Raw genomic sequence first — 72,089 nt, forward strand, 5'->3', positions numbered from 1 at the left:
TCCTGCGAACAGCCAATGGCCCAACAAATTGAATAATATGGTAGGAGAAACATGGGGGGGCAACAGAAATATGTGCTGATTTTCAATTTGCCATAGGGTTCATCCACCAATACTGAAACTGTGAAAACACAAAATCAACTCCTGAAATGGAAACCATTTTGGGGCTCCGTAGATTGTCTGTGTGTCCATATGTTAGTCTTGTGGGGGGGGGGGGGGGGGACAGTTCCAAGATGAAAAGTGAAAATGAAATGATCCGAACAATACCCCTTGTATTTGCGCTGTGGTCAAATAAAATAAATGTAGTGAACTCAATCACTCATTCAATCATTGTGATGATGAGGATGATGATGGTGAAATGTAAGTGAAACAGAATTTAAGGGGATATAAAAATAACCTGGGAATTTTCCTACAAGATGCAACAACTGTCAATATTCAATGTAGATCCAGCAGCCACTATGAGTGGGGTAAAAATACAACAAACACACATCTGTTGCTGTCATCTTCGAGGTAATATAATATGTCAGGTCACACAGAAACTTGAAAAATTGGAACAGCATTTTTCCTCTTTGAATGTGTAACTCATGTTGAGCAAAAACAAATTGTTCCACACAGTCACATGTGACACTTTTTGCGTCAATGTATAGTGAAGAAAATGAGTATTTGAAAACCCTGCTATACTGCAAGTTCTCTCACTTAGAAATCATGGAGGGGTCTGAAATTTTCATCATAGGTGGATGTCCACTGTGAGAGAGATAATCTAAAAATAAAAATCCAGAAATCACAATGTATGATTTTTTTAACCATTTATTTGTGTGATACTGCTGCACGCAAGTATTTGAACACCTGAGAAAACCAATGTTAATATTTGGTACAGTAGCCTTTGTTTGCAATTACAGAGGTCAAATGTTTCCTGTAGTTGTTCACCAGGTTTGCAGGTGTTCAAATACTTATTTTCTTCATTGTACAATGAATGAGGCCATTATAGTCACAATTCTGGGAGGGATTTTTTCTTTTGCAGTCTTGGTCTTTCAATCTATTTGAAGGCCTTTAATTGTAGACTTTTCATTAAGAGTACCTTTATGGAAGTAAATATGTGCCACCAGGATTTGAAATGCCACAGAAAATAGGATTTGAATTTGAAATGCAAAGTGATTACATTTTCAATATTTGTATTTCAGTGTAACTTTTTAATGTTAACAATTCAACTGGCTGCAATTCAATGTCTGAAATTAAACTGGCTACAATCCGCTGTCCAAAATTCAACGTTTGTGCAACTAGGTAGGGTTACTTCGGGTCAGAACCGAGCACCCAACCAATCGCAGTTACGCTTTCTTAGTCACGTGACGCCACATACTAAGAAAGCGAAACTGGATTGGCTGGCTGTGTAAAAAGTTTGTAGGGTTTAATTAAAGGGTGTCCAACTGATGAATATCTGTTTTCTTAGCAGCCTGCAGCTTACACAAAAATGGGCATTTGACAAGAGGTTTAATTTTCAGAATTATCAATATCAAACCTATAAACAAAAGGCAATATGTGTGGAAGAAAACCCAATTGACTTAATTTCACTGTTTCAGCTAATGTTAAATATCAGATTGTAAAAATATTTTTTGGGGGAATGTTTAAACATGTGAAACGGTTATAATGTACAAGTTTTAACCTGACTTCCTTTATTAAGATGTTACCCTTTTATTTTGAAGGATATGCACCAGAATCAGAACCAGCTTAAAAAAAATAAGTAACTTTTTTTTTAATGGATGGAAGTATAAAAGAGTAGTGGAGACTATACTCAGGACAGAAGTAAGTATCTGCGAGCAACAGTATGGCTTCATGTGTTGAAAGAATACCACAGACGGATTATTTGCCTTGAGGATCCACGTGGAAAAGTACAGAGAAGGTCAGAAGGAGCTACATTGTATCTTTGTAGACCTAGAGAAAGCCTATGACAGAGTGCCAAGAGAGGAACTGTGGTACTGCATGCGTAACTCTGGTGTAGAGAAATATGTTAGAATAGTACAGGACACGTATGAGGGCAGTAGAACAGCAGTGAGATGTGCCGTTGGTGTGTCAGAAGAATTTAAGGTGGAGGTGGGACCGCATCAGGGTTCCGTGCTGATCCCCTTCCCGTTTGCAGTAGTAAAGGATAGGCTGACAGATGAGGTTAGGCTGGAATCCCCTTGGTCCATGATGTTCGCAGATGATATTGTGATCTCCAGTGAAAGCAGGGAGCAGGCGGAGGAATAATTAGAAAGATGGAGGTACGCACTGGAAAGGAGAGGAATGAAGATTAGCCGAGGTAAAACAGAATATATCTGCGTGAATGAGAAAGCTCCAGGGAGAAGAGGTCGCGAGGTTGGATGACTTCAAATATTTGAAGACAACAATACAGAACAATGGTGAGTGTGGTAAGGAAGTGAAGAAACGGGTCCAAGCAGGATGGAACAGTTGGCGGAACGTGTCTGGTGTTCTATGTGACAGAAGAGTCTCCAGCTTGGATGAAGGGCAAAGTTTATAAAACTGTGGTGAGGCCAGCCATGATGTACGGATTAGAGACGATGGCACTGAAGAAACAACAGGAAGCAGAACTGGAGGTAGATGCTGCGTTTCTTGTTTGGTGTGAACAGGTTGGATAGAAATAGAAATGAGCTCATTAGAGGGACAGCCAAAGTTGGATGTTTTGGAGACAAGGTTAGAGAGCGCAGACTTCAATGGTTTGGTCATGTTCAGAGGCGAGAGAGTGAGTATGTTGGTAGAAGGCTGATGAGGATGGAGCTGCCAGGCGAAAGAGTGAGAGGAAGTCCAAAGAAAAGGTTGATGGGTGTTGTGAGGGAGGACATGAGGACGGTGGGTGTTAGAGAGGAGGATGCACGAGATAGGCTTAAATGGAAAAAGATGTCATCCTGTGGCGACCGCTAATGGGACAAGCCAAAAGAAAAAGAAGAAGATGATAAAGCACAAGGTTAGTGTTTGTGATGCTTTGAGACATTTTTGTGAATTTTGCCCCAATTCATTGTGACAAAGTTTTAGCTCAATGTTGAGCTTTTTGTTGTTGTTGTTGTTGTCATCGGCACTTACATTGGTTTGAAGACTAAATGCTAAAAAGCATCAGTTCAAAGGTGCAAGCAAACGTTTACCTTGTTAGCTGTCTCAATGTTGGCATAGATGTATTTTATTGTTTCATTCACCCAAGTGACTGCCAGTTGACTTTACTGAAGCTCTGCGCAGTTTAGCCTGAGGCTTGGCACGGGTCAGAACACATTGTGAAAGCCTCCTTGTCAAAATATAATCTTACTCCAACTGTTGCACTGAGGTGACTGGTAATTCATTTTAACAAAGTTAAGACACTTTTGTTCATCACTGCCATTGGCCCCCTCCACGTCTGCGCATTCTTCAATGTTTTTGTCGCTTCTTTGTTAGTTTTCACTACTTCTTCGTTGAGGGAGGTGACAAAACTGTGTACTAATTTTTTGTTTTTATTTGAACGGCTGCGGGAGAACTGGAAAGTAAGTCGGGGTTCAAATCGGTTCTCGATTCACGATGCCTAACCCTATTCATAGTTTTACCATTTGTCTCACACATCGTCCATGCACAGAAGCATTGAAGTCAAGTATGAGCTGCTACACAGAGACCTTGTAATAGCCAATTTCATGCATGGATGATGAAGACAAAAGTGGAGAGTTATTAAAAGAGAGAGAATATTTTTACCTTAACTTACAGCTCTTTCTTAAGAAATGGACAAGGATAACTATGTGAGGCTATAGAGGTTTATGACAGTGGCAAGGGAACAATGTAATGTGGTAATAAAATTAAGTTACTACAGGGCAATGGGATGTCTACAAAATAAAAGACTTACTAAAAGTGTATTCATGCAAAGCAGATGATTGTTTTGATATTTGAAACGTGTGCATCAAAATACAAATGAGCTTTCACTAATGAGCATTGTGCCTCCCTGCCTTAAAGGTAGACCACAGGTACACCCATTATACTTTTTACATGAAATGATGTACTCCATACATCTCGGGAGAACAAAGAAGACAGAATTAATGGTAGTAAAAAAGAATGTAGTTCTTTAAAGGAGAAAAATTTAATATATGTGAAAGTGAGCATTTAAGAGTAAGAATGACTGAATACTTTTGACTTTTCCCCCCTGACATCCGCTTTTTTCTCACACTATAACATGTCTGTCTGGTACTGATACTTTTTGTAAGGCTGAAAAGGACTTTTCTGATCTAATCTAAGAGTCCACCTCAGAGAATGAGCTTGTGCCACTCAAGGAAATGTGATTTGTGCTTTACAGCTTCATATCATTTCAGTTATTGGTGAACAATTTTGTACTTTAATTGTGATTATCATAGCTACGCTGATGACACCCAGTTATATTTAGGAGTGTCGCCAGATGACTACAGTTCAATTGAGGTGTTGTGACACTGTCTAAACCAGATAAATAATTTGATGAGCCCAAATTTTCTTTAATTAAACCACAATAAAACTGAGATATTTGTTTTTGGCTAAGAAAAGAGGATTGCTGTTAATAAGTTTGTACCTGGATTTACTATCTTTAAAAAACAAATAACTCGGAAACCTTAATGTTCTGATAGATTCTCACTTGACTATCAACAGTCACATACACTTCCTTTTATCATATGAAGAACATATCTAGAAGCTCAGCTATACTTTTATCCCGAGTAGACGTGCCAATTGTAATGGTCTTTAACTGGACTCCCCAAAGAAAGCAACTTGCTTTTCCATAGAGGAGGCTTTTGTACAAAGTATTAAAGACAGTACATACGCATGTTCAATACACATTATGAAACACAAATTAATATATAAGTTTATTTTTTTCTACTTGCTGTGTATGTTCCAGTTACTTGAGGTTTTCCCTACACCTCGTGGAATTTTTACAATTTTACAAGCATTTAACAGCTGCAGCTCATTCAGAATGCTGCGGGTTGGGTTCTGACCAGAACCAAGAGGTCAGAGCATCTCACTCTAATTCCAAAGTCTTTACACTGGCCTCCAGTCAGCTTGAGAATAGATTTTAAAGTTCAGCTACTCGTCTGGTTCTGAATAAATGAAATACATTCATTTAAGTTTATGGAACACAAACCCAATTTGGCTCTGAAATCGACTTACTCAGTTCAAATTGTACAAAGTCCACAGCAAACATGGTGAAGCAGCATTTAGCTCTCATGTTGCACAAAAATGGAATAAGTTGCTTAGAGAAGTGGCATCAGCCCCAAGTAGGAATGTTGTCAAACTTAAAAACTCTTTTTTTTTTTCTCATGCGTTTTAGGGTACAGTGAGTTATCCTGTGTCTGAAATGTGCTACACAAACAACTTTGCTTTGCTTTGCTTACTGGAGTATTTACATTCAGAATTGTTGTGACTGTGTCAGTGTTCTGATATAGAATCAGCATTCATTTGTGACAAAAAGAAACAGTGATCGGAGGACCACTACTAAGGGTATGTTCATGTATCTTTGGATTAAACACCCATCCATTCTATCCTGTTTGTCCTCATTAAGGAAATTGGTTGGGTAAAAACTGGAGATGCCTTGACATCTGTGGTCATGAAGTTCTTTGAATGTCTTGTGATGTACCATGTCAAGAACATCACAAGTCCCTGCTGGATGCCCTGCAGTTTGCCTACCAAGTGAACAGATCTGTGGATGGTGAGGTCAACATCGGACTGCACTTCATCCTAGAACACCTTGACAGCACGGGGGTCCTGTGTAAAGATTCTGTTTGTTGACTTCAGATCTGAGTTTAACACCATCATCTTCTCCTCTGTGCTTCTTCAGCTCAGCATCTCTCCTGCCATCTGCCTGTGGATTTATAGCTTCCTGATGGGCAGGACAGAGCAGTTGAGGATGGGGGACACCACATCATCCACACACGCTAGCAGCATGGGGGCACCCCAAGGTGGTGTCCTCCCCCTGCTGCTCTTCTCTCTCTACACCAATAACTTTACTTCAACGCAACCAGCTGTCAAACTCTTGATTTTTTTAGCAAACACAACAGTGAATGGCCTCCTTATGACAGGTCTGCGTATAGACTGAATATGATTAGGACTGTAGAGAAGATCACGAACTTCAGGAGGCATCCTTTGCTACAGTTGCCCCTCATACTGTCCAACTGTCTTGTGTCAACTGTGGAAAACTTCAAGTTCCTGGAATTACAGTCTCTCTGGACCTGAAGTGGGAGACTAAAATCAACTCTATTTAAAAAAAAAAAAAAAAAAAAAAAACAGCAGAGGATGTACGTCCTGCAGCTTCTATGGAAACTCAGCCTGCAATGTGAGCTGTTGAAGCAGTTCTCCACAGTGGTCATTGAATCAGTACTGTGTACTTCCATCACATTCGAGTTTGGTGCTGCTTAAAATAAGGGCAAACTCCAACTACGATGGACATTCAAAACTGCTGAAAGGATTGTCAGTACCCCCCAACCTCGAAGAATTGCACACTACCTGAGCAGGCAAAGTCCACATCCTTCCACATCCTGGTCGCTGTTACACATATTAAAATAGCTTCTTCCCACTTTGAATTAACTTCTTAAACAGGCAACTTACAATTCAGCTGCAACATGCTGCCAATTTCTTTTCTCTTATATACCTTATCATACATTATTTGTACACTCAGTAGTCTCACCATGCTACACCATCTGCACATCTGTGTTAACCAATACTGACCACTCACGTGCCTGAGCAGCATCTGTACGACTTGCACACTTGACTGAGGACTATCTGTAACATTTTCACAATCGACTTTGTCCCAGATTATCGCACTGCTAGCCACTTTAAACTCCATACACTCCTCGAACCCTCGGTGCCCTTTGCACAATGGTCATTGCAGTGGAGTATTGCTTTATTAAGCATTCAAACTGCTCTAATTGCTAGATGACTCTACATCCTTTTGCACAATCACAGGTAAAAATCAAATTAAAATAAAAAATGTTTTACTGTCATTGCTATATTACTACTAACCTTTATTGATGAGTGACTGCTCACGCAATGTTTTTATGTCTTATAAGTATTCTCTGTCTCTGTCTCTGTCTCTGTCTCTACGACTGTGTTGTCATTAGAGTGACTCCAACTACTGGAGACAAATTCCTTGTGTTTTTGACATACTTGGCAAACTAAATATTATGATGATTTTAATTCTTATTCTAAAATTAATATCAGATCATTCAATCCTAATTAATGGCCTACAAAAAGGTTTCATTGCCAAGGTGTGGGTCAAGACAGATCTCATGATAGGTAAAAACAGAGAGCTGTCCCAAGAAAATCAGAAACTAATTGTTGCAAAACATAATGATGGCATTGGTTACAAGTGGTTGTTTAAGTGTCTTAATATTTCAGTGAGCAAAGTTGGGGCCATAATATGTAAATGGTAAGCCAATCATAACACCATAGATTTGTCTCAAACAGGTGCTCCTCGCAAGGTTTATGACAAAGGAGTGTAAAGAACAATACAGAGTTTTCCAAGAGCCAAAAACCACCTGTGGAGATCTTCAAAAAGACCAGGAATTAGCAGGTTCTGCTGTCACAAAACAGTGGATAATGCACTCTGCCACCATGCCCTGTTTGCAAACTCACCATAAAAGACCCCATTACTGAACAAAAGCATGTCAAAGCTTGTTTAAACAACATTTGGACAAGTAAGTTAAATACTGGGGGAATATAGTCTGATCAGATGAGAACAAAGTTGAACTGTTTGTAAGCCATAATTAATGCACACCACTTTTGGAGGAGAAATGGCTCTGCACATTACTCTAAAAACACCATGCCAACAGTCGAGTTCGGATGTAGGAACATGATTGTGGTGGGGATTAGGGGAATGGCTGCTCTTCATCAAATGGTAGTCTTAACCATCACATTATTAAAAGAAGGATGAATGGCCAAATGTACCGAGAGCTGGTTGACAAAAATCTGCTGCCATCTACGAGGGTGATGCAAATAAAATGAGTGTGGACATTTCAGCAGGATAATGATGCAAAACCTTCTGCCAAGGAAACTCTCAATTGCTTTGAAAGGGAAAAAAGCTGCTCGAATGGCCCAGCCAACCACCTGACTTGAATCCAATCAAAAATTTATGCAAAGAATGGAAACTCAAGCTTCATAAAAGAAAAATACGGAACCTTCAAGATTTGGAGACTGATTGTGTGGATGTCCAAAATCCCACCAGAGCAATGCATACGACTTGCTTTTCCACAGATGAGGCTTTTGTAGAAAGTATTAAATACAGTACATACCAGTTGTAAATAATAAATAATTTTAATAATGTATCATTTACTATAGAAATGCAGGGTAACAGTTAAATTGACGTTACACAGTGATGACGTTTTATAGGCAGTGGCGATAATAGACAGACATTTGAAAAACTGCTCATTCTCTCCACACAGTTGCCATTGATCGATCGAGAGGGGAGTCAACAGCACACTTTGTGAAGAAATTATTTTATTAACTTTTTGTTTCTTTTTTGTTTGTCTCGTTATTTTCATTGTTCTATTTGTCCAGTCTGTGGAACTCTGCTCTTTATGCCTCATCTCAGCCTCAAATAAGTCTAGGGAGGATGGTATCATCTGCTAACTTTATGATGGAGTTACTGGGATGAGATGAGGTGTACTTGTAAGGGTGCAGGGAGTAGAGCAAATGACAACACACTACCTTGGGGTGAGCCTGTGCTGAGAGTGAGTGTGGAGGACAAGTGAGCAGGACTCTGTATTGGTCTGTAGTGGCAATTACAGGACACATCTGTCAGTCTGTGTGCATGTAAAACAGTGTTAATTCACTTGCATGTATCCCCAGGCACACAACCCTGGGATTCTTTCATTGGGTGTGGGACCACTCACTTCTTCTTCTTTTTCTTTCAGCTTGTTCTGTTAGGGGTCACCACAGCGTGTCATCTTTTTCCATCTAAGCCTATCTCGTGCATCCTCCTCTCTAACACCCACTGTCCTGATGTGCTCCCTCACAACATCCACCAACCTTTCCTTTAGTCTTCCTCTCACTCTTTTGCCTGGCAGCTCCATCCTCAGCACCCTTCTACCAACATACTCAGTCTCTCACCCCTGAACATGTCCAAACCATTTAAGTCTACTCTCTCCAAAACATCCAAATTTGGCTGTCCTTCTAATGAGCTAATTTTTAAGCCTATCCAACCTGTTCAGACCAAGCGAGAACCTCAGCATCTTCATTTCTGCATTCCTGCTGGGACCACTCACTGATTCGACAAATAATTCAATAGTTCATATTCTTGTCCGAAAGATTTTTACTCAGCACTTAGTTAATGCCACCACACTTTCTTTTCCTTTCCTTGTCCTGTTCTATCTTGTCCTGTCCTTCTCTCACAGGGTGCAGCACCACACACCATGCAACATTCGTATATGATGTTTCATAATTGTAGATATGTAATGACCTACTTTTCTCATTCTGTTAACAATTATTGCTTGTCTTACGTCTCTGTTGCGCTCCCCCCTCAAAAACTTGCTGTGTTCAATAGGCACGGCCCAGGAGACGCTACAAGACTGGGTCTGGCATTGCATGCTATGTGCCATTGCGTGATAATCTCGAGACACTGAAACTCTGAGCGAGACTTCCAGGTTTCTGAGTCAGAACTGTCCTCTGTTTTTTTTTATGTTTTTTTCATGAAGTTGATGTGAGAAAAAATTCACAGACGCATTGAAAAAATGGCAACCTTCATAGATTCTGTACATACTATACCTCTGTATTGTTTATGTCAACAACACACCAAATATTTGGTGCAGCATGACAGGCTTTGAGGTTCAGGTCATTTTAGAATGTTAAAATTTCAATCTCCACCTGTCCATTGTTCAAGCTTAATATTGCACTTAGTTGCTCAGCAGTGCACACCATTGTTGTGTCCACATTCATGAAATATTTGCAAATCATAGACCAGGCTCAAGCTGTCAAAAGACGCAAAAACTTGTTGTCAAACTCTTGCCCAAGTTCGATTATGACTTGAGAGTGCTTTTTCTCAACTGTCCAGAGCCTTGTCTTTCAGTACCATCTCCATAGAAGGAAAGTGTAGAACCTTTGTTCTCTGAACAGTATATACACAAAGAAAATTCAAATCAATATCAGATTTATTTGCCAAGTGTATAAAAACACACAAGGAATTTTTCTCCAGCAGTCGGTTCTTCCCTGGTACAATATACAGAACAAGGAACAACATAGCAACAAAAACAAAGAACAAGAGACATTTCTGTTTATAGGGACTATTCCTTATGAGACGTGCAAGATGGAAAATCTATACAAATAAGTGTATCAACAATGTAAATTGTGCAAATGGAGCAGTTTAAAGTGACAAATTGTGCGGTCTACAAAATACCTATATATATATATATATATATTGTTCTTATATATATATATATATATATATATATATATATATATATATATATATATATATATATAAGAACAAGAAAAAATATATATTACTAAAACTAATTGGAGTTCTGAGCTTTGAATGCATTTAGAGCACTTATCAGCAACAGTTCCACCTCTGCCTTGGAATTCATACTTCAGATGGTTCTGTTTCCTAGTAATGTCCGTTAAAAATGTGAGGTTAATAGTTCTCTCACTGTCCTTCAGTGGCAAAGTGTCTTGCCCTTTTGAATGCATTCACACTGATTTCTTTCTCCCAAAAAATCCTGACAAAAAAACACGAACCAAAGCTTATGCCCTGCTGATCCATTTAATTTCTGTGTTGAGTCACGGGTCACTGTATTTATCTGGCAGCTCTTCCAAAAGCAAAAATGCTGTTTATGATCTTTTATGATCATCACATGCTCAAAGCAGTGGCGCGGTGGAACAACCGGTTACAGTGTTAGCCTCACAGTTCTGAGGACTGGGGTTCAAATCCCAGCCCTGCCTGTGTGGACTTTGCAAGTTTTCCCCATGCATTTTCTGTACCGCTTATACTCTTACCCTTTCTTTTAATGTCCATGGCGCATCCGACACCACCAGGTGCATGAGCACCTGCCCCAAGCCAAGCCAATGGGAGTTTTTGATCATAGAAACTGGCCATGCACCTCTGACCACCTTTCTGAGTGAGCCATGACCGGTCAGTGTGGCTGGAACAACCAGCTACCAGTATACTCTGCTGGCCCTGTATGCGCCTGACTAAGCACCAGAGCTCGGTTACCCACCAGTTCAACCCGCAGGAAAGTTAAGAGTACATCCAAACGGGACAGCAACTTTTCCTCTGCCTTTTTTTTTCGCCATTATTTTTCTGGTTCAACCAAACCTGCCTCCATGCTCCTGAGGTCTGGAGGAAGACCACGCCATCTGCGACTTAAGTCACAAAGTGCAATGCTTGCGAAGGGGACAACACCAAAGCGTAATTATTTTGGGGATATCACTACCTTTAGACCAAGTCTCAATGGTGTTCGTATGCTAAATGAATACATTAAATGCTCATACACATTTATTTTATTCTAGCAGCCACCCACATGATGCTCTCTTTTCCATTTCCTTACACCTAATTATTTTTTTTGTCATTTATTTATTCATCATTAGTTTTTCTTATTTTTGTAGTTCATAGTTATAGCTGTGTTTCAATGTAAATATTTAATTCCATATGAAATTTCACTGCCTGTCTTGCTGTGTCAGACTTCATTGATAACAGCCTCTGTACAAGTAGGACTCTTATTTAATTAATAATTTGTACCAGGCTTCACGATCATGAATTAAAGTTTTGTCTTTCATTTCCCCTAAGTGTAATATGACTCGTACATTAAAAAGATGTGGTGCCTCTTTTATGATATCAAGATAACTTAGAACGCTGGAATTTAAAATGACCGGATTTTTGCAACCATAATTAGCACCATATTAAAAGGTATATTCTCGGTTACAAGTGCTATTTCTGTATTCAACAACACATAAGGAGGACTCTATTATTGGGTGCAGGCATGCTAAACATATGCTATTTTAAAACATACTGTGGTGCTTACAAGGTAATGAAGAACACTTGTTTTTGTAATACGAAGATCAATCTTATATTCCATCAAAAAACGACAGGTGTAGGCAAGTTATTAGTCAACATGTCATGCATAATCACGGTGTCATATTGAAACTAAAATGATCAAACCATAGCAAACAGAATAGCATATCTCCCGAATAATAAAAGAAACAACAATATTTAGACAAAACATGTACTTTAAACGCTATTTACATCCCTATTTCCGCATTTCATACTCTGAGCACTACAATACAATACTGTAATGTCGCTGGGATGCTGGAGGCGATTTACATCCTGAGTGCCACAAACCATGCTGGAAGCACCTCCCAGCATGCTCCCAGCAGGGACTGGGTACAATGAGTTGTTGGAATGTGTAAGAAACCAAAATACCTGGGGGAAACCCACCCAGACATTGGGAGAACATGAACATTTTACACAGTAAAGCTGGATTTGTACCAGGAACTTCAGAATTGGATGTTACAGCGAGTGCTCACATTTCCTCAAAAAATGTATATCCAGACTGTGTATTGATTTATGAGTGCCCAGTTTGTACAGTTAATGTAAAAAAAGTGTTTTGTTGTTCAAATAACACCTGTATCTTGATTGGATTTTGAACACTTTTGAGTTTAGGACACAACTACATAACAGACTACTCATATAGACTGATATGATAGACTGATCAGGGGAGCATCTGGTAACGAAAGACACAGTTTAAAAAAAAATTTCATAACATCAACATTATAGGTATTTTTTGGTGGTGCTCTAAAATACATTTTGTGGTGGTTACACTGGTGCAGTGCCAAAAGAAAAATGGTCTGAGTGGTTCCAATGGAAATCATTCTTCGTGTGTGAGCTCTTAGGCAAAGAGATTAAAATCCCAGAAAAGCTATAGCTAATGCAAAGTGGTTATTGAGTGAATGAACAAAGGAATGGCAAATGGGTCAGCCAGTGAGTGCGGTTCAGTGCAGTTCTGTGCATTTCTTCTCAGCCCAGCTCGTGCAACTCAGCTGCCTGTCAGCCGGACGAGGCAGATGGGAGACATAAAACGGTGCATGTCTTGACAAGGTAGTCCGTCAAATTTAGGGAGAACAGTCACAGGGGTAATGTTTTGACAAGGCATTAAATGTCTCCTTCACAGACATCCTGTATGTCATTGCATGAGGATGGAGAGATACAGATGGGTTTTAGATGCATGCCAAAGGCAATTCTGTGTTTCTGTCTGTGTATGTCTTGAGGTGTTCTTATCCTCAAACTCACATCAACCACACTCAGCTAATGATTGGCCTTTAGCAGTGTCACTCATAAGTCTCAAATGTCACTATATAATTGAGTTTTTAAAAATGTGATTAAACTCAACTTTTTAAAGGCACCACAGTTAAATTAGTTGCGCATCATTGCTAGTCTGTGTATTTTTTTCCCCCACAAATCTTCTGCCATGGCTACATAGGGTCACTGTATTTTCTTCTAGTCATACTTGTAGGTTTTATTCTGACAGAGGCACAATATAGTACAGTATATGAACTGGATAATGAACTAGTCAATTACTTGGGATACCATTGAGTGGATATCACTGTGCCTGATCTCAGCCTCCAAGACAACCATATTGATCCTTGAACATATAGGCCAATTGTTGGAATTTTGTCCGAACACCACATATTTTCACTTCTTGGGAATATTTTATTGACAAAAACGTGGCTATGCTAAGTGCTTACCGGTATCTCTAATCATAGAGAACCTGCACATGAAGGACATTAAAATTAGAGATCTCAGCTTATTGAAGGGAACAACCCAAAGTCCATACATCCATTTTCTACCAGTTATTCGACGTCGGATCGCAGAACCAGTAGCTTTAGCAGGGAAGCCCATACTTCCCCTTTCCCAGCTATTCCATCCAGCTCTTCCAGGGGGATCCCAAGATGTTCACTGCCAGCCAAGAGACATAATCTCACCAGCGGTTGTCTCAGCGTCAGTTGCGAAGGCATCTTGAGTTCATATCCGTGTTACACCCGTCATTCCATTATCATTCTTTAGGCCTTTGCTCGTGCGAGCCAATACAACGACAAAAGTCATTTTACTGGGGAGCAAGAGCAATGTGCTAACCCTTCGAACAATCCCAAAAAGTGTTGAGAAACGTTGAGAACGAGCGCAAGAAACAGTGTAAAAAGTGCTCCAAGTTTCACAAAAAGGTTTTCAAGATACCGAAATATTCAGATTTTGATGGATAAAGACTATATTTGGCAATCGATTCAGTGTGGCCAGCCACGTCTCAGCCGCCTGAAAACGTGAGGTGTGTTCAAGAACCATCAAAGCCTTGAAAAGAAAGCTACTCCACTCTAAATATTCAAATTAGTCTCAAAAAGTAAAAATGAAGATTAAAGTAAAAGGTAAACATGTAAGTAGATGAGGAAAAAACTGGAACTGTTTGACTTGAACGGTGTCTGACGTCACTTCCTCCAAGATGATGCAATCAAACAAAAGAAGTCCACAGACCAAGTCTGAAACCTTGGTGTACTGATCACTCCATCCATCTGTTTTCTGAACCACTTATCCTCACAAGGGTCGCGGGAGTCCCGGATCTTATCCCAGCTATCATCAGGCAAGAGGTGGTGTACACCCTGAACTTGTTGCCAGCCAATCGCAGGGCACATAAAGACAAAGAAGAGTCGCACTCACAATCAAACCTAAGGGCAATTTCGAGTCGGCAATTAATGCATGCTTTTGGGATGTGGGAGGAAATCGAAGTGCCCACGGAAAACCAATGTAAACTCCACACAGGCAGGGACAGGATTTGAATCCTGGTTCTCAGAACTGGGAGGCCAACGCTCAAACCAGTTTCTCCACCGTGCCGGCCCTTGGTGTACTGATGATAAATTCCAATCTCACTTTCAGCATTCATATCACAAAATCAGCCTTCTACCAGTAGAATATGTTCAAAGTGAAGCATTTCAAACAAAACGAGAAAGCATACCCATGCTTTTTTCACAAATAGATTTCATTATTTTAATGGTCTGCTGATTGCACCCAACAAAACAGCATTCATTGGCTGCAGTTCATTTAGAAGGCTGCAGCTTGTGTTCTGACTAGAACAAAGAGATCAGAACTTTACTTCAGTTCTAGCTTTAGATTCACTGGCTCCCACTCAGCTATTGACTTTGAAGTTCTGTGACTGGGGTATAAATCACTAAAGTGTTAAGGTCTTGAATACATTAAAAGAAATGTGAATCAAATAACAACCTATTGGACTCTGTGAACTAGAGACTCATCTCATATATGGGAGCACAGAGTCCAAAGCAAACTTGGTGAACCAGCATCTAGCTGTTATGCTGCACTCAAATATCACAAGCTGCTAACAGAAGTTAAGTCTTCCCCACGTGTCAACCTTAAAACGTTATTTCTTACATGATTCTCTTGTACTTTACGACTAATTGAGATGTCTTTTATTTTTTTATTTTGTTTGTTCTTTGTTTTTAAATGCCACCATTTATTGTTCCTGAGAATGTGAGTGAAAATGGTTATGTGTGTCCTTCGACTAGTTCATGACCAGATCGATAGATGTGTTAATGTGTCTACATGCTCATTTGTTTGTTTTGTTTTGGTCAGCTTATGGAGCAACATGCGTATCTTATCTTTGCATCTACAACTAAAATGCAAACCCTGTTAATCTTAAGTGATATAGGCAGTGATGCTTGAGATGTCAATCTTTTTTGTTTTGTTTTGTTTATTTCAAGCTGATTTTTGCAAACAAAGTGGAAAATACATATCAAAATGTCACTCACAATTCTGGGAGCAATTTATTTTGCTCTCGTCAGCAACGGAGATGGTAATCTGGATGTTAGTTGTATACAGTAGATATTGTCTTACAACATTACCATGGCTCAAGCAATATATCCCTTTTGATTTTTTTTCCCCGCAATAGCACAGGCATTTTGAAAAAAAAAAAAATTCCCCCGTTTTCTATAGATCTGGTTGGTGGAATTCATATACTCTGTAGGCTGTAGTCAACTTGGCAGTTAATCACAAAAATCATTTACTCAGCTGGCATGACCAACAATCAACATTTAAGTTTTACCAGGGTTAAGAAGTCCAAGCTTACAAGGATATCTATTTTTTTACTCTTACTGAGACATACCACAAATGACAGCAATCACATGGTAGGTTGTAAAGGTCTGATGGATGTTGGCATAAATGTGAAAGCTAATGTCATATTTGTCTATGATATTACCAAGTGGCAAAATAAATGTAAAAACTGAAAAGAAAGCCAAGTACTCATCCCCTGCATGACTCCAAGTGACTTTATAATACTGTACCTATATGTCATATTCTTCTTCTTCTTCTTCTTCTTCTTTTCCTTTCGGCTTGTCCCGTTAGGGGTCGCCACAGCGTGTCATCTTTTGCCATCTTAGCCTATCTCCTGCATCTTCCTCTCTAACTACCAAATGCCCTCATGTCTTCCCTCACCACATCCATAAACCTTCTCTTTGGTCTTCCTCTCGCTCTTTTGCCTGGGAGCTCCATCCTCAGCATCCTTCTACCAATATACTCACTCTCTCGCCTCTGAACATGTCCAAACCATCGAAGTCTGCTCTCTCGAATCTTGTCTCCAAAACATCCAGCTATCCTATCCAACCTGGTCACTCCGAGCGAGAACCTCAACATCTTCATTTCTGCCACCTCCAGTTCAGATTCCTGTTGTTTCTTCAGTGCCACCGTCTCTCATCCCTACATCATGGCCGGCCTCACCACTGTTTTGTAAACTTTGCCCTTCATCCTAGCAGACACTCTTCTGTCACATAACACACCAGACACCTTTCGCCAGCTGTTCCAACCTGCTTGGACCCGTTTCTTCACTTCCTGACCACACTCTCCATTGCTCTGTATTGTTGACCCCAAGTATTTGAAGTCGTCGACCCTCGCTATCTCTTCTCCCTGTAGCCTCACTCTTCCCCCTCCACTTTTCTCATTCACGCACATATATTCTGTTTTACTTCGGCTAATCTTCATTCCTCTCCTTTCCAGTGCATGTCTCCATCTTTCCAATTGTTCCTCTGCGTGCTCCCTGCTTTCACTGCATATGACAATATCATCTGCGAACATCATGGTCCAAGGGGATTCCAGTCTAACCTCATCTGTCAGCCTATCCATTACCACTGCAAATAGGAAGGGGCTCAGAGCTGATCCCTGATGCAGTCCCACCTCCACCTTAAATTCCTCTGTCACACCTAAGGCACACCTCACCATTGTTCTGCTGCCATCATACATGTCCTGTACTATTTTAACATACTTCTCTGCCACACCAGACTTACGCATGCAGTACCACAGTTCCTCTCTTGGTACTCTGTCATAGGCTTTCTCTAGGTCCACAAAGACGCAATGTAGCTCCTTCTGACCTTCTCTGTACTTTTCCACGAGCATCCTCAAGGCAAATAATGCATCTGTGGTACTCTTTCTAGGCATGAAACCATACTGTTGCTCGCAGATACTTACTTCTGTCCTGAGTCTAGCCTCCACTACTCTTTCCCATAACTTCATTGTGTGGCTCATCAACTTTATTCCTCTATAGTTCCCACAGCTCTGAACATCCCCTTTGTTCTTAAAAATGGGAACGAGAACACTTTTCCTCCATTCTTCAGGCATCTTTTCGCCCGCTAGTATTCTGTTGAATAAGTTGGTCAAAAACTCCACAGCCATCTCTCCAAATTGCTTCCATACCTCTACCGGTATGTCATCAGGACCAACTGCCTTTCCAGTTTTCATCCTTTGTAGTGCCTTTCTGACTTCCCCCTTAGTAATCATTTCCACTTCCTGGTCCTTCACTCTTGCCTCTTCAACTCTTCCTTCTCTCTCATTTTCTTCATTCATCAACTTCTCAAAGTATTCTTTCCATCTATTTAGTACACTACCGGCACCAGTCAACACATTTCCATCTCTATCCTTAATCACCCTGACCTGCTGCACATCCTTCCCATCTCTATCCCTCTGTCTGGCCAACCTGTAGAGATCCTTTTCTCCTTCTTTCGTGTCCAACCTGGTGTACATGTCTTCATATGCCTCTTGTTTAGCCTTTGCCACCTCTACCTTTGCCCTACGTCGCATCTCGATGTACTCCTTTCGCCTCTCCTCAGTCCTCTCAGTATCCCACTTCTTCTTCGCTAATCTCTTTCCTTGTATGACTCCCTGTATTTTGGGGTTCCACCACCAAGTCTCCTTCTCCCCTTTCCTACCAGATGACACACCAAGTACTCTCCTGCCTGTCTCTCTGATCACCTTGGCTGTCGTCGTCCAGTCTTCCGGGAGCTTCGGTTGTCCATCGAGAGCCTGTCTCACCTCTTTCCGGAAGGCCGCACAACATTCTTCCTTTCTCAGCTTCCACCACATGGTTCTCTGCTCTACCTTTGTCTTCTTAATCTTCCTACCCACCACCAGAGTCATCCTACACACTACCATCCTATGCTGTCGAGCTACACTCTCCCCTACCACTACTTTACAGTCAGTAACCTCCTTCAGATTACATCGTCTGCACAAAATATAATCTACCTGCGTGGTTCTACCTCCGCTCTTGTAGGTCACTATGTGTTCCTCCCTCTTCTGGAAATAAGTGTTCACTACAGCCATCTCCATCCTTTTTGCAAAGTCCACCACCATCTGCCCTTCAAAGTTCCTTTCCTGGATGCCGTACTTACCCATCACTTCTTCATCGCCCCTGTTTCCTTTACCAATATGTCCATTACAATCTGCACCAATCACAACTCTCTCGCTGTCTGGGATGCTCAGAACTACTTCATCTAGTTCCTTCCAGAATTTCTCTTTCAACTCTAGGTCACATCCTACCTGTGGTGCATAGCCGCTAACCACATTATACATAACACCCTCAATTTCAAATTTTAGTCTCATCACTCGATCTGATACTCTTTTCACCTCCAAGACATTCTTAGCCAGCTCTTCCTTTAAAATAACCCCTACTCCATTTCTCTTCCCATCTACTCCGTGGTAGAATAATTTAAACCCTGCTCCCAAACTTCTAGCCTTACTACCTTTCCACCTGCTCTCTTGGATGCACAGAATATCAACCTTTCTCCTAATCATCATGTCAACCAACTCCTGTGCTTTTCCTGTCATAGTCCCAACATTCAAAGTCCCTACACTCAGTTGTAGGCTCTGTGCATTCCTCTTTTTCTTCTGACGCTGGATCCTCCTCTTCTTTGTCTTCAACCCACAGTAGCTGAATTTCCACCGACGCCCTGCAGGTTAGCAGTGCCGGGGGCGGGCGTTGTTAACCCGGGCCACGACCGATCCGGTATGGGATTCTTTAGATGAACGCTCATATTTGTTTGGCACAGTTTTTACGCCGGATGCCCTTCCTGACGCAACCCTCTGCATTTATCCGGGCTTGGGACCGGCCTACAGATTGCACTGGTTTGTGCCCCCATAGGGCTGCATGTCACATTACCATGAATTAAATAGTGTGTCCTCTCTGAGAAATAAGATCAAAATGAGGTAATTGCTAAGTCTTTAATGCCAATACATTTTTAGAGATGATCTAGTAGTACATTATGATGCATGGTATCAAAGCGGTGCTTTGGTTGAGTAATAGTAGGATTGAGTTGTCCGTGTCCGTAACTAGTAAAAGATCATTACCCAATAATACAAGGGCTGTGTCTGAAGAGTGGTCTGCCCTGAATCAGGATTTAAATGGTTAAAATAGATTACTTGAGGCCATGAGGTACAAATTTTTCAAGAGTTCTCGAGATCAAGAGGAGATTTCACACTTGCCGATAATTGTAGAGGCTCTCATCATCAAAGTTGATTGAGTTGGGTAAGGGTTGAATGAGTTCCGATCGCATTTTCAGAACGAAGGTCTCAAGATTATGGTGCCACAATGGATGACTGCTGAGCACATCCGCTTCACATTTCTGATATCCATGTGTAACTGTGTCAATCTGTGTATTGAATTGTCTGCATGACTACAAAAAAACCTTACCAAAATCCTTTGTAAACTATTAGTGTGATGCTCCTCCTCTCATATGTTTGTTCTTCTGTCTTTCCAGCTGTAAATCTTTTCTGCAGCCCCACTTCTGCCGTTTTGTAGTCTTCCCATGGAAAAGGTGGGTTCCGGCGTTTTGTCAGTTGGCAATTCTGAACCACACAAATGTTTCCATCTGTTTATTATGCATCTTTTAGTCTCAATGTTATTCTGATGTCTTTTCCTGTCACATAGAAGGTATATGTCAGTAGAGTTACATATATAAAGGATATTTTTTAACAGCTGAAGATCACAGGCATGACGATGTGACAATCCGAAGTGACTTCTGGATTGCAGATCTCATCTGTATTTTCTTTGTGTAGGAGCTCGAGTGGACCATCTAAATTTATACGCAGTGTTTTCTGTTATTCTGGCAGAATAAAAGATCGTCTCCAAAAAGATCCCTGTGTCACATCTTCCTTGAAACCGAGACAACGCAGAAGACCACCAGTCACACTGGGTTCAATTCCCACCTCACCTGTCTGGAGTTTACATGTTCTCCCCTTTTCTCGACCTGCCCCTTAGGTTTTCACCCGGTACTCCTGTTTCCTCCCACATTCAATAACTTGAATTATTGGTTTATTGAAGAACAGAAATTGCCCCAAAGTATAAATGTGAGCGCACAAGTTGTTAAAATGTGTCCGGCAAGTCCCTGGTGACCAGTACAAGGTGTACCTTACCTCTTCCTCAGAGATAGCTTTAGAACGCCCACAGCTCTACTAAGGATACGTGGTATGGAAAATGTATGAATGGATAGTCCCAACATTGAAAACACCTCTCAGTTTCCAGGGAGAGGGGTTATGCAACTATGCAACTATATTATCTGCATTGTTCACAAATCAGCAAGAAATTTGAAAAAGTCATCTAAAAATGGGCCAGGGGGATGGTAGATAACTGCAATACTGTATAGAGTGGTAGTGGTGCAAGGAAAAACATTAAGAGAACCTCAAATGTTTTAAACTCATTCGAGCAAGGTCTAGGCTGAGACTAAAGTTGGAGGTAAGGCTGGTGCACCTGCCCTTCTTGAGAGTGTGGTGAATTTATGAGTCTATGAAATGCCCTCATATATAAATGGCCTGAGAGTAAATTTTGTCGACCAGAAGCAAAGCATATTTTGAGACGCAACCATTTGAGTTAAATAAGGTTTATTAAAAAGCCTTTGTATCACTCGCGCTGTTTTAAAAGCCAGATTTGTTAAAGCCCAGCCAAAGTTGTCCTTCGCAAGCTTATAAAGTCTCACATCTGCGGGCATATGGTTTAATATTGTCCCTAATCCTGATTTGTTCACTCAGTGGGTTTGAATAGTTTGCCTTCTCCCTGTTCCCTATGCAGTAGTTGGTGTCACTTTTGTTCACAAGATGGACCTCTCTTTCCAAGAATCAACTGTACACTTGATGGAGCAACAAAGGCGAGTTGTAGTTAACTTCTTACCATGGCAGTCCACTTTTTACAACTCATCATCTAGCTTATACAGAGGACAAATTGTCCTGTAAACAGCAGGGGGAGAACCTCCAGACTCAAAAAGCGGAACTGCATGGCAGAATTTTACAGTACCCCCCATCTCAACGGATGCCTTTACCAGGTGAGCCGAGTAGAAGTCATCAAAAAGGAAGGAATCGAGAATGAGCTTCCAGAAAATCCAGAACCCCTCATCCGGCTCCTAAACCTACCAATAAACTACTACTCGTACTGGAAACCCCTGTCCCTAAGCTGCATGTTGAGGATGGACTTCACTGTGAAGGCCCAATGGTCGTCAACAATCTGGGGGGGGGGATCGGCCAGAGAGCTCAGGGCGCAGGTCAAGACAAGCTTCAGCAATGAAATGTGGAAAGTGGGATGAATCTTCAAAGACTGAGGAGGCTTTCAAGGACAAAAGTGGGATAATGATGATAGTTATGATAGGCTGCAGCACTCCCACCACCTATTAAGGATAAGCGGCTCAAATAATGAAAGAATGTGGATGGATGGAAGTATTCAAATGTCAATTTCTGTTAATTTTTTGTTACGCATCAATAAAAGTCCCAAATATAAGTCAAAGGTCTATTTATTCTATTTTTGTTACTCTCTATAAAAGGGATGGTTTACTCCATAGAAAAATGCAAACTGTTGATGTGTATGTACATTAGGAACTGAAACTATTCAGACCCGCTTAAATTTTTCCCTCTGTTATATAGCAAACATTTGCTGAGATCATTCAACTTAATATTCCCCCCTGATTGATGTACACACAGCACCGCTCATCGACAGAAAAATCGAATTGTTTAAATTTTTGCAGATTTATTAGAAAAGAAAAACGGAAATATCACATAGCCATAAGTATTCAGACCATTTGCTCAGCATTTAGTAGAAGCAGCCTTTTGCGCGAACACAGAGATGAGTGTTTTTGAGAATTATGCAGCATTTTCTTCACAACTGCTACATTCATTAACAAGTAGGCACTTCGAGGAAGGGATCTGGTTGTCCCAAACGTGTTCCATTCAAGAGTAATGGGGGTAAATATGCTCTTAAAAACCTAAAGTGCAGCAGAATTTTTTTATGGAACCTTGGCCAAATTTCTGGCTTGCCACAATTCTCTAAGCTCTTCAGGCAGTTCCTTTGACCTTGTGATTCTCATTTGCTCTGTCATGCACTGCGAGCAGTAAGGTCTTTATAGACAAGTGTTTGGCTTTCCTTAAGTCCAATAAGTATATTCAAACACAGATGGACTCCAAACAAAATGTAGAACCATCTCAATGATGAGGTGCAGAAATGAACATAACTCAATTCTGACAAACTCTCACTAAAGTGCAGCTGCAATATAAGAGTGAAAAATTTAAGGTTGTCTGAATACTTTCCATACCCACTGTAAAAGTCTTGCTGTATCAAAATGAGTTGTTTTACCCAGAAATAATCTCAGTGTTTATGTGCGTGCATGTGTGTGTGTGTGTGTGTGTGTGTGTGTGTGTGTATGTGTATATATATATATATTATATATATATATATATATATATATATATAAATGAAAGGTTACTATATTCTGTGTGTCCAGGACAGCAGGTGAAGATGAAAAAAAGCAAAACGTTTGGTGAAAGGGTTCATATTACTTGACCATAGTGTAGATGGCTAGAAAAGTAGGAGTAGGGGGTATTTGAGAGATAGATTTTGCTAATAATATTGAAATTGAAATTTACAGCTATGTATAATCTAATAGTGATGGGCATGGCAGTTCTTTTGCGTGTATTGAATCACTCTAATCAGTTCATTAATAAGATTTGTTCAAGAAATTCATTCACCAAATCGTCCATTTTTTTCATAAAATAATTGTCTTGGGGGCGGCACGGTAGTTCAGCTGGTAAAGCGTTGGCCTAACAGTTCTGAGATCCTGGGTTCAATCCCGGACCCGCCTGTGTGGAGTTTGCATGTTTTCTCCGTGCCCGCGTGGGTTTCCTCCGGGCACTCCGGTTTGTTCCCACATTCCAAAAACCTGCAACATTAATTGGACACTCTAAATTGCCCCTATGTGTGATCATAAGTGCGGCTGTTTTTCTCCATGTGCCGTGCGATTGGCTGGCAACCAGAGCAGGGTTTACCCCGCCTCCTGCCTGTTGACAGCTGGGATAGGCTGACTGTGAAACAACAATATCCTGGATACAAGCAGCTGGAATGAATTTTCTCCCCAGGGTGTCAGGGCTCTCGCCCAAAGATAGAGTAGGTTGAGAATATCAGTAATCCATGAGGATTTCAGAGTAGAGCTACCGCTCCTCCACATTGAGAGGAGCCAGATGAGGTGGCTGGGGCATGTGATTTGGATGCCTCCGGAGGCCTCCCTGGTAAGATGCTCCAGGTGTGCCCCACTGGTAAGAGACCTCAGAGATTACCCAAGACACGCGGGAGAGACTAAGTCTGACGGGTGGCCTGGGAATGCCTCAGGATCTCCCTGAAAGAGCTGGATGAAGTGACATCCGGGCATCCCTGCTAAAGTTACTGCCCCCGTGACCTGACCTTGACTAAGTGTTAGAAAAGGAATGGGTGGATGAATTCTTTGGGTTATTCTCAACATTTGGTGAAGTTTTCAAGTCAATAGTACATTTGGAAGTATATTTAGTCAGAAAACTATTCATTCACTCATACAGTCATTTTCTGAGCCGCTTATCCTTACCAAGGTCGCGGAAGAGCTGGCGCCCATCTCAGGTCATTGGGGAAGAGGTGGGGTACACCCTGGACAAGACAGGACACATAAACAAGTAAACATATCAACAATCGATCGCACTAACAATATAATGACAATTTAGACTCACCAAATAATACATGTTTTTGGTACGTGGGAGAAAACCAGAGTGCTTGGAGGAAACCCGTGCAGGCACAGGGAAAACATGCAAACTCCACACACCCGGACCCAGGATTTGAATCCTGGACCTCAGAACTGTGAGACAGACCCTCTAACAAGTCGTCCATCATGCTGCAGTAAGACAAATACTGGTGTGTTAAATTATTTCTTCAGCCGCTGTGTCATCTTAACCATGTGTGATGAACACAAGTATCTATTTATTTATTATCATTGTTATTCCTCTCATCAATGCTTATCTGTTTTTGCAGTGTTGTATGTTGCATCACCACTACCTTAAAAAACCTTTTGATAAAGGGTGAAGCAGGTCTCCAAGAATAAAACATTGGTAGATTAAAATTATCATTCCAGATTAATTGCTGCATCTTTTTGGCACAGGCTATTTTTAGCTTGTCATGTGCCTCATTGAGCCTTGGGTTTTCATAACCCTGTCACTGTTCACAGGTTCAGTGGTGGCTCATTTTTTCAGACTTGTAATTTCATTCACTGGTCCAGTTCAAAGCAGAACATTATACATGGAGCTTTTTGGTTCTCACATTCATACCAAGTTCATACGCTTCCAATTTGCAATGTGGTTGGAGAGCAGTCTGTACCTTATTGTGTGACAAAACTCAGGCTGTCTGAAACAATAATGCTGCCTGCTGAGTTAGCTCATTCCCTTTACGTTGAGGATACGAATTCTACCAGCTGTTATGTCACAAGCTGCTTATAAATGAATGAATGATTATTATTTGTGTTTTAAATTATGAATTTGACTTGTTTCTGTTAATTTTTTTTTGACAATACCTGTAATGTCACATAATACAAAGAATTAAAACAAATATATTTTCTATACGTACTGAACTTTTGTGAAGTTTGGCGGAACCAGGTCATGATATCGGTGCTCACGGAAGTAACCATCAGCCTCAAAAGGTTGGTGACCCCCGATCTCAACAGTGGTCCTTGTATTCCCACACCACTGAGTGTAATTGTATTCTGTTGAATTCAGGCTGAAACCCATTGGTTTTTCCCGTTAGGGGTCACCACATTGTGACATATCAGATGAACACTCATATTTGTTTGGCACTGTTTTTACGCTGGATGCCCTTCCTGACGCAACCCCTCTTGGGGAGTTGGTTACAGCACATAACAATAATACAATATTTTGCAAAGAAAAAATATAAAATTATTGAGGTGGAAGCGGAAAATGTTATTTACAAAAGCATGACATTTTTACAAAAGTTGATAAAAACAACATCATGAAACAAAAGGGCCCTGTCCACTGCAGGAACTTCTTATTTGAACTCCCATATCTACTGTGTTAGTTTGAGTTCCCCTTGGGTTTCCACTGAAAAAAAAAATACCCAAGCATAGAAGATTCCTCGAGAATTAGTTAGTTGGTTACCAGGAACACTTGAGGGGGGGGGGTGAAGCTATGCTGGTGAACACTAATTGATTGAGAAGTGTCTGTAACGTCACATTTGTCTACTTCTTACATTCACAGAGCCACTATTACTGGATGTATGCAGCGTATGCAAGGCTTGAAATAAGCGGATTAAAAAAACAGTGAAAAGACAAACTTCTAATCGCATATTTTTACATTTTTCTACTGAGTAATTATGTGGCACAGTATGAGCAGGCTGGAGAAAGGCAGAGTTACCGGACAACCTGCTGAATGTCACAGAGCAGTCGGTTTCATTGCCGGGACAAAGCTGGTTGAGGAGGCAGCAAGGTATTGTATGTTGCCAGGGCGTCTCATTTCGAGCAAGGTGGAGGCCAGCCCGAGAAGCGTGAGCCTTACTCGGGCAAGACAGAGAAGCCAAACACCAAAGTGAGGCTGGTTGGCAGGTTGTCAGTGCCAATTGGTTACAAAGGAAAAAATAATCATACCTTGTCAGAGAGGAGCTTCTTTATTCTCTAGAAAATGTCACATTTGCCATTGTGAAAGAGTAAGAAATGAAGCCAGGCTCTTTGTCTGTGTTTGTACATTTTCAATGTAAAAGCTGTTCTTTTTTGGTGTGTTATGCAAACATATTTACAGTTTCCCAATACTCCAATCTACTGTTTTTAAAAATGCAATAAGAGCTTTCCACTGTCCATGCCATCCATCCATCCATTTTCTGAGCTGCTTATCCTCACAAGGGTGGTGGGAGTGTTGGAGACAATCCCAAATGTCATCAGGCAGGAGGCAGGGTAGACCCTGTACTGGTTGGCAGCCAAATGGGAGGGCACAGGGAGATAGACAACAGTAGCACTCACAATCACACCTAAGGTCAATTAAGAGTTGCAAATCAATGCATATTTTTGGGATGTGGGAGGAAACCGGAGTGCTTGAGGGAAGTCCACACAGGCAAAGGGAGAACATACAAACTCCACACAGGCGGGGCAGGAATTTGAATCCTGGTCCTCAGAACTGTGAGGCCAACGCTTTCCAGTTGAGTCACCGTGCTGCCCTATATACAGTGAAGAAAATAAGTATTTGAACACCCTGCTATAGTGTAAGCTTTCTCACTTAGAAATCATTGAAGGGTCTGAAATTTTCTTTGTAGGTGCTCGTTCACTGTGAGAGAGATAATCCAAAAAGAAAAATTCAAAAATCACAATGTATGATTATTTAATGATTTATTTGTGTGATACAGCTGCAAATAGGTATTTGAACACCTGTCCATCAGCTAGAATTCTGGAATATTTTGGATCATTATCCAGATGAAACGTCCACCCTCATTTAATTTTTAGCATTCTTTTAGATGCCAGCAGATTCCTGTCAAGAAAAAGGAGATGTTTCATATCTTTTCAGCCAACTTTGCTTTCCAGATATACTGCATGCACCATAAAAACCCCCTTCAGTCAGTGCTGATACATAACAGAGCAATTCAAGAAGACGTAATGATGCATTGCCGTGTCTTCGGCTGTCATTTCACAGATTGTGTCAGGGTTGCAAATCAAGCATTACCTGCTCATTGGGGTTAATGCAGCATTAACACAGCTGGAAATGTAACCATAGGGATAGAGATGAAGACTATACTGTAGGCCAGTGTGCAGTACCTGGCCGGCTAAACAATGTGCTAAGTGACAGCCATCTTGTGAAGGTTGATGTTTCCATCAAAACCAATGCATGGAATTTGCATTTAAGTCATTTCTCAACCAATTTTAATGAGGTTTACTTTTTTATTGATGCTAAAGCTTGTGCTCTCACCACAAGAAATTAATTTAAACAAATAAATACAAAAGATAAAAAGAAATATTTTTTTTTAATTCAAGAAAGAATTCATAGGTTTGGTTAAGGACTGTTTTGTGTGGGCTCAAAATAAGCCAGTTCTCTCCACTGCTTCCTGGTTTCTTGACTTGAAATTTTTCTTCTCAAGTAGATAAATCACTGTTAGTGGGCATAACATGACTAAAAGGCAGTGCAGTGGTATCTATACCTCTACTTACAAATGAAAAATTCAGGTTACAAACTGTCCATCCATCCATGATCCAAGCCGTGTATCCTCAAAGTGATCATGGGAAAGCTGGACCCTTTCCCAGCTGGCTTCAGGCAAATGGCAGACTACACCCTGAGCCAGTCACCAGTCAGTCGCACGGTAGATATCAGCACTATCACAGAGCGTGAATCGATCTCATGCTGCCTGCACCAAAGGCAGGAGTGTGTATCACTACACCATCTGGGCCTCTGTTATAAGCCACTTCCTGAAAAAAATATTCTCTCTGGTTAAGAAGGAAAATTCATGATAAGAAAGGAAAAATTAGGCGCTGGATTCACAGCCCGCAACTTCCACCGAACATAAACATTCTGTATCTTGGTTTTTGTGCCCCAATAGAGCTGCTCTACCATTGGCTGTCGCCCTAGCATCTTCCTGGCATCCAATTGGCTTGGAGAAAGGTCAATCTTTACCCATGATACACATTCTGTATCTTATTTGTGTGGTGCAATAAAGCTGTTCTCCCAATGGAAATTGCCAAAGCATCTTCCTGCAATCCCTTTGGCTATGAGGGACGTCAATTTTTACCCATTTTTGTTTCCCTTGGACACTTGACTGTCACCAAATCACGCTACCACTGTCACACACTAGGACACGTTATTAAAGTTCTACTTTTTCCCGAGCTTTTCATTTGTTTGTTGCAGGTTTATTCAGCTTTATTCTCCACGTTCCACAAGAAACTTTAGTGGGATTAAGTGGTGTGCACGCGTACATTCGTATGTATGTTTTCTCTGAGGTGTCAAACGTTTTCCTACTCCTCCATCCCCCACGATGTCTTTTGCTTGTCAGTCACCCTTCTCTTCGAATAGTCACCCAACGTCAAAGGTAAATTAACATCCATCCATCTATTTTCTGAGCCGCTTTTCCTCACAAGGGTCCTGAAAGTGTTGGTGCGAATCCCAGCTATCTTTGGGTAGGAGGCAGGGTACAGTCTGAATTTGTTGCCAGTGAATCGCAGGTTACAGAAAGACAAACAACCAGTCTTACCCACAATCACCCCAAAAGACAATTTGGAGTCTCCACTTAATGCATGTTTTTGTTATGTGGGAGGAAATCAGAGTCTCTGGATAAAACCCACACAGGCACAAGGGAGAACATGCAAACTTCACACAGGCAGGCCCAGGATTTGAACCACGGTCATCAGAACTGCGAGGGTAACGCCCTAACCTGATGCTCTACAATCTCGCCTTATATTAGGGGGAGGCTATAAATGCCTTTTTGGAGGAAAAACACCCGTGAATGAGTTTAAATATCCCTTTATTGTACATAAAGAAGACATCTAAATGTTATTTGTCTGTGATTTTATGAAATGCATGACTATATCCTTAAAATCGTTATTTTGCAGAAATATTCAGTATGGATCCTTGTATGTCTGACACATGTCAGGCTATTCACATTCAGCTGTTGGATATAGTGTCAGGGAAGTTGCTACATGGCCAAACAAAAGTCTGACAGTGTAACTGTAGATATGTCCTTGGTCTTGCCTAACAGAACCTTAAGATTATCACTAAACTGTTCAGGATTCAGCATCTTGCGCTTTCGACCTTCAGTGTTGAACATCCTGAAGACATGGCTTGTTCTGGGTAGTGACACTGAGGTATCTCTGGCATTTGTTACGTTGTCTTTCTTTCTCTTGGTCATTGTCTTTAGGTCATCTGCTGTATTCTGAAGGTGGTCATCAACATGTTCAGCTGCTGTGAATGGTCTGTCCAAAATATTTAGTTTTCTGTTGTCAACGTGCAGCAGATTAACTTCCTTCTTACTAAACCCAGCAGCTCTAAGATCCTGCTGTCTTTTGTTCCAGTCTGCAGTAATATTATCCTTAATCTTGACCACTGGGCCCATTTTACTGAAATCACTTGAAGCATCTTTTTGGCGCAAGTCTTTAGGCAGCTTTTGTATATTGCCATGAGATACAGTGTCCAAACGAGGCTTCTTCTTTAGCCGGTGACCTGTATCTCCACATTGCCTTTCCAACTGCAAGTTGTGAACAGGAGCCTTATCGATATTCTGGGACTGTTCAAACACTGGATATTCTTTCTCATATCCTCCAAAATCGTAATATTTGTCCCTCTGCATGCCAAGGACATCAGCCATTTTGGGAAGAATTCTGTTTGCCAAAGATATACATTCTTTGGTATGTGTAGTTGCCATCTCTTTGACAGATTCGACTACATCAGGCTTGTAGTTTGCCTTGACTGCATCAAAGAGAATCTGAGAAATTCCACTGAAAGTAGGTTGCTGGAAACAGAAGAATTCTTCACCAACTTCTGTGTTCTGGAGATCACTGTGGAGTGATTCAAAGAATTCTGCAAGCTTGTTTGCGTTGGTTTGCTTGAAATAGTCTTTGCATGAAATGGAGCAACTCACTCAGTGTGTTATTTAGGCAAAAATGCGTGTATCTGCGGTTTTCACACATATGCCAGTGGCCAAGAGAAGCCAACTCCAAATGAAAAATGATGTTGAAAAATGTAGTTTTTATGAGTATGTGGTTAATTTGAATTCATTCCCGGCATTTTGTAGAGTTATAGCTCCCCTCTACATATATCATTGTAAAAAATACATTTAAAAAATTAAATTTAAATAGTGAAAAGACAATTTCTCAAAAGTCTGCATTGCATGATTGTAACTGCGGCAATAGTAACATTTTGGAGACACTGCATGTGAATCAAAATATTGGATGGATGGGAATAGAAGTGCACAATAATAGATTATGTAATATTGTCTATTTCACAAAATCTGTGAGGGAATACACATAAAGTCAAGCCTAGTGAGGAGGACTCAACAGCAAAAAAAAAAAAGTTTTTGGGCATTCCTTCTTTCACCTCTTTACCCTGTCCATTTCTTCAACCATTCTACAATACCACAAGCTTTCTCACAACACTGCAATAATTATTTTGTTATGAGATTATCATGATAAAAATCGAATTGTGAAATACAGCAAACCTTTGAGTGCACTTGACCAATCAGGGCAAGCCCAAGTTTGCTATGGGAAAGCAAAATAAAAATAAATAACTAAATATAATTCAGTTCCTGAAAAAGCTGTTCTTAAACAAGTTTTTCAAAGCTCACAACCATCCTTTTGTTTCCAACATTTACATCATCCACCATACTACTATATTTTCCTGTCCTGCTCGTTTTCATGTGGCTTGACAGAATGACAGCTCTTATCGAGACACGAAATGCCACCAGCTGTCTTGAAGAGAATGAAACAAACTGTGTGTTTACTGGTACATAAGGGACAAGTCAACACCATTTAGACACCAGTTTGGACAAAAACATGGGAATATTGAAAAACAATTTAGCCCAATGGGAGTTATGTGAGTATGAATGCTATCTGTACATATAAACATTGCAGAGAAATGTAGATCACACCGGCTTCAAAGGACAGTTCTCCTTATGCTGCTCAGGTTAATCCATGTAAATAAGCCTCTTTAGTGAATTGCACATTTACTTTGACCAGCAAAGACAAATAACCCAATGTCCCAACTCAAATACACAGAAAGTAAGTAATTAAGAATACACTTTTGGAAAACACTCGGTGCACATCCAATGGTACTCACATGGCATGCAAATTACAGCTTCTAAACATCAGGGGTACCTTTTTTCCCCCATTGCTTCGTGAGTTCAGCAAGGAAAAACAACAGGAAGCAAATTATGCATACAACGTGACATAAAACAGCATTATCCACTTTCACTGTGGGAAGCTACTACATAGGTTACACTAGCGTAGCACATCTATTGCTCTACAAATTTGGAACCACCAAAGCAAGGGCTTGATTAATCCGTCAATTATATCCTGCTCATCAACATTTGCAGGCTCAGATATTTGCATAACCTACAATACAAATACATGTATTCATAGTTTTAAACATTTCAGCTATTCTGACATGTTCAGAAAATGCAATTCAGCCACAGTGAAGCCACTATCAGGACAACCTGAAAAACCATGACCACTCATGATGAATGGATACCCACGTGGATAATAAATGGACAGATACATAGATGGGAGGTGGTGATGGGGACCAGGTAACATGGGAATAGTTATCAGGTCTGTCCTCATACTCATTTATTCAAAAGCATTTTCTGAAGGATACAAATGACTTGAACCTAAGGTTGGGTGAGCGTCAAGCCTTTTTATGACTACCCATGAAGAGCATAGTAGAAATAGCATTTACAGTTTTAATTAAAAATAAGAACAAAATAACATGAAGTTTGTTAAAAACAGGTGAAGAAATTGACCATCTCCTCCACAGACCCTCCAAATTCAACATTTAGGATTCAGCCCAAGTTGAAGGACCATGTCTTCAGACTGCATAACACCTGGATTCATATAGTGCACCTATTATAAATGAAAAACAAGAAAAGGTTTGGAAATAAATTGCTTGCCATTCTCCACTGGTTGAGATCGCGGTGAGTACATCATTTTATTTTTTTTTCGAATTGTTTTGATATTTGTACTACATATTGTTGAAAATACTCATTTCATAAAGTCATCTTTTTCATAAAGCACTGAAGATGAAGTGACTGATGGCTCTGTCTTCTGTGGAAAAAAAAAATAGTTTAAAATCTTGGACAGCACTTATGTTCCAGCTGTCTCTTTAACTCCTCTTGGCTTTTAAAGCTCAAAAGCAAAATCTCATGTTCAGATCAAGCAGCTTTCAAGAAAGTGATTCATATTGACTAAATTGCGCAATCTATAACAAATGCAACATCGCCTCAGCACTGTGTTCACTGAATACAAAAAATTATCATTCTAACCTGTTAATTATTAATTGATGAACTTTGATCTGATGACATATTATTATATTCCAAGAAAAAAGTCACAATTGAACTGGACATACATCAAATGGCAAATAGTTTTCCACTGCCTTTACAATGATAACAATATCAAAGCATTTATTTGCAACCAGAACTGGTCACTCAGGATGACAACAAAAGCTCTATATTTCTTTTTCAGCTCATGCATGCAAAAGGGGTAAAAATAAAAAAAATGTACCATGGAGATATTACAATATAACTCAAGTATATTTTTGAATGATTTCCTTGTAACCTTAGCCCTGAAGCATTTCGAACTGGCTGTGACATGGGAGGGGGAATAAAACAGCTTTGAGGTACATTTAATTTGATATGGAACCTTGGAGACCTGACGAAACTGTTTGATACACTGTATTGATGATGTAGCAACTGTGCCATTAGGAAGGGGTAGATAAGCTACTAGGTTAGTTTCTAGGTTCCATAAGTGGTAAGACAAGCAATGAAAGTGCCAGAATTGAAACAGTTTGAACAAGTAGCCAGAAGTTTATGTAGAAAATTTCTTTGAACATGGCGACTCATGCACACACTGCCGCTCCTCCCTTCCCACACACAACGGTGGTTTTTTTTGTACAAGAACTGAGTGTGTCTGTCTGTATCACGAACTCACACTTCACTGCGTAAATACCCCATAACGTTTCTCCTCGACATTCACAGAACATTGTTTTTGGACATAAATCCAGCGATCGCGGATGTGCTAAAGAACCACGGTCTACCCCGGAGGGCAGCGCATTACCCGACCCTCACCCCTTCCCAGCCCAAATTGGAACAGAAGGTAAGCATGAGGGGGCAAACGCGAAGGTGTCCGAACTAGGTTAGCAGCTAGCCCTTCACCAACCAGCTCGCCTTTCCATCATCCTGGCCAACTTTCGCTTGCTGGACAACTAGATGGACTACATCGGTTTACTCCTCACATGAACAAAAGCGTGAGTGAGTACTGTGTCTTTGCTTTTGTGGAAACATGCCTCAAAGATAGCATCCCGGGCCACACCACTCAGCTAGGCCGACTAACATGCAACCAGGCAGAGAGAACCAACTTGTTTGCCAAAGGGAAGACTCGCGCCAGGGGGCTTTGTGTTTACAGCAATGATTTGTCAACACTGTTCACTGCTTCTACCTACGGAGGGGAATTTACTGCTGTTCTGCTGGCAGCCATTTATGTCCCTCCTAACTGAACTAACAACAGGAGCGAGGGACTGTAAGACCTCCACCGGTTCATCAGTGAGCGGCAGATATTTAACCCTGATGTTTGCCTCATCCTGTCTGGGGATTTTAACCATGCCAACCCCAACAGTATGTTTCCACAACTTCATATGGACATGTTAGGTTTCCCACAAGAGGAGACAACTCCCTGGACAATTCTTACACAAGTCACAAAGGAACCTAAAAAGCCCTGCCCTTACCCCACTTGAGGTCCTCAGACTACTCACATGCAAATGCCCTTATACAGACCACTGGTTAAGGTGACAAAGCCAGCTAAGAAGAAGATCAGTGTGTGGCTTGTGGTGTCAGAGAGTGGACTGTTTTGCCACCACACACTGGAGTATGTACATACAGGTGAACAGAATTATCTTCCACTTGCAGTTTTCCCAAGTACAATGCACCCCAGGTCGGACTTGAACCCACACTCTATGGTTTAGGAGGCTTTTATGGAGGCCTTTTAGTGATTGTGAGTGTACAGCCAATTTTAGTAATACTTCAATATAGTAATGTCTTGAAAAATCTGTGAAATTGCTTGAAAATGACCGGGAGTCTATGTGTGCCTTGCCTCACAGTTGGCAGTGATTGTGTTAAATAAAGCTCAAGATTAAAATTAACCAAAATCAAATCTTTGTATTCACAACCCTGTGTGTCAAAGGAAAACATAAGATTGCATTCACAAATAATTATTATTATTATATATAAAAGTAAATAAACAATAGCCTTCCCTGAGATGGGACTCCCAAAAAGGGTGTGGTAATTTAAAAAAAAGAAAAAAGAAAAAAAGATGGACTGGAGCTTGTGATAGATTTAAATGCATTCCATTCCATTTGCTGGCACTAACTAATTGCTTTAAGAAGAATTTCATCCCATCTCAATGGGTTTCTAGATTTATTGCCAAGTAGCAAAGTATCATTTACAGGATAATATATATATATATATATTATATATATATATATATATATCACTTCCACCTTTGATTTTATTTTATTCTTTCTGAAATTAGTCAGTTTTGAGAGGGGGTGCCACTGTCTTATCCAAATGAGGCATTCTAACCCCAAAACTGCTGGGTAAATTGAGAGTAACTACAATTCTTTTTAATAGGGGCCGAGCTACTTCATGTTAAACCTAGTTTAAAAAGCAAGCACAAATTCTGCTGGACGTATGAGATCCCAAAAAGACAGGATTGACTGAGTTGTCACTAAGATGCACAATCCACAAAACAAAAACCCCCACTTAGTAAAAACTGAGTTTGTTAGATGATGCTTTTGTCTGCAGCCAACAAAACCAAATGCAGTTCTGCTTACCTTTCTTTTGCGAGTCTAGTTGCCAAGGAATTGGAGGAGATCCATGTGTGGGGCCGGTGGGGTCGGTTATTGCTAATAAAATGAGGAAAAGAAATACTTCAATACCATGTGATTTTGCAACTGCTCCCAATTTGAAATCATGGAAGGGTCTGAATTTTTCATCTTAGGTGCACATACAACTGTAAAAGACTTCATCATCTGCTTTAAATCCGTTGTCCAGATTGCCACTGGGTGGGACTTCCTCCCTATGGCTAGTGAACTAGCCATATTGAGTTATTGGAGCAGACGTTTACAGGCAGACGGACTTCCGGACGCCAACCATATACGATCCATGCAGGTATGGGGAGAACATGCAAAGTCCACACAGGCACAGCCAGGATTTCAACCCCAGTCCTCAGAACTGTGAGGGCAATGCTCTAAACAGTTGACCCACCCTGGAATCTAAAAAATAATTTACAAAATAACTTAAAATCCAGAAATCACAATGTATGATTTTGTAATAATTTAGTTGTATTTTACGGCTTCAAATAAATGTTTAAACACGTGCTATAATCAATGTTAATCTTTGGTACAGTAGCATTTGTTGGCAGTTACTAAGGTCAAAGATCTTCCTGTAGATTTTCTCAAGGTTTGCTCACACTACAGCAGGGATTTGGTCCATTCTTCCACAGAGATCTTCTCTATATCAGCCAGGTCTTTGGACTGTCACTGGCTAGGCCACTCCACAGCTTTGTTATGTCTTCTTAGAGAGCCACTCCTTGGTTATCCTGGTCCTGTGCTTTGGGTTATTGTCATGTTGGAAGACCTAGCCACGACTGATCTTCCTCCCCGGCGCTGAGGAAAAGGAGGTTGCTCCCCAAAATCCCACAATACATAGCCCCAGGCATCCTCTCCTAAAAATAGTGCAGTCATCTTTTCCCATATACAGAAAAACACCCCCAAAGCATGATGCTTCCAGCTCCACGCTTCACAGTTGCATGATGCATTTGGGATGGAACTCATCATTCTTCCTCCTCCAAAGACAGTGAGTGTAATTAAGACCAAAAAGTTCTGTTTTGGCCTCATCTGCCGACACAGCTTTCCTCCATGACTACTCCCAATCATTCAAATGGTCATGGGCAAACTTAAGACGGGCGTGGATGTGTGCTGATTTAAGTGAGGGAACCTTCCATGCCATGCATGATTTTAAACCATGACCTGATATTACCCACAGTAACCTTGGAAACAGTGGTAACCTATTTAGGTCATTGACCAGCACCTCCTGTGTAATTGTGGGGTGATTCCTCACCATTCTTAGGCTCAGTGATACGCCACGAGGTGAGATCTTGTTTGTAGCCCCATTCAGAGGGTCATGATTAGCTTCTTCCATTTTCTAATAATTGTTCCATCAGTGGATCTTTTTTCACCGAGTAGCTCGGAAATTCCCCCACAACTTTTTCCAGCTTTGTCGAGTTCTACAATTTTGTCTTGGTGTCTTTGGACATCTCTTTGGTCTTAGCCATCTAAGAAGTTGGAGTCTTACTTATTGTGTGGGGTGAACAGGTGTCTTCATGCAGCTAACAGTCTGAAACAGGTGTTTCTAATTTAGAATAATAAGGCATTTAAAAAAAAACATACTTTTGGTTCCAATTTCCCAACTGACCCTAAAAATTACCGCCGACCCTAACATTTTTACACCACGTAATAAATGCGTCAGGGGCGTGGTTCTCCACGGGCATGCACACGTTCTCACAGAATTAAGTCGGGTGTTTGACAGTCGCACCCGCTGCTGCACCTCATTGCGCCCTGGTTACGTTGTGTATTTAAGCCTTTTTTTTCATGTCACTTGTTGCCAGATCATTGTGTTTACATGCATGTCTGTTCACGAGTGTGAGCTAGCGTAACTGCCTCATCCCATGTCATCATGTTACTGAGCCATATCCATGCTTATGTCTCAGCTTCCTTCATCTGAGTCCTACCTTCCACCCTGTTCGTGACAAAATCAAGTTTATTTATCATGTCTGCTAATATTCCGGTGGTTCGCAATGCAAGACAACATCATGAATTTTGATCTTGCTCTGCACGAGAAAGCTTGAATTAATGAAAACTGGCCAGAAAATGGCAGCACCATGTGCTGCTGGAGACAGAGTAAAAATATTTTGTGAAAAAACAACAACAACCTACCTACCAAACCTAGTTCTGAAATGTAGGAAATTGAAACCACAACATTTTTTTTACCCCCAAGTCGAGTTTACGTTGACTTTTTAAAGGGAGACTAAAGCGTCTTTGGGGATCAGAATTTTTAACTGATTACCAAATATTTATTTGAAGTATTAACATACAAATAAACTATTAAACAAAAATCATACATTAGGATTTCTGGATTTTTCAGAAGGTGACTATACAGTGAAGAAAATAAGTATTTGAACACCGTGCTATATTGCAAGTTCTCCCACTTAGAAATCATGGAGGGGTCTGAAATTTTCATAGTCAGTGCATGTCCAATGTGAGAGAAAATCTAAAAAGTAAAATCCAGGAATCACAATGTATGATTTTTCAACTATTCATTTGTGTAATAAAGCTGCAAATAAGTATTGGAACACCTGAGAAAACCTATTTTAATAACAGTAGCCTTTGTTTGCAATCACAAAGGTCAAATGTTTCCTGTAGTTGTTCACCAGGTTTGCACACACTGCAGGAGGGATTTTGGCCCACTCCTCCACACAGTTGTGGGTGTGAATGGTTATTTATTTCGATGTGCCCTGCGATTGGCTGGAAACCAGTTCAGGGTGTACGCCACCTCCTGGCCGACGATTGCTGGGATTGGGTCTAGACACTCCCTGTCCCTGAGGATAAGCAGCTCAGCAAATGGATGAACGTATTGATATATACTGTACGTATTAAAATATATTTTACTTTGTTGGTGCAATTATTACGAAGGACTGAAAACTCAAGGTATAGAACTTACGACTTGACTAGGGACATGTCACAACTTTCGACCAAATGTCAACGACTTGAGACTTACTTGACTTGCAGAGGAATAACTTGTTCCCACCTCTGAAAGATCACTGTTTACGAATGTACTTAGATGTGGAAAACTTACAACATTCAACTCTGTCATGAGCCTACCAGGGTATTTAATATTGATGCCATAAAATGGCACCAGACGGCAGTATTACACTGGATTTATTTTAGCGCCGGTGCCCAGTAGACTTGCAACACTTCTGTTGCAATCCTTTTCTAGCCCAGTTAATTAGGCGTTAACGAATCTGCACACTCTCTGCCTGACACGGTTGCAGTGCCTACCTTTTCATTTTTAATAAACCAGGATTACTCAAGTCAAATGTGCTATGGTCCTGATACCAAATCTCGACAGTATACCAGTTCACCATCGTTATCAGACAAAAATGCTGAAAAATGTTCAGTAAAATATCATACTCATTAAAAAAATGCATAATATTTGGTGAGAAACTCCATTCTCTTTTGCTAGCTCTTTGTTTTGGGTCCATTTGAGCCAGTTACGCAGCTGCTGATAAATAAATCCTTTACTGGGTTGAAACCACTTTGAGAATTGTCCGCTTTATAGTCAGAATGACCAGTTTGTCTTGAAAAGTCTACTGTGAAAATGTAATTTTAACCATTTTTTTTTTTTCCATCATTGGCAGCAAGGTGCCTGACTGTTTCGCACATCTCCGTCACAGTTCTGTGGTCCCGGGTTCAAATTTAGCCTCGCTTGTGTGGAGTTTGTGAATTCTCCCTATGCCTCTCTGGATTTTTTCCCAGTACTCTGGTTTCCATTTCTTGTATTTCCATGTTCAGTGTTAGTTTGCCAGAAGTTCTGCTGGTTTTATTTGTTTTTGTATGTTCTACTGTCATTTCTTCTCTAGTTACCTTCTCTACCTTGTGGAGTTTAGAGTTTTAGTGTTTCCATCCTTTATAGCAACTTCCTCTTGTAGCCTTTGATTTATGTTAGTATGTTCTTGTACTTTTGTTTTTGTTTTCCACGCTGACCTTTTTCACATCGGGTTTTTTTTTGTTATGATTTTTGCACTTGAGTGCATCTTTTATCTAATGAAAAATGTGGAATCTATTTTGCTGGTGGTGTTCACTTTGAGGGTTGAATGCACTGCGTTTTCACATGGTCATAAAACTGGCTTACCGTAATTCAGAGAAATTTGACTTTTGAGTAGCTTTAAACTAATCAGAGAATGAAAAAAATTCCAATGTCACCAGGGTGTCGCTCAATACGGCTGTTTATTCAATGTGAAAAATAAACAGACATTTCTATTGGTTTCTGGTCGAAATTGAATCTGAAGGCCCTTTTAAGATTACGCTTATATGGTTGCACACATAAAAGCTGAATTCTGACGGGACCACAAAAAAATAACCCTTAAACAAATGAGTGCCGCTCAGCTGAGACACAAACTATGACATGAATACAAGAGACAATTGGGAATTAATTCAATTTCATCTATTCATCTATTTTCCAGGCCGCTTATCCTCACAAGAGTTCTCCCATTTGCGCGGCATTTGGAATGCTCTTCTCATTTATTCTGGTCGATCGGGCTGGTTTTCAGTTTCGACTTGAAAATGTATTTGAAAAGTGTCTTCTGTCCTACCATTGATCGTTTTCCTCTTATGGATGACTAGTGTTGCACTACACAGTTGACTATGACCAGTCCACGTTGTACCCTGCCTTTGCTACACCCTAAGGACCCTAATGAAGACAAGCAGTATAAAAAATGCATAGATAATTATAAATATAACTGATTAAGGATACATTTGATTCAACATGCGTACTTGATCACCTTGGTCTTTGTAATTACATATAATAATTCAATAATTCACATCGGTGCTTCGATAATTAGTTGGGTACAAATGCCACATGAAAAGCATGACCCAAGTTAACTTGCTCTAATGAGTGGCTTTACTTGAGGCAAATTAATACAATAATATTGTGCAATCACACTCACAAACTATCCACCGAGAACTTGCAAAACATGTCAACTCTGTCTTGAGTACTGTACCGCGTAATTTTTTTTCACATTCTGGTTTATTCCATTTTAGTCTCAGCCAGAATGCAGTTATGGGAAGGAAAGTATACATCAGAGTTATGTGTTCATCACATGGTCAGCACTAACACTCGCTTGCACATCAGTAGTTGTGGGTCATAGATGTAGACATGACTTTGGCTTAAACTCAGCACAATAGTTGTGAATTCGTTGAGCTTTTCTTGGACCTGTGGGCTAAATAATGAGTTTAATCAACTATTTTATATTAATAGCAAACCATATGAGGCATTTTTTTATTCACACAGTCCTCTCAAAATTACATGCACACACCGGTCACATCTTGATTTATTTGTGATTGTCATATGCTATGAATGATAATTCTTTTTTTTTTTTTCAAATGTTCTTCTATCCTGGTTACAGCAAGGTTTGTAATGTTCGGAGCTAGCTCATCCATTAGGCAATATATTGAGGCAAAGTTTTTGTTTTTTTGTTTGCAATGTTCTTTTGTTTGTTTTAATCTGCTGTCTGTAGCAGCGTTGATACCGAAAAAAAAGAACTTGCTCTTAATTGGCTAACCTAGATAAATACAATTTTCTTCTTCTTTTTCTTTCAGATTCTCCCGTTAGGGGTCACCACAGCGTGTCATCTTTTCCATCTAAGCCAATCTCATGCATCCTCCTCTCTTAACACCCACTGTCCTCATGTCCTCACTCACTATACCCATCAACCTTTTCTTTGGTCTTTCTTTTGCTCTTTTGCCTGGCAACTCTATCCATCCTCAACACCCTTCTACCAGCATACTCCCTCTCTCGCCTCTGAACATGTCCAAACCATCGAAGTCTGCTCTCTTTAACCTTGTCTCCAAAACACAGAGCCACCGTCTGTAATCCGTACATCATGGCCGGCCTCACCACTGTTTTATAAACTTTGCCCTTCATCCTGGCGGATACTCTTCTGTTACATAGAACACCAGACACCTTCCGCCAACTGTTCCACCCCGCTTGGACCCGTTTCTTCACTTCCTTACCACACTCTCCATTGCTCTGTATTGTTGACCCCCAAGTATTTGATACGTTCACCTTCGCTATCTCTTCTTCACATCTTCACTCTTCCTCCTCTGCCCCTCTCATTCATGCATATATATTCTGTTTTACTTTGGCTAATCTTCATTCCTCTCCTTTCCAGTGCGTCCATCTTTCTAACTGTTCCTCCGCCTGTTCCCTGCATTCACTGCAGATCACAATATCATCTGCGAACATCATGGTACAAGGGGAATCCAGTCTAACCTCGTCTGTCAGCCTATCCATTACTACTGCAAACAGGAAAGGGCTCAGCGCAGAACCCTGATGCCGTCCCATCTCCACCTTAAATTCTTAAATTAAGTACTTCTCAAAGTACTCCTATAAATACAGTAAAGGGGGGAAAAAAAAAAAAAGTTTTGTCTGGCTAGTGTTTTTTTTCCTGGTCTATTTCATCATTGGTCATTCTCATAAAACCAACAACAACAAGAAAAAAAAAAATAGCCCCACCCCACCCCCCATCGATAACGAAAAGTCTGGGCACCCCTGGACTAGATCAATAGTAGTATAGAATGGTAATAGTTGAATATCGAAATGCAATCAAGGAAAATCTGAGGTAAGAAAGTCTGACGTTATTATATTTTTTTTGTACAAATGATAAGTGCTGTCATCGATAACAATAATATTTTGACATGACACAATGAGTCATTAGTATATATTGTGATGAAACAGTGACACATAAAGGGGAAAACCGGCCAACATATTGTTGATGTCTGCATCCTGTCAGTGTTGTAAACAAATCCGCGTTTTAAATTAAACACTGATTGGCAATTCATAGTTACTATTGAGTTGTGCTGAGGAAGATGACATGCTAGATTTCCAGATCAATAAAAATATTATTTAGTATTTTATTCACTTGTCAGTTGCTAAAAGTCATTATTTAGTCATTTTATTTGTTCGTCATTTGTTATTGTGCCAACCTTTTGTTTTATTTTTTTTAATTTTTGTAATTCACATGTCATTTGTTAAGTCATTATTTAATATGTAGACATTTGTTAGTCATTTGTTATTGTGCCAAACGTTTAACATCCATCCATCCATCCATCCATCCATTTTCTTCACCGTTTATCCTCACGAGGGTCATGGAGAGTGCTGGAGCCTATCCCAGCTGTCAACGGGCAGGAGGCAGGGTACACTCCTAACTGGTTGCCAGGCAATTTCAGGGCACAGAGAGACAAACAGCCGTAGTCACAATCACACCTAGGGGCAATTTAGAGTGTCCAATTAATGTTGCATGTTTTTGGGAATGTGGGAGAAAACCGGAGTGCCCAGAGGAATCCCACAAAGGCATAGGGAGAACATGCAAACTCCACACAGGTGGGTCCGGGATTGAACCGGAGACCTCAGAACTGTGAGGCCAACGCTCTACCAGCTGATCCACCGTACCGCCCTTTTACCATATTTTTAAAATGTATTTCTTTTTTAATTATTTTATTTATTTTTTGTCCCATGGAGGCAATGAACGATTCAATAAACAATAACAAAACCTATAATATATTTTATATGATGTAGGGATTATTAACAGTTACTATAAAAGCATCTAATATTTGTTGAAAGCTATGGCAAGTGAGCTTTTGGATGGGGCAAGTGAGACTTTGATTCACTTGCTCGATAGCTGCAAAAGTTAACGTTGAGCCCTGTCAAATCAAGCATAAAGCATGTTAATAAAAATGGTTGCCATTGAGGCGTGGTCATCAGGTGGCCGGGAATCGGTCGCCGCCAAAACAGGCACGGAAGGTGGCCAGGGATTGGTCACCATCGAGATGTGGTCATCAGGTGGCTAAAGATCGGTCGGCATCGAGATGTGGTCATCAGGCGGCAAATAAGACACCGTCTTCGTCCTCCCACTCCTCACCGGCACCGGTGAAACCAGCAGACCCGTAGCTGGTGGCGAAGCTTCCATCCCAGGGGGAGGAGGGGCCGCCAAATCACGAGGTGTTCTGCCGCAAAATGCGGGCGGAGTTGGAGCAGCAGAGCGCCGAACTGGCAGCTCACACGGCCCAGGTCCGGCAAGGATTAGAGAACCAGCTGAGCTACGCTGATGTCGCTACTGCGACAGACTCGTTACTGACTTTTGCTCACGTGACAGTTTCACGTGACAGTGGCAACGGATCCGCTACCAAGCAAGGCTCATATCGCTGTCACAACGGATCTGCTGCCGAGACACGCCCACGTTGCAGTTTCGACGGACTCGTTACTGACTTTTCCTTATGCGGCAGTGGCAACTGATCCGCTACCAAGCCAAGCGCACGTTGCAGTGGGAACAGATCCGCCACCTCACCACGCCCACATTTCAGTTTCGACGGACTCGTTACTGACTTATGCTCACGCGGTGGTGGCCACTGATCCGCTGCCGAGCAGAGCTCATGTGGCAGTGGAGACCGACCTGTCGCTGCCTCATGTTGCTGTCCAGGAGGTGGCAACGGTTCCCCAGCCACCTCACGTTCCTGTCCAGGAGTACCGGTGGCAACCGGTCCGCGGCCGTCCCACGTAGCTGGGGCGTTCTAATGAGCCACCCCGGAGCTGGAGGGTCCTCGGGATGGTTTTGATGGTGATTGTGGCGGTCATGGCTCTGGTCCTTCTCTCCAACATCCCCTTCGCTCCCAGCCGCTTCATGACCTGGCCTCGTTGGTGACCAATCCACGGCTGCCCCCTGACCAAGCCTCGGTAGCGACCAATCCCTGGTCATCTCGCAACTACGGCGTGGGAGGTTCTCGTCTGGAGCAATTGCCTGCCTTGGTCTGGTTCCTGCTTTGCCGTTTGGTTCCTCACCGAGGTTGTCCACCAGAATCGCCCTGTGGGGATCCTGGTGCTTGGCGTCCGGGTCGTCCTCCTGACCTGTCCACCCGGACGCCTCATGTTTGGTGGGCTGGATGGCAGACTGGGGTCGTGACGTGGGCATGGATCAGCACCGGGTCGGTCACCATCGCGACGTGGGCGTAGCTCAGCAGCAGGTCGGTCGTCACCGTGACGTGGGTGTGCCTCCGCAGTGGGTCAGTCGCCACCGAGGCTTGGGTGTGGCTCGGCTGCTGAGTCCAAAACAAACTTTGTGAAGGAGCATTTAGCTGATATGCTGTTCACAAATGGAATAATTTGGAATAATGAACTTATTTTTTCTACTGCGTTTTAGAGAATTTCATTTTTTCCTTTGGATGCTATTTTAATTGTGCTGTTATTGTTTTTATTTATTCTTTCTCTGTTTTAATTGTTTATTTGTTTTTAAATTATTGTAATCATGTAAAGCAAATTGAGTTATCATGTGTATGAAATGTGCACTATAAATACATTTGCTTTGCTTTGCTTCTCGCACTGAGTAAATTGTGATGAAATCATTATCCATCCATCCATTTTCCAATTTGTCCAAATTTATGTATAGCGGAACACCATGAGATTTGTTCTTCCACATCATTGTATTGCTATTTTCAGTTGGAGGAATACATTTTATGGCAACAAAGATGAAAACAATGGAAGTTGAAAATAAAAATTTAAAGCACAGAATGAATACAATCAAAGGAGCCAAATGAGAGGCAAAGACCAAGGACAAAGAAGTTACTTATCTTCTTCTTTTCCTTTCGGCTTGTCCTGTTTTACCCTATCTCCTGCATCTTCTTCTCTAACCCCAACTACCCTCATGTCTTCTCTCACCACATCCATAAACCTTCTCTTTGGTCTTTCTCTCGCTCTTTTGAAAGAAGTTACTTATAATAACCTTAAAATGTGCAATTAATACATAAATAGTGACAACATACTCAATACTAAAGCATCTGCATGCAATATAATTGAGAGATATTTTTAAAAATGTAAAATAGTTGCAAAACTATTTTTGGAAATACCTGAGTTAAAAGGTTCTGGTTCTAAATGTGCAACACATTTACTACAATGCAGTGTCTTTGATAGAACCCAAGGTATTTTTTCAGCTTCTAATCTTTAACCTCATGCACACAAATGTGTGTGTGCTGGTTCTCATTTTGAATTGGTTGCCACCTCTGGCTATTCGACTGTGATTGGATGCCCTCTTCTTCAAATCAGCCCACCAATCTGTACTCAGCCAGATGGTGTGCCACTCAGTCAAATGATTGGATGCAAGTAACCCTCTACACGAATAAGATGCACTTTGTATTTACCACAAGTTTTAAAAAGAACTTGGTTGCCATTTCATGTGAGTCATCAGTTGGAGTTCTACAGACTAACTTCTTCTTTTCCTTTCGGCTTGTCCCGTTAGGGGTCGCCACAGCGTGTCATCTTTTGCCATCTTAGCCTATCTCCTGCATCTTCCTCTCGAACCCCAACTGCCCTCATGTCTTCCCTCACCACATCCATAAACCTTCTCTTTGGTCTTCCTCTCGCCCTTTTGCCTGGGAGCTCCATCCTCAGCATCCTTCTACCAATATACTCACTCTCTCGCCTCTGAACATGTCCAAACCATGCTCTCTCGAATCTTGTCTCCAAAACATCCAGCTTTGGCTGTCCCTCTAATGAGCTCATTTCTAATCCTATCCAACCTGCTCACTCCGAGCGAGAACCTCAACATCTTCATTTCTGTCACCTCCAGTTCAGCTTCCTGTTGTTTCTTCAGTGCCACCGTCTCTAATCCGTACATCATGGCCGGCCTCACCACTGTTTTGTAAACTTTGCCTTCATCCTAGCAGACACTCTTCTGTCACATAACACACCAGACACCTTTCGCCAGCTGTTCCAACCTGCTTGGACCCGTTTCTTCACTTCCTGACCACACTCTCCATTGCTCTGTATTGTTGACCCCAAGTATTTGAAGTCGTCCACCCTCGTATCTCTTCTCCCTGTAGCCTCACTCTTCCCCCCTTACTTTTCTCATTCACACACATATATTCTGTTTTACTTCGGCTAATCTTCATTCCTCTCCTTTCCAGTGCATATCTCCATCTTTCCAATTGTTCCTCTGCGTGCTCCCTGCTTTCACTGCATATGACAATATCATCTGCGAACATCATGGTCCAAGGGGATTCCAGTCTAACCTCATTGTCAGCCTATCCATTACCACTGCAAACAGGAAGGGGCTCAGAGCTGATCCCTGATGCAGTCCCACCTCCACCTTAAATTCCTCCGTCACACCTAAGGCACACTCACCATTGTTCTGCTGCCATCATACATGTCCTGTACTATTTTAACATACTTCTCTGCCACACCAGACTTACGCATGCAGTACCACAGTTCCTCTCTTGGTACTCTGTCATAGGCTTTCTCTAGATCCACAAAGACACAATGTAGCTCCTTCTGACCTTCTCTGTACTTTTCACGAGCATCCTCAAGGCAAATAATGCATCTGTGGTACTCTTTCTAGGCATGAAACCATACTGTTGCTCGCAGATACTTACTTCTGTCCTGAGTCTAGCCTCCACTACTCTTTCCCATAACTTCATTGTGTGGCTCATCAACTTTATTCCTCTATAGTTCCCACAGCTCTGAACATCCCTTTGTTCTTAAAAATGGGACTAGAACACTTTTCCTCCTTCTTCAGCATCTTTTCGCCCGCTAGTATTCTGTTGAATAAGTTGGTCAAAAACTCCACAGCCATCTCTCCAAATTGCTTCCATACCTCTACGGTATGTCATCAGGACCAACTGCCTTCCCATTTTTCATCCTTTGTAGTGCCTTTCTGACTTCCCCCTTAGTAATCATTTCCACTTCCTGGTCCTTCACTCTTGCCTCTTCAACTCTTCCTTCTCTCTCATTTTCTTCATTCATCAACTTCTCTCAAAGTATTCTTTCCATCTATTTAGTACACTACCGGCACCAGTCAACACATTTCCATCTCTATCCTTAATCACCCTTACCTGCTGCACATCCTTCCCATCTCTATCCCTCTGTCTGGCCAACTGTAGAGATCCTTTTCTCTTCTTTCGTGTCCAACCTGGTGTACATGTCTTCATATGCCTCTTGTTTAGCCTTTGCCACCTCTACCTTTGCCCTACGTCGCATCTCGATGTACTCCTTTCGCCTCTCCTCAGTCCTCTCAGTATCCCACTTCTTCTTCGCTAATCTCTTTCCTTGTATGACTCCCTGTATTTTGGGTTCCACCACAAGTCTCCTTCTCCCCTTTCCTACCAGATGACACACCAAGTACTCTCCTGCCTGTCTCTCTGATCACCTTGGCTGTCGTCGTCCAGTCTTCCGGGAGCTTCGGTTGTCCATCGAGAGCCTGTCTCACTCTTTCCGGAAGGCCGCACGACATTCTTCCTTTCTCAGCTTCCACACATGGTTCTCTGCTCTACCTTTGTCTTCTTAATCTTCCTACCCACCACCAGAATCATCCTACATACTACCATCCTATGCTGTCGAGCTACACTCTCCCCTACCACTACTTTACAGTCAGTAACCTCCTTCAGATTACATCGTCTGCACAAAATATAATCTACCTGCGTGGTTCTACCTCCGCTCTTGTAGGTCACTATATGTTCTCCCTCTTCGAAATAAGTGTTCACTACAGCCATCTCCATCCTTTTTGCAAAGTCCACCACCATCTGCCCTTCAAAGTTCCTTTCCTGGATGCCGTACTTACCCATCACTTCTTCATCGCCCCTGTTTCCTTTACCAATATGTCCATTACAATCTGCACCAATCACAACTCTCTCGCTGTCTGGGATGCTCAGAACTACTTCATCTAGTTCCTTCCAGAATTTCTCTTTCAACTCTAGGTCACATCCTACCTGTGGTGCATAGCCGCTAACCACATTATACATAACACCCTCAATTCAAATTTTAGTCTCATCACTCGATCTGATACTCTTTTTACCTCCAAGACATTCTTAGCCAGCTCTTCCTTTAAAATAACCCCTACTCCATTTCTCTTCCCATCTACTCGTGGTAGAATAATTTAAACCCTGCTCCCAAACTTCTAGCCTTACTACCTTTCCACCTGCTCTCTTGGATGCACAGAATATCAACCTTTCTCCTAATCATCATGTCAACCAACTCCTGTGCTTTTCTGTCATAGTCCCAACATTCAAAGTCCCTACACTCAGTTGTAGGCTCTGTGCATTCCTCTTTTTCTTCTGACGCTGGATCCGGTTTCCTCCTCTTCTTTGTCTTCGACCCACAGTAGCTGAATTTCCACCGACGCCCTGTAGGTTAGCAGTGCCGGGGCGGGCGTTGTGTAACCCGGGCCACGACCGATCCGGTATGGGATTCTTTAGATGAACGCTCATATTTGTTTGGCACAGTTTTTACGCCGGATGCCCTTCCTGACGCAACCCTCTGCATTTATCCGGGCTTGGGACCGGCCTACAGATTGCACTGGTTTGTGCCCCCATAGGGCTGCATTTCTACAGACTAACTGATTTTGATTAAAAAAATATGCAGCCCACACTGTCAAAGCAACAAGTTCAACGGCACAAGAAGAGGTCTGTAATTATTTGCAAACACTTCAAATTCCCACCATGCAGAACCTGTTGCAGTGGCGGGCCCAGACCAAGGACAGCTTTCCCCATTTGACCAAGTTGTCCAACGTTACACGACTGATCCAGCAACAAGCACCCTCAGCCACACACTGGCTGAAAATAGCTTCACGTAACAGTGGGCAATTTTTGTTGTTTACTCTGCAGGTTGTCTGGTTTCTTCCTTAGAAATGATGGGAGAAGCTTTGTGATCTGGTAGGGCCTAGAGGGTTGGTTGCTTCTCAGGATTGAGAGGAGCCAAATAAGCAGGTTTGGAAAAACCCAAGGAACATTGGACTGGAGAAACTCTCTCCCTCTGTAAGCCTGAGCTAAATAAAGTGGCCAGAGAGACGTTTGAGCTCCCCATGACCTGACCTGAAGATAAGTGGAAAATGGGGAGTACGATCCCATATCTACAAAAAGAGTGCTTTTATATATATATATATATCATCCATCCATCCATTTTCTTAACTGCTTATCCTCACAAGGGAGCCTATCCCAGCTGTCAACGGGAAGGAGACGGGGTACACCCTCAACGGGTTGCCAGCCAATCGCAGGGCACATAGAAACAAACAACCACACTCACAATCACACCCAGGGGCAATTTAGTGTCCAATTAATGTTGCATGTTTTTGGGATGTGGGAGGAAACCAGAGTGCTGGGAGAAAACCCATGCAGGCACAGGGTTAGAACATGCAAAATCCACATAGGCAGGCCGGGATTGAACCCAGATCCTCAGAACTGCGAGGCAAACCCGTAACAGCTGTGCCACCATTCCACCTCAACAAATAGTTCGAACATGAAATATCTTGGTTGTTTAAGCAATAGAATATCGGTTGAAAATGATTTGTAAATCATTGTATTCTGTTTTTATCATTGTTTTAGACAATGTACAATGTAATGACAATGTTGTGAACATGGTTGAATCTACAATAAAGTTTGGCCAGAGAGATTTGTCAGATAAACTCAGATCTGACAACTTGCTACAAGTTGTGATGTTAGTGTTAGTAAATATTATTTAAAATATCTATTTGATGTATTTATTCCTGTACATTTGGGCTTATTTGTGATCTCTTTTATCCTTCAAAAACAAAACATGAACAGTATGATCATTGACATTAAGTGGTACTTAACACACTTGTGGAAGCAAACTTCATTATGTCTGAATCAATTTTGAGACTCTTTTCCCATTTAGAATGACTCCAAGCAGAACTAATATAAAAAGAACAACAACAAAAACCTAAACCATTACCCCAATTTTTGTTGCAGGCTATGCTGCTTCTCACGGACAATATTACATCAAAGTAATGAATATTACCAGGCCATACAACAAGTGGAATAACTTCAGAAATTATTTATACGGTGCTGCTATTTACATCACAAAAACTTGCTATTTTAACAGAGGTGTTTAGTTTGTATATCCTTTATCCATAAGAGACAAACAAGTGGCATCATTTCCCCCCATGCTGAATGCCTCAAAGTAAAAAGTATCAACAGTTTTAAAATCGTTGATTGAGAATAATTTTCTACACACTAGTCATCTCCTTTACAGTACAATGAAATTCTTCCTCGCATCTTCTCAATTTACTTTGCACTGCACCAATTCATTAACCTTGAAAAAATGTTGTCTCGGTGCAAGTAATTTCGTTGTTTTCCGATGTGTATGCTGCAACATTTGATCTGTTTTGTCAGTTATTTAGCTCCCTGCTGGTTCTCACAGTTGATTGAAGCTTGTGTGTACATCTTTTCAGACAAGGATGAATGTCAGCAGATGAGAAAAATCACTTTACAGAGGAATAAGTGCTCCATGAGCACCAGCATGCTAGCTTATCCTAGTCATTTGACTGATAGTATAATCTTTTGTCCCTCTAAGTTCAGGACGTTTGGTTGGTCTGAAAGTATTGTTTCAGATCTCTTCTGCTCAATGGTGTTTTAAACAAGGCTGACATAGAATTATGTGGTTTACTCTTAATCTGCTCTGCGTAGGGCCACACATGTAATAATAGGCACTGCAAAAATGATAACAACAAGAAGGACGGACAAATATTAGGCATTAATTTTATAGTACAATTTACAGGGTTATGTGCAAGTTGGACCCTATTCCAGCTGACCTTGGGCAAGAGGCGGGGTAGACCCTAGATGGAGCATCAGTCAATCAATGGGAACATAGAGACAAAAACATTCAAACTGATGGCGATGATGACAATGATGATAACTCGATATTCCCACTTTTAGACAAAGAAGAAACTGTAGTACGCTGACAAAACCAACACACGATCGACGGAGACAAAACTACACATGGAAGGTTTATGTATTCAAATAAATTTTCCAGGACCTTTCATTGTAAGACATAGGTGCAAAGTATACAGTATTGTTCACTGTCGTGCCATTGACATCACTTATATCAGTGGTGTTACTGATACAAATTTTTCCCTTTCACCACACTGTTGTGCAACAGCAAGACTACTTTACTTAATTATCAACACTTTATCATGTATATCTGTCTAAAACTTGGCAACAAGCCTGGACAAGTTAGTCAATCAGCCAAAGTTAGCCAAAACAGAGCTGCCCAGATTCCCATTTGTCCTCAGCAGTAGCTTCTGAGAAGCAGCACAGACTTGATTGCTCAGTGAAGTTATCCATAAGGTAAGGATTGTGAGTATTTATACTTGGCAATGCATCTGTTGCATTCACCACGTAACAGATCTACACAGTAATTGACGAGTGTAATTTTGCATCTTAGTAATGAAGAACTGCTTCTATGAGGGAACATCCAATCAATGCTGTTTTTGTGGGGGCTTGCATGTGCTATACAGTTTGCATTTGCTTGTTGACATTCAGGGTGAAACATGGTGCTTCAAATAGCCAACACACACACACACACACACTGTCGAGGCCGTAGTTGCCATCTTAAAGTAATCCACGTTCACCATTGGCTCAGCAGTGTATCGGGAGGCATGACGAAATTGATATTTGTATGAGATGGTTTATATTAAAGCACCAATTTATCAAGGATACAATTAGTGGGACTGTTTTATGAATGCGGCTAATATTTTGGACATTTCCAACTTTGTGGGAACCATTTGGTGATGCCTTTTCTTCCTGTTCCAACGTGTCTGTGCACTGGTGCACAAATAAAGGTTCATGTAGGCATGGATGAGAGTGTTTAATGTTGATGAACTTCATTCACCTGCATAATGCTGACCAAACCCGGTAGAACACTTTTGAGTGAATTAGAGCGGAGACTCAGAGCCATTCCTTCTCTTCCAATATCACTGTGTATCCTCACAAATATACTCCTGGAGAAATGGTCATAAAGACCCATAAACTCAATCTTAAACCTTGTTGAAATACTTCCAGCAAGAGTATCAGATGTTATAGCTGCCAAGGTTGGACCAATGTCATATCAAATTTGAGTCAAGGAAGGTGAATGAATACTTTTGTCTATGTGGTGTACTTTAACTTACTTTACTATGTCAGTGTACTAAAAAACACAGCTGTCCATTTGTGAATAAAGTATAAAAATTAGTTAATTATAACTAACTAGGGCCTGACAGCACTGTGCTCTTGAAGTGGGAATAGTTAAAACAAGAAGTGAGATTTTTAGAAATGTATTGATAGACATTTATTTTCCAAAGTACTATAGCTATTGGGGCTTTACTTCTGGAGTCACATTCATACCTACCACTATCTCACTCTTCACTCAAGTAGTTTTTTTTTTTTTTCCCACTGAGTACTTTCTTACTTTTACTGAAGTAAATATTGGAGTCACATTATTCTAAAGTAACAGTATTCTTGTGTACCCGTGGTCATGTGGCAGAGGAAACCTTGGGTTTCTGGGATTAAAAAATGTGTATGACTGGTCAAAAAAAAAAAAAAACATAAAAAATGGAGTTAAGGTTTCTTTTCTTGGTTCTTATTATTAGCTAAATTAGTATTTTTAATTATGCTTGTTTTACTTTGCTCCAGGCACAGATATATTGAATTAAGGTTGCAGCAAAGCTGTGACCTGTAATTTCTTACTTCTCAATATTGGGACTATCTATCCATCCATTTTCCAAGGCGCTTATACTCACAAGGGTCGTGGGAGAGCTGGAGCTTATCCCGGCAATCTTCAGACAGGAGGCAGGGTACACCCCGAACTGGTTGCTAGCCAATCAAATGTCACAAAGAGAGAGACAACAGTCGCACTCATAATCAGACCTTGGGGAAAATTTGAGTCTCTAATGAATGCATGTTTTGGGGATGTTGTAGGAAACCGTAGTGCCTGGAGAAAACCCATGCAGGCATGAGGCGAACATGCAAATGCCACATAGGTGGTCCTCAGAACTGTGAGGCCAACGAGCTATCTGGATGCTTCACTGTTTCGCCAACTATTAGGACTAAGAAAGTTAATAAAAGAGGGAATCAGTTTTGTATTTTGTGATCAAATTAAGTATTGTATATAACTGACAGCAAAAATTACATTTATATTTTAAAGTTCCAGAGTATTTCTAACACAAGTATCTTTTATCTACTTCAGTACAGCGTGTGAGTTCTTTATCCAGCTCTGACACGGAGAGACTTGGAAACAAATCCAAGCATGTGAAACTGGAAACAAAAGAGGAAACTGGGACAGACTTGGCTAGAAAATAGGCTCCACATTTTGTAGATTGAAACACATAACAACAAAGCCAGTTTTGAAATCTATGTTGTAAAAAAATATCATTTTGAATGTCATGCAGCTTCTGAGGCTTTGGTCATAGTTAAGTTCACCTGTGCTCACTCAGCTCATCCCTACTGGCTGCAACCTAACATCTGGATTTGTCTACAAGACAACCACGGTCTTTCATGATGGCACTACGTAAGGCTACTCCCCAAAAATATTGTCGTATCTTGGTAAATCACTGGCAATACTACAGAACATCTATTAGGATACCACTGTATTCCGTCTTTTACGATTACTGGGCTTTATCTTGCCAAATCAAACAGTGTCAGTGAGGTGGAACCAGAAAACGTGTCAACACGACCAGAAACATTGTGGTCGCATAGCGCTGATAACAATACCTTCTGCCAATGTATGTTTTGGTGTTGGGAAAAAAAAAAGATAAGGGGGAAGACGTGGTGTTGTCACTAGTGGTTGGGCGTGGGCTGTCCATTCCAGAAGAGGTTGATTTATGTTCATGTATTTTCAAATGACCTGTATTTTGGCTATTTAGACCCCCATAGAGTTACTTAATATCCCTATAAATGTGTCAATTTTGTTGAAAAAAAAAACTTTTAAAATGTCCCTCTGACAGCAACTTCTGTTTAAACCCATTTTTTAAAATCAATTTTGGCGATATTTGGCCCTTTTATCTGGTTGATTACCTCTTTGTTGAAGACCCTCCTGTCAGAGCAGATGTATTTATTTTGACGTTTTTAAACATGTCTGTGTTGTATCCAACAATGCTCTAAAACGCCCAAGTATGTTGAAAATGGTGAGCAATGGAGGCAAAGCGATGTCAAGGTGTGCTGTCAAGGAGTTGTCGTTGATGTGTCAAACTACACAGAACAGATCCAAAAAAAAACATGCAAGACTGTTTGCTGTCGTAGTGCTATCATACAGACAAATTGTTGGTCCAGGACTATGTCACACAATAAAGTATTTTTTTCATTGCTGACAAAATGTCTCAGCTTTGATACTTAATCGGGCCAATATCGGAGCTGACATCCCTGTGTCTGACCTATGCATAAGACTTTAGCTACTGTAGTAGGAGCAAGGTGGCACAGAGGGCAGACACTTGGTGGTGTTGGTTCAATTCTCTTCTATTGTCTAACCAACAAAGTTGGATCGGTTAAACACAGTTGTTGACAATCTGAGAATCATGGTAGGCTTTACTGTGCTTGTTATGTCAGACTACAAGACAAATGTGGTCTTTCACAATTGTACTATGCATATAATGCTGACATAAAAGGTTGTAGTATCTTGGTCAGACAGTGGCACTAGACGACATGTATCATGATACCATCTTTTATGATCACTGGACTTTATGTTGTCAAGTCTAACACTGACAAAGAGGCATGACCAGAAAATGAGTCACCTTTCACTGTCACGGGATGGTGAGAAAATATTGTCATGCACCGTGGCAATGGGGGGGGGGAGGGCATACACTGTCACCGGGTGCTCAGGAGAGGACCATTTTTTGAGCTGTCCATTCAAAGAAAACTTGTGGTTGTATGCATGTACTTTTATTAGGGTTGCAGGCAACAAGAAGCAGCTATCATGCTAGCGCTAACATTTGTATGTAAATGTGCTGGCGTTCGGTTGAATTATGCTCAAAAGCTTCCTGAAACTTTGGTTTGTCCACGTGAATAAATGGAAACAGCGAGTAAGGGAGGGGGATGATACCATTACAATACACAATTCTATTGGTTGAGGTCAAGATGGGCTATAAGAAAGCTGTTGTTCATCCTCAGAATGGTGGAATTGCTCGGCCTTTACGTTTTGTTCATTTGTTCAACTACTGTCACTGGTACCAGGAGAGAAACAAAATATTTTCATTTACCCAACAACTGCCCTTTAATCATTTAAAAATGACATTGTTAACCACAAATTATATGCCTCTTGTTGTATATTCAAAACAGAAAAGCCAACAAGGCAATTACAGCAAACTTAACATCCTTTTCTCAACAAAACAACTCATAATAAAGTTACAGCGATCTACTTACAGTATATTTGGTAAATGTTCAATGTGACAATACTATTTGTAAACCTTTTTTGTTTTTGTCACCCCTCCCTGTTGTGAATGCTCTATTATTCTGTCCGTGTGAAGCAATTTTATGCTTTCTTCAGCACAATTACCAACCATGACAGTCCATTTCAGCTTTTTCATATTCCTCACTTAACGTTCCAAATATCCATTACCATGTTGATTGCCCCATTATCTACTGGAAAAGGACACTTGTTTTCAAGTGAGATGTCATAGTATTCTGTTACAAAGCGAAAGACGTTTAGTGTGAAGTGTGTTTGTGTTGGGGTGTCAGTGTTTGTGTACCTTCCTGTGACTCTAATGCTATGTCAAAGCAAAACCTTGTTCATCACAGTTTTACAGGCTCGTCCAAAGGGTGTCTTTTTTTTGTATGGACATTTTGGAATATCTATAAAAGGGATCATTTTACTTTCTTTCTTTTTTTTTTTTTTGGCGACCCACCTCGAGGTGGACATGGCTGCTTCTGTCAAAGTCCTGCCAAATCAGACATTTCTGATCCCTCAGGCTGACAAGCTAATCCATCTTCACCTGAAGAGGAACTGTACGCCGTTTGTCTTCAGCATTTGCCCTCTATCAAGGAGGACCAAAATAGTTATGATAAAATATTCACAGCTTTCTCCCTGATAATGACATTCAAGAATGTGTCCTCAATCCCAAATTGTGTTTCCATTATTTATTATAGTAATATATTTCCTGTGAAAGCTATGATTGTTCTACAATGTATATTACCCCACAAGGACTAGCATGTTTCAGAGTACACAAATCCAAGAGTCAAATCCAGAGTGAAAGTCTTCATAATTAAAATTCCAGACAGTATATATAAAGAGCAAACAGTTAATTTTTGAATGTTCACATGACTGCAGAGCCAATAAGCACTGTCAGGTTTGGAGAACTAACAGGATTGAGCACCAAGACTTTGTCTTTTACAACCAATGCCACACACAGCCCTAGAAATAACGGGATATAAGCCGTTGATCATGCAGCAACCCATGTCTTCCAATATGAGCTCAATTTTAGGTTGTTGAAGCAGGATGACAACAAAGAAGAATCACCCAATTCTAAAGCAGTTATGACATTAAAGACACATTTCGTGGATTATACACACCTGTGTCAATGATAAGGGCAACTAAAAACGGGACAAAGGTTTCTCAAAGCTGATGCAACAATGTCAGTGTTAACTTAATTTACTGATTTGTGAAAGAAAATCTTGTATGCATTCGGATGACATGATAGAAAACAGATTATCAGATATTCATTTTCCATTTTTGATGATTATCTTGTTCAGATTGAAGGAGAGATCGGGCCCATCCCAGTTGAGGAAGTAACCTTGTGTGTGTATATGTATATGTGTATGTATATGTATATGTAAATGTATATGTATATGTATAAATACACACACAGCGTATCCTGTCCGTGAAAAAAAGGCCTTCTCAGGTTGGCGAAACCTAAAACCTAATTTATCTCCAGTAGTTGGAGGCACTCTAGCACGATAACAGTCATTGTGTGACACATACATTTAGTACATAAAAACACAAGTTTGAGCAACGAAAGCTGATACTTACGGATACTGACCGTATAACTCTGGTAGTGCCACATTTGATTGTCAACAGTGTGAGAATAAAGTTGGAATAAAGATAGCATTGTGTAGTGATACACTCACCTGCCTTTGATGTGGGCAGCGTGGGTTCAGTTCCCACTCAGTGATGATGTGAATGTGAGTGTGAATGATTGTCCATATAGGGCCTTTTGCTCAAAGACAGCTGGGATCGGTTCTGGCGCCCACTGACCCCAACCAGGATATGTGGTGTTGAGAATGGATGAATGGATAAATAGAGTACAAAGACCCTTGTGAGGATAAGCATTTTAGAAAATGGATGGATGGATTAGTTGACTAACAACAACATAGGTTATATCAGTGGTTCCCAAACAGCTTTTCACTGCCCCCATCCACCATTTGCGAATATTAAGCGCCACCCACCACCCCACAACAAAAACATGAACAACAGCTGGGTGTATCTTAAAAATGAAAAGTGTTCATAGTAGTTCATTGCTGCCTCATTGACCCCCAACCCCCACCCCACCCCCTCCGTCCCCCAGTTGAGAAACCACTGGGTTATACTAACATCATCTCACAGGTTCACAGGTTCTTTCAGGTGTTTAGACACCAAAAGACAAATAAGAATCCCACCTTACTGCTCATCAGTAGCACTGCCATGCTCATTCCCCACCCCAACCTTTGTGGCCATTTTCTGTTCTCTCTTATCTGGTTGTTTGGTTAGATATTGCATGTCCTCATTAGATGTCTCCCCTTGCCCCAAATCTACAAATGACATCTACATATGTTGTAATTTAATTGTTACTTGTGTTTGAATATCTAGATGTTATCACTATTGTTATACTCTGGTTCTCAGCCATTGTCCCCTTGTCCACTCTATTGTTCTTTCTCTCTCCTAAAACACTTTTCTGTCCAGCTGCAATTTAATAAAAATCTGAATTTAAAAATAATAATACAAATAAGTCGAGGAAGTTTTTCAAACTCTTTATTTGCACAACAAAACTCTTCCAACACAAAGATAAACAGATCCACTATTCTGTACAGGCATGCAGCTAAACATCCATCCATGCATCCATTTTCTTACCTGCTTATCCTCACGAGGGTTGCGGGGAGTGCTAGAGCCTATGCCAGCTGTCAACGGGCAAGAAGCAGGGCACTGATTGCCAGCCAATCAGTGGGCATATTGAGACAAACAGCCGCAATCATAATCAAACCTCGGGGCAATTTAGAATCTCCAATTAATGTTGCATGTTTTTGGGATGTGAGAGGAAACCTTAGTCTTCTTCTTCTTTTCCTTTCGGCTTGTCCCGTTAGGGGTCGCCTCAGCGTGTCATCTTTTGCCATCTTAGCCTATCTCCTGCATCTTCCTCTCTAACCCCAACTGCCCTCATGTCTTCCCTCACCACATCCATAAACCTTCTCTTTGGTCTTCCTCTCGCTCTTTTGCCTGGGACCTCCATCCTTAGCATCCTTCTACCAATATACTCACTCTCTCGCCTCTGAACATGCCCAAACCATCGAAGTCTGCTCTCTCGAATCTTGTCTCCAAAACATCCAGCTTTGGCTGTCCCTCTAATGAGCTCATTTCTAATCCTATCCAACCTGCTCACTCCCAGCGAGAACCTCAACATCTTCATTTCTGCCACCTCCAGTTCAGCTTCCTGTTGTTTTTTCAGTGCCATCATCTCTAAATCCGTACATCATGGCCGGCCTAACCACTGTTTTGTAAACTTTGCCCTTCATCCTAGCAGACACTCTTCTGTCACATAACACACCAGACACCTTTCGCCAGCTGTTCCAAGCTGCTTGGACCCGTTTCTTCACTTCCTGACCACACTCACCATTGCTCTGGATTGTTGACCCTAAATATTTGAAGTCCTCCACCCTCGCTATTTCTTCTCCCTGTAGGCTCACTCTTCCCCCTCCACCGTTCTCATTCACGCACATATATTCTGTTTTACTTCGGCTAATCTTCATTCCTCTCCTTTCCAGTGCGTGCCTCCATCTTTCTAATTGTTCTTCTGCATGCTCCCTGCTTTCACTGCACATCACAATATCATCTGCGAATATCATGGTCCAAGGGGATTCCAGTCTAACCTCATCTGTCAGCCTATCCATTTCCACTGCAAACAGGAAGGGGCTCAGAGCTGATTCCTGATGCAGTCCCACCTCCACCTTAAATTCCTCTGTCAGACCTAAGGCACACCTCGCCATTGTTCTGCTGCCATCATACATGTCCTGTACTATTTTAACATACTTCTCTGCCACACCAGACTTACGCATGCAGTACCACAGTTCCTCTCTTGGTACTCTAGATCCACAAAGACACAACGTAGCTCCTTCTGACATTCTCTGTACTTTTCCACTAGCATCCTCAAGGCAAATAATGCCTCTGTGGTACTCTTTCTAGGCATGAAACCATATTGTTGCTCGCAGATACTCCACTACTCTTTCCCATAACTTCATTGTGTGGCTCATCAACTTTATTCCTCTATAGTTCCCACAGCTCTGAACATCCCCTTTGTTCTTAAAAATGGGAACTAGAACACTTTTTCTCCTTCTTCAGGCATCTTTTCACCCGCTAGTATTCTGTTGAATAAGTTGGTCAAAAACTCCACAGCCATCTTTCCAAATTGCTTCCATACCTCTACCGGTATGTCATCATGACCAACTGCCTTTCCATTTTTCATCCTTTGAAGTGCCTTTCTGACTTCCCCTTTACTAATCATTGCCACTTCCTGGTCCTTCACACTTGCCTCTTCACCTCTCCCTTTCTTCATTCATCAACATCTCAAACTATTCTTTCCATCTATTTAGCACAGTACTGGCACCAGTCAACACATTTCCATCTCTATCCTTAATCACCCTTACCTGCTGCACATCCTTCCCATCTCTATCCCTCTGTCTGGCCAACCTGTAGAGTTCCTTTTCTCCTTCTTTCGTGTCCAACCTGGTGTACAGGTCTTCATATGCTTCTTGTTTAGCCTTTGCCACCTCTACCTTTGCCCTACGTCACATCTCGATGTACTCCTTTTGCCTCTCCTCAGTCCTCTCAGTATCCCACTTCTTCTTCGCTAATCTCTTTCCTTGTATGACTCCCTGTATTTTGGGGTTCCACCACCAAGTCTCCTTCTCCCCTTTCCTACCAGATGACACACCAAGTACTCTCCTGCCTGTCTCTCTGATCACCTTGGCTGTCGTCGTCCAGTCTTCCGGGAGCTTCGGTTGTCCATCGAGAGCCTGTCTCACCTCTTTCCGGAAGGCCGCACAACATTCTTCCTTTCTCAGCTTCCACCACATGGTTCTCTGCTCTACCTTTGTCTTCTTAATCTTCCTACCCACCACCAGAATCATCCTACATACTACCATCCTATCCTGTCGAGCTACACTCTCCCCTACCACTACTTTACAGTCAGTAACCTCCTTCAGATTACATCGTCTGCACAAAATATAATCTACCTGCGTGGTTCTACCTCCGCTCTTGTAGGTCACTATATGTTCCTCCCTCTTCTGGAAATAAGTGTTCACTACAGCCATCTCCATCCTTTTTGCAAAGTCCACCACCATCTGCCCTTCAAAGTTCCTTTCCTGGATGCCGTACTTACCCATCACTTCTTCATCGCCCCTGTTTCCTTTACCAATATGTCCATTACAATCTGCACCAATCACAACTCTCTCGCTGTCTGGGATGCTCAGAACTACTTCATCTAGTTCCTTCCAGAATTTCTCTTTCAACTCTAGGTCACATCCTACCAGTGGTGCATAGCCGCTAACCACATTATACATAACACCCTCAATTTCAAATTTTAGTCTCATCACTCGATCTGATACTCTTTTCACCTCCAAGACATTCTTAGCCAGCTCTTCCTTTAAAATAACCCCTACTCCATTTCTCTTCCCATCTACTCCGTGGTAGAATAATTTAAACCCTGCTCCCAAACTTCTAGCCTTACTCCCTTTCCACCTGCTCTCTTGGATGCACAGAATATCAACCTTTCTCCTAATCATCATGTCAACCAACTCCTGAGCTTTTCCTGTCATAGTCCCAACATTCAAAGTCCCTACACTCAGTTGTAGGCTCTGTGCATTCCTCTTTTTCTTCTGACGCTGGATCGGTTTCCTCCTCTTCTTTGTCTTCGACCCACAGTAGCTGAATTTCCACCGACGCCCTGCAGGTTAGCAGTGCCGGGGGCGGGCGTTGTTAACCCGGGCCACGACCGATCCGGTATGGGATTCTTTAGATGAACGCTCATATTTGTTTGGCACAGTTTTTACGCCGGATGCCCTTCCTGACGCAACCCTCTGCATTTATCCGGGCTTGGGACCAGCCTACAGATTGCACTGGTTTGTGCCCCCATCGGGCTGCATTGAGAGGAAACCGTAGTGCCCAGAGAAAAACCCTTGCAGGCACTGGGAGAACATGCAATCCGGTGTATGCTTTTTTCCCCTTACTTTTAAGATGAGTCTGAATGGTGCAGTTAAAAAAAAAAATAAAGAGTGTATACAGGTGCCTGGTTATTTGAGGTAATGAAAACATTTCTGTGACCTGAAGTCCCATCCATGAAATCCATCGTGGTCGCCAAACCAATCAAAAATACTGAATGGCGGGCCCCACTCCTTCTGATTCCCTGAGTGGGTGTGTGCATCCATACATACCTGCTTTTGAAATGCAGGTGCTTGCATACAAGAAGATAAGTTTTCTGGCAGCAAGCCAGTACCTTCACAGTTAATGGAATTAATTGAATTAGTTTCAAAGCCTAATGTCACCGCAACAACGTGAGAACATTTTGGATTCAAGCCAGATGAACAAGGCCATCCCCCTGACACCAACTACCTGGTTTATCAAATTTGGATGAAGCCGTAACAAAGACGACACAAGTTAAAACTTAAAAATGACAAAATTAATTTCAAAAAACAACCATCCCTCCCAATGGACCTTTCTGACCTATCAATAGATACTTTTCAGGTGACGTCAGGAGTCACATGACTTTTGTTTACGATGCCCACTGGGCGGCAAAACTACAATACAACTCACATTTTTTGTGATCTTTTTGTGAATATTGGCTTGCTTATAAGACTGTTACAGCTTTTTCGTGACGGTATTTCATTATGAGGCTTATGGTTGTAAGAACAGACAGAAAAATGGGTCTGACACTTCAGGCATTGTTTAGCTTTTGCTGGGCATTCAGCTAATTTACTGTGGTATCCTCCACACTTGTTACATATATTTACAGAGGTCTTTGGGCTGTCAACATGCCTACTTACACCTGCAGTGAAACTTTGCTTTCAAGGTTTCCGGTGGATAACGTGAACCTCATGGCTGTCGCTAGCCATAGCCTTTAGCTGCACTTTTGCTAAGTCGTGGGAGCGGGCTATGCTGATCGCTTTTTTCGAGCATGCTCTCCGGCCTCTGGCTGAGTAACTTTTCGCGCACACTCGGTGAGTCGGTAGCAGGAATTACATACAGTTCATACAGTAATTATTATGTCCCACCTTTTGGAAGATTTTTGTATATTAGCATGCCATGAGATTTTTCACTTCTAAAATACACTGAAGAAAATAAGTATTTGAACACCCTACTATATTGCAAGTTCTCCCACTTAGAAATCATAGAGGGGTCTGAAATTTTCATCGTAGGTGCATGTCCACTGTGAAAGACATAATCTAAAAAGAAAAATCCAGAAATCATAATTTCACATTTGTGTGATACAGCTGCAAATAAGTATTTGAACACCTGTCTATCAGCTAGAATTCTGACCCTCAAAGACCTGTTAGTCCACCTTTAAAAGTCCACCTCCACTCTATGTATTATCCTTAATCAGATGCACCTGTGTGAGGTCATTAATTGCATAAAGACACCTATCCACCTCATACAATCAGTAAGACTCCAACTTGTAACAGGGCCAAGACCAAAAAGCTGTCCAAAGACACCAGAGACAAAATTGTACAACTTGACACGGCTGGAAAGGGCTACGGAGAGGTTGGTGGAAAAATATCATTTTTTTGGAGCAATCATTAGAAAATGGAAGAAGCTAAACATGACAGTCACTCTCAATCGGAATAGAGCCCCATGCACGATATCACCTTGTGGCCTCTCATTGGTCCTTAGAAAGGTAAGGAATCAGCCCAGGACTACACCACAGGACTTGGTCAAGGACCTGAGAAGAGCTGGGATCACTGTTTCCAAGCTGACTGTTGGTAATAGACTAAGATGTCATGGTTTGAAATCATACATGGCACGGAAGGTTCCCCTGCTTAAACCAGCACATGTCAAGGCCCGTCTTAAGTTTGCCAATGACCATTTGAATGATACAGAGGAGTAATGTGAGAAGGTTTTGTGGTCAGATGAGACCAAAATTGAATTATTTGGTCATAATTCCACTAACAGTGTTTGGAGGAAGACAAATGATAAGTTCCATCCTAAGAACACCGTCCCTACTGTGAAGCATGGGGGTGGTAGCATCATGTTTTGGGGGTATTTTTCTGCACATGGGATCGGACGACTGTACTATGTATGTATTGTGGGATTTTGGGGAACAACCACTTTCCCTCAGTCAGAACATTGAAAATGGGTCGTGGCTGGATCTTGCAACATGACAATGACCCAAAACACACAGCCAGGAAAACCAAGGAGTGGCTACGTAAGAAGTATATTAAGGTTCTGGCATGGCCTAGCCAGTCTCCAGACCTAAACCCAATAGAAAAGATTTGGAGGGAGCTGAAACTCCTTGTTTGTCAGCGACAGTGCAGAAACCTGTCTGATCTAGAAAAGATCTGTGTGGAGGAGTGGGCCAAAATCCTTCCTGCAGTGTGTGCAAACCTGGTGAACAACTACAGGAAATGTTTGACCTCTGTAATTGCAAACAAAGGATACTGTGCCAAATATTAACATTGGTTTTCTCAGGTGTTCAAACACTCGTTTGCATCTGTATCACACAAATAAATTGTTAAAAAAAAAACATACCTTGTGATTTCTGGATTTTTCTTTTTAGATTATCTCTCTCACAGTGGACATGCAGCTACGATGAAAATTTCAGACCTCTCCATGATTTCTAAGTGGGAGAACTTGGAATATAGCAGGGTATTCAAATACTTATTTTCTTCATTGTATGTGCCTTGGCTCCTTACATGTTCAAAATCACTGCTCGAGTCATGTCATGTATTCTAATCATTCAGGCCAAACAAACTTTACATGACAGAAAAAATGGGTGGTATCCTAATTTCTTTTATCCATTTTCTTCGCCGCTTATCCTGACAAGGGGCGTGGGAGGGCTGGATTCTATCCCAGCTGTCAACGGACAGAAGGCAGGGTACACCCTGAACTGGTTGCCAGCCAATCGTAGGACACATGGAGACAGACAACAGTTGCACTCACAACCACATCCAGGGGTAATTTAGTGTCTCCAATTAATGTTGCATGTTTTTGGGATGTGGGAGGAAACCGGAGTGCCAAGAGGAAACCCATGTAAGCACAGGGAGAACATACAAACTCCACACAGGGAGGGCTGAGATTGAACCCGGGTCCCTAGAAATCTGAGGCCAACGCTTTCCAGATGTGCCACCATGCCACCCGGTGGTAACTTACTGTAATAGAATTACTTAATTTTAATTTGATTACTTCAAACATTCCAAAACTTTAGAGCATGATTCGGCAAAAAGGCAGCATGTTTACGCAAAACCATTTGTGCTAGCACTGTCTTAGTAAACTACATAACGTTTTATTAATCGTACATAGTATTGACAATCAGAATCAGTTTTATTGGCTAAGTGTGTAAAATGACACAAAAATCAGACAGTCGGTGTTGCCCTGGTATGACGTTCAGAACAAAAACAACAAAAAACAACAAAACAACAACAAAGAACAGGAGAAATGTCTATTTATAAGAACTATTTCTTGTAAGAGTCGTGCAAGATGTAAAATCTTCTTAATTTAGAACAGGTAAGAGATAAGTATATCAATGTCCCAGATTGTGAAAAAGCCTGAACAGAGTCTCGTTACCCATTCACGGTTCCTTTTTTAGTGCAATGACAATTGTGCAAAGGCAGCAGTCTAAAGTGACGAATCGTGTGATAGTCTACAAAATATATTAATACTAATATATAACTGAAAACTAATATTGATTAGAACAGCAGAATATGAGTGAGTATCCCAACAATAGCACAAGGCAGAAAACAATACATTTGCGGATCAAGAATTTAATGACTTAATTGTTAGAGAATCCTGCCTGCTTTGATCCTAGTTTACGTTGCATGTAAGTCCTCATTAGTGGGTAGAGCTGTGCCAATAATCCATTCAGCTGTTTTGATTGTGCGTTGCAGTTGGAGTTTGTCCTTTTAGTGTGGCGGCCCCAAACCAGACAGTGATGGATGTACACAGTACTGAGTCAATGACCGCTGTGTAGAACTGTCTCAGTAGCTCATGTGACAGGCCGTGCTTCCTCAAAAGTAACAAGAAGTACATCCTTTGCTGGGCTTTTTTGAGGATGGAGTTGATGTTAGTTTCCCACTTCAGGTCTTTGAGACTGTAATTCCTAAGAACTTGAAGGTCTCGACAGTTGACTCAAGGCAGTTGGACAGGGTAAGGGATCGCTGTAGTGAAGGATGACTCCTGAAGTCCACAATCATCTTTACAGTCTTTTGAGATTTCAAGACCTGGTTGTATTGATCACACTGAAGCTCTAGTCTCGCTACTTCCATCTACTTCAATAAGCAGACAGAGTTTGACAGTTGGATGCCATTAGGTGCAGTCGTTAGTATAGAGGGCTACCCTTTGGTCAAGTTCTTCAGAACTTGAATTTTAACTATCAAAGCTATACAGATGACCCACAGTTATATTTAGCAGTGTATCCAGATAATAATTCAGGGGGCCCCGCAGCTCAATGGTTAGAGCACTGGTTTGGTTAACCAGGGGTTGTGGGTTCGTAACCCACTGGGGCTTCCACTCCCTGAGAAAGGTTGCGTCAGGAAGGGCATCCGGCGTAAAAATTGTGCCAAACATATATGTGCGTTTATCTAAGATCACACACTGTGGCGACCCCGAAAGGGACAAGCCGAAAGAAACTTACTTACTATCCAGATAATAATTGAATTGAGGTGTTGTGCCACTGTCTTAAGCAGATAAATAACTGGATAAGCCAAAATTTGCTCCAATCAAACCAAAATAAAACTGATATAATTGTTTTTGGCAATGAAGAAAATAGGATTGCTGTTAGTAAATACAGCAGGGTTGCTCAATGCGTCGAGGCAGTTTCGGTCGATCGGGACAGTGTCGTTTTCCAGTTTGCTGTTCTTTGTCTGATTTAAAAAATAAATCTGAAGTAATAATTTGTTCCTAAGGATTTGAGCAGGTTCTTACTCAGCCCATCTCGTGCATCCTCCTCTCTAACACCCACTGTTCTCATCTCCTCCCTCACAACATCCATTAACCTCTTTGGTCTTCCTCTCGCTCTTTTGCCTGGCAGTTTCATCCTCAGCACCCTTCTACCAACATACTCACTCTCTCGCCTCTGAACATGTCCAAACCTTGTCTCCAGAACATCCAACTTTAGCTGTCCCTCTAATGAGCTCATTTCTAATCTTATCCAAACTGTTCACACCAAGCGACAACCTCAACATCTTCATTTCTGCTACCTCAAGTTCTGCTTCCTGTTGTTTCTTCAGGGCCACCATCTCAAATCCATACATCATGGCCGGCCTCACCACTGTTTTATAAATTTTGACCTTCATCCTGGAAGGATGGAAAATCAAATATGTATCCAAGACAAACACTCATTCAAATAAACAAAGTCAACATGACAGGTACACAATAAACACATGAGCTAAGCTAAGCTAATGTAAACTAACTGAAGGGCCCATACAAATATGAACATAGCTGGCAAAACAAAAGAAATTCAAACCCCAATATCCCTGCAGTGTTTCAAACGGCAGGAGTGACTAACGTCAAGGGTTGTGTCCAATGGTCCAGCCTCATCCAAGTCCTGACGGTCCAATCCGTTGCGAAGCTTTTTCCTTGTGCTCCAATGCAAGCCTCGCTAGCGTTTGCTCATCGCCAGCATCCTCATCTTCTTCCACATGGTCCAACACAGGCCTCGCTAGCTGGTGTTAGCTTGTCACTAGCGTCCTAGCAAAGTTCCATGCCTCCACTTATCCACTGTATTAGCCATGTTACGGTGTGATTTGAGTAGTCCACTGAAACGACACACTATCACAATTGAACTGTCAGCAGTCCTTGACGAACACGATCAATTTTGATAAATGTCTGTCTTTAACTTTTCTTTTCTTGAAACAACCACTCGTACCTCGCACTTCATCCAGCTTTCTTCTCTCTCTCTCTCTCTCTCTCTCTCTCTCTCTTTTTGTCTCAACACATCCTCAACACGTCACTTCCTGTCCTTCTTAAACACTGTTTACAACAATAAAATGTCAAACAAAAAAAATAATAAAACACATTTAATACAAATCCCTCCAAAAGAAAATAAATTCAGCACATACTTTAACAAAAATTCCACCACCTTGTATAAGGAAAACCTATAACCTAATCGCTACTTTATTTACTTAAACTTTTAACTATCGCAATTTTTGTTTTGTGTTAGCTCCGAGAGGCAGTCTGTACGATAAAGATGAAAACCAGGTAGCGTAATGGCACCATTGAGGATGTGTCCACAAATCCAAGTCTCAGTGAAGCACAGGGCAGCAGAACGTCCAAAGTCTTTGTAGGTCTGGATCAGAAGCAGAAGTTCATCCACTTTGTTGGCTAGGGAGCGTAGGTGCAAGAGATGAATCGTCAGGAGTGCTAGTCAATGTCCCCTTTTCCGAAGTTTAAGTTGTGAACCAATCTGCGTCCCCCTTCGTCGCCGACGCGTAGCCTTGAAGAGTGCGCCGACGAGTAACTCTGGAAAAAAGATTCAGTGAATTTGCGAGTGTTGTTGAAAAAATGTCCGGAGAACACTCCCTGATGGTTAGCAAGTCCTCTTTTGTGTATTTCAGTCCCTCTACACTCGTAAAACACACAAACACAAACAATACCAGGGAGAACGTGCCGAATGCTGCCACACTGGTGCCATCTTGGTCAAGTTAGCGTACCTCAAGCAAGCCTTAAACAAATGTTCTCTACACTCCTAAGCACTGGTGACCGCCAACACACGTTTTCCCCTATTTTCCTCTTGTAATGCAGTTGTCATGAATCCATGCTTGTTGTCATCACCATGGTAACCTGGGTATCTGATTGCATTTGAGCTGACAAGATAAAGTAGTATGGGAATACAAGATTTACAAGACATTGTGCAGTCGTGAAAGAACAGATTTGTCTAGTAGTCTGAGCCGGGCATTACTTGTCTGTCTCAGATATGTTGTCTCTTGGACACCCCCGTCATTTTTTTTTTTTTTAATAACTTTCTTGGCCATCAGATATTTACGGTACTGTGTAAAAAGACGTGTGATGGCAAAGATTAAAATACCACATGGATTGAAATATACTCTACATAATGGCGACGCAAAGTCAGTATCTTTTTGTGACAAATTTTGATATTCAAACCGATCAGCCAATCAGCATAGAATGCTAAATATCACCCGATCCCAAAAAGGCTGATTAGTAGTCTACTATAGACTTTTGAAAAGTAGTACAAATCTTGAATCAAAACAGGTTGCTTTTATTTACATATATTGTTATTTAGGCTGCAAATTAACACTTTTATTTTTCTACATTAGAATGTCAATGTTCACTATTTTTAAAATTAGAATTAAAATGCATCGTTCTTAAAAATAATTTACTTGGATTGTTATGTTGCAATGTCACTATTTTCGTGGCATTACAAAAAAAAGACATCAACAATACTATTGTTTTTCGTGATAAATTGGGGGAAAATATATCGTCCTAAAATCTGAATCCTTTAAAAATAATGATTAATACATTTTATTTAAAAGGGAGACTGGTAACCAAAAAAGCTTGTAATAACTCAATGTTATCAGAAGTGCAATTTTGATGTTTTTGAATAATCCAAAATGGCTTGATTACAATATTGCAAGACCTTGACACTGAGGAATTGATGTGATGAAAGCCATCACAATCACCACTGATGGATGGACGTCCCATGCCACGCAGACCTAACAGACGATGCACTTCATCACTGGGAATTTTCTAATTGCCAGGTCCATCCTCCAAACATAATGAGAACAACAGCCACACTAGTGAACGTTGTGCGAAATACTCAGAGTGGCTGCAGCAGTGTAGAAAATCCTAAAATCGATCAAATGCCCCTGTTCCCATGTGATGTACAGTAAAAACATTGCAGTGGAAGTGGCCGAATTTTCACTCCATCTGAAATGCTTTATACAAAATGTTAACATAGCTGCATGGTGTGGTGAACTTGCGACAGGTATTCCAGCTCCTGTTCAGAGTAACAAAGGGTCCAGTGCAGAACAACAACTGCAGAGGCATTGTAAGAGAAACCGGAGCTGCTTCTGCTGATCTCACACAAGTTAACTAAAGATGTCTTCACAAAATGGAACGTGTCCCACGATATGCTGGAATCCTGGTATCTTCCATGCATTAACCGAAAAACCTAAAAGATTTAGCTATCAGCCTTTCTGATGATGATGTGAAACTAGCTGAGGCTGTGATCCAGATTCTTAAACTCCTGGAAACTGAGATAACCATCCAAGACTGATCAGATTCTAACTGTTCCAGTCATCACACAGAGTAGTAATAAAATTGAGGTTCCATGAAGCAATATGACACTAACTCAGCACTAATGACAGAGGTCAAAACTGACATAACTGACTTTAAGTGTAGATATCCTGATTTAGATCACAAAGAGATTTAGTCTCTTCATCTGAGCACTGGCCTTGACCCACACTTCAAATATCACCTTTCCATCATGCGAGCGAGAGTAATGATGCAATCTTCAAGACAGTGGCTGACAGCATTTTGGAGGACTATTCAGAGACTATTCAAGTAAGTCTACTTGACATTTTTTTTACATCTTAAAGAATGATTTGAAGTGCTCTGTTAATCCAGATATTTTACATATTCTGTTTTATATTCATCTTTAAAAAAAATAGAAAGATGCTTAACTGTGAACCTGCTTCACACGTGTTATTTTCCTGACCCTCCTATGTTTAAATGGAGTGTGATGAATTTAAACAAGCAATTTGTGTTGTGTATTTTTCTCCATTAAGTCCAGACATCTATGAAGGAGACTGAGGAGCAAACAGAAATGGCATCAAGAACTGGAGCGAAACTGTTTGGATTTAGAGGTATAAGTGTAAAAGTGAATGGTTGTGTCTCTATGTTCTCTACAACTGACTGGCAATCAGTCGTAGGGGTGCCCTGCAACATGACCGAAGAAAGATTTGATACGCTCAAACTCACCTGATCCCCAAATGAGGACTAATGATAGAGAAAATGGATTAATTATATGTTTACGATACTTGGGGTCAATCGTAATGAAATACCATTCTGAATAAATACTGGGCTCCTGAATTTAAAAAAAAAAAAAGAACATCAATGCCATTTGCAAATGTATATGCACGTTTATCCATCAATCCTTTGTCAAAGCCATTCATCCTTTCAAGGTTCGCGGGAGTGCCGTAGCCTATCCCAGCTAACACCGGGCAAAAGCCAAAAGACTGCACCCTGAACTGGTTGCCAGTCAGCAGCAGGGCACATAACACCATCACTGAGCCTGAATTGATTCCATGCTGCTATGCACATTTATTCTTTGTTAAAAATGCATACATGTGGCATTTAGTTGACAACCTTTGTGCACATTTTTCAATTGAATTTTTTGGTCAAAGTGAAGTCCTCCAAAGTGCAACTAGTATTAGAGCTTGCAAAAGAAAAAAAAAGCATCAGCCATGGTCTTAGTCTGCCAAGATACGTTGCCCGAACAGCAGGTCTTCATGCACACACTACATGATATGATAAACAGATAACCCTTACATGTGTGCTCTCTAACTTGTATAAAAGGCCAATCCCATCTACAGAGAGGGACAGGTTTACAAGGTTACATTTTAATGAGTCTTTTTGCCTGGCCACGCTCTCATCTGATATGGTTCGGTTTCTGCTGTTAAAGCCAAAATCATGCTATCACTGTGTATACAGACTTAGCCAGGTCCATCATTAATACTGTTCTTATCGATGTGTCTGCCATGATTTCCATCCAATCCATTGTTATCAGTGAGACCCATATCAAACTGTGTCTGTCTTGTTGGGACATAGAGCAGAAGATTTGCTACCGGCCCACTGTCTGTGTGCTCTAGCCTGTTGGCCAACAGAACACAACAAAACCTTGACATTAATGACTCAGTGAGCACAGTAATTGAGTGGGTTTCTCATTTCCTGGCAGCTACAATGCATTGATGGCATTGGGTAGACAGAGGAGTAGAATGATGTAACCATGCCCAAAAAAGTCTTAGTAGGATAAAAAGAGGAGTGACAGGGTTGATAAGAGAATATGAAATAAGGAAGGAAGGGGTATATAATGAGTCCTATTGATTAAGGAAATGAAACAGAGGTAAGGGATGGCGAGAGAGGGAGAGAGAGAGACTACTGTTTTAAGTATAGTATTTCCTCAAAAACCTACCAACCTGGCTGTGGTAAAACATTAACTTTATCGTGAGCCTTATCATTGCAATAGATAACCTGGTGCCTTGAAGTAAATTAAAAAAATGCATTTGCAAAATTTCCAATGTAGCTTTTCCATTTTGGGGTAATGTTACTGCAACAATAAGAAATTGTTAGATTAATGGCTATATCATAAAGTTGATTTGTATAATCCAAGGAGGGTTGAATGAAGGGCAATTACACTCATCCTTGTGGTTTTCTCAGTGCTTTGAGACTTGAGGGGAGTCCCAGATATTTGCCCTTTGTGGGGTCTTCAACAAGTTCACGGAAGCTTGGTTCATTAGGGCTCCTAGCTTCTATAACAGCAGTCTTTAGAGAGTAGATGAGGTCACTTGATGCAAAGTGGTGATGATAGCCATTTGCATGTGGCGTGTCATGTTGGGTCAAAAGTACACAATTCTTCAGTCTCCCTGGAATGAATTCAACCTATCTCACACTTGACAGCAGGTCTCCCAAATTGGTCAAACGATTTGAACTCACAGCTAAAAATATCAATGTTGTATAACGGATCTCTAAAAAGTGTATATATATTTTTACATGTAATAGTGGATTTTACAAAATATTTAAATGCATTTTGCCTTTTTCTCCTTCAAC

This window comes from Syngnathoides biaculeatus, chromosome 6, assembly GCF_019802595.1.
Source record: "Syngnathoides biaculeatus isolate LvHL_M chromosome 6, ASM1980259v1, whole genome shotgun sequence".
Taxonomy (NCBI): Eukaryota; Metazoa; Chordata; class Actinopteri; order Syngnathiformes; family Syngnathidae; genus Syngnathoides; species Syngnathoides biaculeatus.